Raw genomic sequence first — 63,601 nt, forward strand, 5'->3', positions numbered from 1 at the left:
CCTCTTGTGCAGTGTATCCCTCCTAGCACGCAGCCGCCCCCTGCCCCCCTCTGTGCAGTGTATTCCTCCAGCACGCGCGCCCCCTGCCCCCTCTGTGCAGTGAGCACGCGCGCCCCCTGCCCCCTCTGTGCAGTGTATCCCTCCAGCACGCGCGCCCCCTGCCCCCTCTGTGCAGTGTATCCCTCCAGCACGCGCGCCCCCTGCCCCCTCTGTGCAGTGTATCCCTCCAGCACGCGCGCCCCCTGCCCCCTCTGTGCAGTGTATCCCTCCAGCACGCGCGCCCCTGCCCCCTCTGTGCAGTGTATCCCTCCAGCACGCGCGCCCCTGCCCCCTCTGTGCAGTGTATCCCTCCAGCACTGCGCGGCCCCCTGCCCCCTCTGTGCAGTGTATCCCTCCAGCACGCGCGCCCCTGCCCCCTCTGTGCAGTGTATCCCTCCAGCACGCGCGCCCCCTGCCCCCTCTGTGCAGTGTATCCTCCAGCACGCGGCCCCCTGCCCCCTCTGTGCAGTGTATCCCTCCAGCACGCGCCCCCTGCCCCCTCTGTGCAGTGTATCCCTCCAGCACGCGCGCCCCCTGCCCCCTCTGTGCAGTGTATCCCTCCAGCACGCGCCCCCCTGCCCCCTCTGTGCAGTGTATCCCTCCAGCACGCGCGCCCCTCGCCCCCTCTGTGCAGTGTATCCCTCCAGCACGCGCGCCCCCTGCCCCCTCTGTGCAGTGTATCCCTCCAGCACGCGCGCCCCCTGCCCCCTCTGTGCAGTGTATCCCTCCAGCACGCGCGCCCCCTGCCCCCTCTGTGCAGTGTATCCCTCCAGCACGCGCGCCCCCTGCCCCCTCTGTGCAGTGTATCCCTCCAGCACGCGCGCCCCTGCCCCCTCTGTGCAGTGTATCCCTCCAGCACGCGCGCCCCCTGCCCCCTCTGTGCAGTGTATCCCTCCAGCACGCGCGCCCCCTGCCCCCTCTGTGCAGTGTATCCCTCCAGCACGCGCGCCCCTGCCCCCTCTGTGCAGTGTATCCCTCCAGCACGCGCGCCCCCTGCCCCCTCTGTGCAGTGTATCCCTCCAGCACGCGCGCCCCCTGCCCCCTCTGTGCAGTGTATCCCTCCAGCACGCGCGCCCCCTGCCCCCTCTGTGCAGTGTATCCCTCCAGCACGCGCGCCCCCTGCCCCCTCTGTGCAGTGTATCCCTCCAGCACGCGCGCCCCCTGCCCCCTCTGTGCAGTGTATCCCTCCAGCACGCGCGCCCCCTGCCCCCTCTGTGCAGTGTATCCCTCCAGCACGCGCGCCCCCTGCCCCCTCTGTGCAGTGTATCCCTCCAGCACGCGCGCCCCCTGCCCCCTCTGTGCAGTGTATCCCTCCAGCACGCGCGCCCCCTGCCCCCTCTGTGCAGTGTATCCCTCCAGCACGCGCGCCCCCTGCCCCCTCTGTGCAGTGTATCCCTCCAGCACGCGCGCCCCCTGCCCCCTCTGTGCAGTGTATCCCTCCAGCACGCGCGCCCCCTGCCCCCTCTGTGCAGTGTATCCCTCCAGCACGCGCGCCCCCTGCCCCCTCTGTGCAGTGTATCCCTCCAGCACGCGCGCCCCCTGCCCCCTCTGTGCAGTGTATCCCTCCAGCACGCGCGCCCCCTGCCCCCTCTGTGCAGTGTATCCCTCCAGCACGCGCGCCCCCTGCCCCCTCTGTGCAGTGTATCCCTCCAGCACGCGCGCCCCCTGCCCCCTCTGTGCAGTGTATCCCTCCAGCACGCGCGCCCCCTGCCCCCTCTGTGCAGTGTATCCCTCCAGCACGCGCGCCCCCTGCCCCCTCTGTGCAGTGTATCCCTCCAGCACGCGCGCCCCCTGCCCCCTCTGTGCAGTGTATCCCTCCAGCACGCGCGCCCCCTGCCCCCTCTGTGCAGTGTATCCCTCCAGCACGCGCGCCCCTGCCCCCTCTGTGCAGTGTATCCCTCCAGCACGCGCGCCCCCTGCCCCCTCTGTGCAGTGTATCCCTCCAGCACGCGCGCCCCCTGCCCCCTCTGTGCAGTGTATCCCTCCAGCACGCGCGCCCCCTGCCCCCTCTGTGCAGTGTATCCCTCCAGCACGCGCGCCCCCTGCCCCCTCTGTGCAGTGTATCCCTCCAGCACGCGCGCCCCTGCCCCTCTGTGCAGTGTATCCCTCCAGCACGCGCGCCCCCTGCCCCCTCTGTGCAGTGTATCCCTCCAGCACGCGCGCCCCTGCCCCCTCTGTGCAGTGTATCCCTCCAGCACGCGCGCCCCCTGCCCCCTCTGTGCAGTGTATCCCTCCAGCACGCGCGCCCCCTGCCCCCTCTGTGCAGTGTATCCCTCCAGCACGCGCGCCCCCTGCCCCCTCTGTGCAGTGTATCCCTCCAGCACGCGCGCCCCCTGCCCCCCCTGCCCCCTCTGTGCAGTGTATCCCTCCAGCACGCGCGCCCCTGCCCCCTCTGTGCAGTGTATCCCTCCAGCACGCGCGCCCCCTGCCCCCTCTGTGCAGTGTATCCCTCCAGCACGCGCGCCCCCTGCCCCCTCTGTGCAGTGTATCCCTCCAGCACGCGCGCCCCCTGCCCCCTCTGTGCAGTGTATCCCTCCAGCACGCGCGCCCCCTGCCCCCTCTGTGCAGTGTATCCCTCCAGCACGCGCGCCCCCTGCCCCCTCTGTGCAGTGTATCCCTCCAGCACGCGCGCCCCCTGCCCCCTCTGTGCAGTGTATCCCTCCAGCACGCGCGCCCCCTGCCCCCTCTGTGCAGTGTATCCCTCCAGCACGCGCGCCCCCTGCCCCCTCTGTGCAGTGTATCCCTCCAGCACGCGCGCCCCCTGCCCCCTCTGTGCAGTGTATCCCTCCAGCACGCGCGCCCCTGCCCCCTCTGTGCAGTGTATCCCTCCAGCACGCGCGCCCCCTGCCCCCTCTGTGCAGTGTATCCCTCCAGCACGCGCGCCCCCTGCCCCCTCTGTGCAGTGTATCCCTCCAGCACGCGCGCCCCCTGCCCCCTCTGTGCAGTGTATCCCTCCAGCACGCGCGCCCCCTGCCCCCTCTGTGCAGTGTATCCCTCCAGCACGCGCGCCCCCTGCCCCCTCTGTGCAGTGTATCCCTCCAGCACGCGCGCCCCTGCCCCCTCTGTGCAGTGTATCCCTCCAGCACGCGCGCCCCCTGCCCCCTCTGTGCAGTGTATCCCTCCAGCACGCGCGCCCCCTGCCCCCTCTGTGCAGTGTATCCCTCCAGCACGCGCGCCCCCTGCCCCCTCTGTGCAGTGTATCCCTCCAGCACGCGCGCCCCCTGCCCCCTCTGTGCAGTGTATCCCTCCAGCACGCGCGCCCCCTGCCCCCTCTGTGCAGTGTATCCCTCCAGCACGCGCGCCCCCTGCCCCCTCTGTGCAGTGTATCCCTCCAGCACGCGCGCCCCTGCCCCCTCTGTGCAGTGTATCCCTCCAGCACGCGCGCCCCCTGCCCCCTCTGGTGCAGTGTATCCCTCCAGCACGCGCGCCCCCTGCCCCCTCTGTGCAGTGTATCCCTCCAGCACGCGCGCCCCTGCCCCCTCTGTGCAGTGTATCCCTCCAGCACGCGCGCCCCCTGCCCCCTCTGTGCAGTGTATCCCTCCAGCACGCGCGCCCCCTGCCCCCTCTGTGCAGTGTATCCCTCCAGCACGCGCGCCCCCTGCCCCCTCTGTGCAGTGTATCCCTCCAGCACGCGCGCCCCCTGCCCCCTCTGTGCAGTGTATCCCTCCAGCACGCGCGCCCCCTGCCCCCTCTGTGCAGTGTATCCCTCCAGCACGCGCGCCCCCTGCCCCCTCTGTGCAGTGTATCCCTCCAGCACGCGCGCCCCCTGCCCCCTCTGTGCAGTGTATCCCTCCAGCACGCGCGGCCCCCTGCCCCCTCTGTGCAGTGTATCCCTCCAGCACGCGCGCCCCCTGCCCCCTCTGTGCAGTGTATCCCTCCAGCACGCGCGCCCCCTGCCCCCTCTGTGCAGTGTATCCCTCCAGCACGCGCGCCCCCTGCCCCCTCTGTGCAGTGTATCCCTCCAGCACGCGCGCCCCCTGCCCCCTCTGTGCAGTGTATCCCTCCAGCACGCGCGCCCCCTGCCCCCTCTGTGCAGTGTATCCCTCCAGCACGCGCGCCCCCTGCCCCCTCTGTGCAGTGTATCCCTCCAGCACGCGCGCCCCTGCCCCCTCTGTGCAGTGTATCCCTCCAGCACGCGCGCCCCCTGCCCCCTCTGTGCAGTGTATCCCTCCAGCACGCGCGCCCCCTGCCCCCTCTGTGCAGTGTATCCCTCCAGCACGCGCGCCCCCTGCCCCCTCTGTGCAGTGTATCCCTCCAGCACGCGCGCCCCCTGCCCCCTCTGTGCAGTGTATCCCTCCAGCACGCGCGCCCCCTGCCCCCTCTGTGCAGTGTATCCCTCCAGCACGCGCGCCCCCTGCCCCCTCTGTGCAGTGTATCCCTCCAGCACGCGCGCCCCCTGCCCCCTCTGTGCAGTGTATCCCTCCAGCACGCGCGCCCCCTGCCCCCTCTGTGCAGTGTATCCCTCCAGCACGCGCGCCCCCTGCCCCCTCTGTGCAGTGTATCCCTCCAGCACGCGCGCCCCCTGCCCCCTCTGTGCAGTGTATCCCTCCAGCACGCGCGCCCCCTGCCCCCTCTGTGCAGTGTATCCCTCAGCACGCGCGCCCCCTGCCCCCTCTGTGCAGTGTATCCCTCCAGCACGCGCGCCCCCTGCCCCCTCTGTGCAGTGTATCCCTCCAGCACGCGCGCCCCCTGCCCCCTCTGTGCAGTGTATCCCTCCAGCACGCGCGCCCCTGCCCCCTCTGTGCAGTGTATCCTCCAGCACGCGCGCCCCCTGCCCCCTCTGTGCAGTGTATCCCTCCAGCACGCGCGCCCCCTGCCCCCTCTGTGCAGTGTATCCCTCCAGCACGCGCGCCCCCTGCCCCCTCTGTGCAGTGTATCCCTCCAGCACGCGCGCCCCCTGCCCCCTCTGTGCAGTGTATCCCTCCAGCACGCGCGCCCCCTGCCCCCTCTGTGCAGTGTATCCCTCCAGCACGCGCGCCCCCTGCCCCCTCTGTGCAGTGTATCCCTCCAGCACGCGCGCCCCCTGCCCCCTCTGTGCAGTGTATCCCTCCAGCACGCGCGCCCCCTGCCCCCTCTGTGCAGTGTATCCCTCCAGCACGCGCGCCCCCTGCCCCCTCTGTGCAGTGTATCCCTCCAGCACGCGCGCCCCCTGCCCCCTCTGTGCAGTGTATCCCTCCAGCACGCGCGCCCCCTGCCCCCTCTGTGCAGTGTATCCCTCCAGCACGCGCGCCCCTGCCCCCTCTGTGCAGTGTATCCCTCCAGCACGCGCGCCCCCTGCCCCCTCTGTGCAGTGTATCCCTCCAGCACGCGCGCCCCCTGCCCCCTCTGTGCAGTGTATCCCTCCAGCACGCGCGCCCCCTGCCCCCTCTGTGCAGTGTATCCCTCCAGCACGCGCGCCCCCTGCCCCCTCTGTGCAGTGTATCCCTCCAGCACGCGCGCCCCCTGCCCCCTCTGTGCAGTGTATCCCTCCAGCACGCGCGCCCCCTGCCCCCTCTGTGCAGTGTATCCCTCCAGCACGCGCGCCCCCTGCCCCCTCGGTGCAGTGTATCCCTCCAGCACGCGCGCCCCCTGCCCCCTCTGTGCAGTGTATCCCTCCAGCACGCGCGCCCCCTGCCCCCTCGGTGCAGTGTATCCCTCCAGCACGCGCGCCCCCTGCCCCCTCGGTGCAGTGTATCCCTCCAGCACGCGCGCCCCCTGCCCCCTCGGTGCAGTGTATCCCTCCAGCACGCGCGCCCCCTGCCCCCTCGGTGCAGTGTATCCCTCCAGCACGCGCGCCCCCTGCCCCCTCGGTGCAGCGTATCCCTCCAGCACGCGCGCCCCCTGCCCCCTCGGTGCAGCGTATCCCTCCAGCACGCGCGCCCCCTGCCCCCTCGGTGCAGCGTATCCCTCCAGCACGCGCGCCCCCTGCCCCCTCGGTGCAGCGTATCCCTCCAGCACGCGCGCCCCTGCCCCCTCGGTGCAGCGCTATCCCTCCAGCACGCGCGCCCCCTGCCCCCTCGGTGCAGCGTATCCCTCCAGCACGCGCGCCCCCTGCCCCCTCGGTGCAGCGTATCCCTCCAGCACGCGCGCCCCCTGCCCCCTCGGTGCAGCGTATCCCTCCAGCACGCGCGCCCCCTGCCCCCTCGGTGCAGCGTATCCCTCCAGCACGCGCGCCCCCTGCCCCCTCGGTGCAGCGTATCCCTCCAGCACGCGCGCCCCCTGCCCCCTCGGTGCAGCGTATCCCTCCAGCACGCGCGCCCCCTGCCCCCTCGGTGCAGCGTATCCCTCCAGCACGCGCGCCCCCTGCCCCCTCGGTGCAGCGTATCCCTCCAGCACGCGCGCCCCCTGCCCCCTCGGTGCAGCGTATCCCTCCAGCACGCGCGCCCCCTGCCCCCTCGGTGCAGCGTATCCCTCCAGCACGCGCGCCCCCTGCCCCCTCGGTGCAGCGTATCCCTCCAGCACGCGCGCCCCCTGCCCCCTCGGTGCAGCGTATCCCTCCAGCACGCGCGCCCCCTGCCCCCTCGGTGCAGCGTATCCCTCCAGCACGCGCGCCCCCTGCCCCCTCGGTGCAGCGTATCCCTCCAGCACGCGCGCCCCCTGCCCCCTCGGTGCAGCGTATCCCTCCAGCACGCGCGCCCCCTGCCCCCTCGGTGCAGCGTATCCCTCCAGCACGCGCGCCCCCTGCCCCCTCGGTGCAGCGTATCCCTCCAGCACGCGCGCCCCCTGCCCCCTCGGTGCAGCGTATCCCTCCAGCACGCGCGCCCCCTGCCCCCTCGGTGCAGCGTATCCCTCCAGCACGCGCGCCCCCTGCCCCCTCGGTGCAGCGTATCCCTCCAGCACGCGCGCCCCCTGCCCCCTCGGTGCAGCGTATCCCTCCAGCACGCGCGCCCCCTGCCCCCTCGGTGCAGCGTATCCCTCCAGCACGCGCGCCCCCTGCCCCCTCGGTGCAGCGTATCCCTCCAGCACGCGCGCCCCCTGCCCCCTCGGTGCAGCGTATCCCTCCAGCACGCGCGCCCCCTGCCCCCTCGGTGCAGCGTATCCCTCCAGCACGCGCGCCCCCTGCCCCCTCGGTGCAGCGTATCCCTCCAGCACGCGCGCCCCCTGCCCCCTCGGTGCAGCGTATCCCTCCAGCACGCGCGCCCCTGCCCCCTCGGTGCAGCGTATCCCTCCAGCACGCGCGCCCCCTGCCCCCTCGGTGCAGCGTATCCCTCCAGCACGCGCGCCCCCTGCCCCCTCGGTGCAGCGTATCCCTCCAGCACGCGCGCCCCCTGCCCCCTCGGTGCAGCGTATCCCTCCAGCACGCGCGCCCCCTGCCCCCTCGGTGCAGCGTATCCCTCCAGCACGCGCGCCCCCTGCCCCCTCGGTGCAGCGTATCCCTCCAGCACGCGCGCCCCCTGCCCCCTCGGTGCAGCGTATCCCTCCAGCACGCGCGCCCCCTGCCCCCTCGGTGCAGCGTATCCCTCCAGCACGCGCGCCCCCTGCCCCCTCGGTGCAGCGTATCCCTCCAGCACGCGCGCCCCCTGCCCCCTCGGTGCAGCGTATCCCTCCAGCACGCGCGCCCCCTGCCCCCTCGGTGCAGCGTATCCCTCCAGCACGCGCGCCCCCTGCCCCCTCGGTGCAGCGTATCCCTCCAGCACGCGCGCCCCCTGCCCCCTCGGTGCAGCGTATCCCTCCAGCACGCGCGCCCCCTGCCCCCTCGGTGCAGCGTATCCCTCCAGCACGCGCGCCCCCTGCCCCCTCGGTGCAGCGTATCCCTCCAGCACGCGCGCCCCCTGCCCCCTCGGTGCAGCGTATCCCTCCAGCACGCGCGCCCCCTGCCCCCTCGGTGCAGCGTATCCCTCCAGCACGCGCGCCCCCTGCCCCCTCGGTGCAGCGTATCCCTCCAGCACGCGCGCCCCCTGCCCCCTCGGTGCAGCGTATCCCTCCAGCACGCGCGCCCCCTGCCCCCTCGGTGCAGCGTATCCCTCCAGCACGCGCGCCCCCTGCCCCCTCGGTGCAGCGTATCCCTCCAGCACGCGCGCCCCCTGCCCCCTCGGTGCAGCGTATCCCTCCAGCACGCGCGCCCCCTGCCCCCTCGGTGCAGCGTATCCCTCCAGCACGCGCGCCCCCTGCCCCCTCGGTGCAGCGTATCCCTCCAGCACGCGCGCCCCCTGCCCCCTCGGTGGAGCGTATCCCTCCAGCACGCGCGCCCCCTGCCCCCTCGGTGGAGCGTATCCCTCCAGCACGCGCGCCCCCTGCCCCCTCGGTGGAGCGTATCCCTCCAGCACGCGCGCCCCCTGCCCCCTCGGTGGAGCGTATCCCTCCAGCACGCGCGCCCCCTGCCCCCTCGGTGCAGCGTATCCCTCCAGCACGCGCGCCCCCTGCCCCCTCGGTGCAGCGTATCCCTCCAGCACGCGCGCCCCCTGCCCCCTCGGTGCAGCGTATCCCTCCAGCACGCGCCCCCTGCCCCCTCGGTGCAGCGTATCCCTCCAGCACGCGCGCCCCCTGCCCCCTCTGTGCAGCGTATCCCTCCAGCACGCGCGCCCCCTGCCCCCTCTGTGCAGCGTATCCCTCCAGCACGCGCGCCCCCTGCCCCCTCTGTGCAGCGTATCCCTCCAGCACGCGCGCCCCCTGCCCCCTCTGTGCAGCGTATCCCTCCAGCACGCGCGCCCCCTGCCCCCTCTGTGCAGCGTATCCCTCCAGCACGCGCGCCCCCTGCCCCCTCGGTGCAGCGTATCCCTCCAGCACGCGCGCCCCCTGCCCCCTCGGTGGAGCGTATCCCTCCAGCACTGGGATGTCCCGTGTTATTCTTGGCTGCGCTGACGTACTTGCGATGCGGTTATAACTTTTTACCTCGTTTCCTTCTGCTCCTTATTAAAAATAAATGGGACAATTCATAGAAAAGTTATTGTTCATTTCCTTCCAATCCTGCAGCGCCCCCCCCCCCCCAGATGGCAGGCACCCAGCCCCCTCGTCACGTCTCCCTCATGTCACCTTCTTGCCTGTGGCTCTGTCATGGGGTTATATCGGTGGTAGGGGGCAGCGCAGGGCTCTGTATGACGGGTGGCGGGCACCCCTGGGGCAGCGCAGGGCTCTGTATGACGGGTGATGGGCACCCCCGGGGCAGCGCAGGGCTGTGTGTTGGGCACCCCCGGGGCAGCGCTGGGCTGTGGGATGTTGGGTTTGGGCGCTGTGGTTAGTATCTGTGTGATGGGCACCCCCGGGGCAGCGCAGGGCTGTGGGATGTTGGGTTTGGGCGCTGTGGTTAGTATCTGTGTGATGGGCACCCCCGGGGCAGCGCAGGGCTGTGGGATGTTGGGTTTGGGCGCTGTGGTTAGTATCTGTGTGATGGGCACTCGGGGCAGCGCAGGGCTGTGGGATGTTGGGTTTGGGCGCTGTGGTTAGTATCTCTGTGATGGGCACTCGGGGCAGCGCAGGGCTGTGTGATGGGCACTCGGGGCAGTGCAGGGCTGTGGGATGGGCACTCGGGGCAGTGCAGGGCTGTGGGATGTTGGGTTTGGGCGCTGTGGTTAGTATCTGTGTGATGGGCACCCCTGGGGCAGCACAGGGCTGTGTGATGGGCACCCCGGGGCAGCGCTGGGCTGTGGGATGTTGGGTTTGGGCGCTGTGGTTAGTATCTGTGTGATGGGCACTCGGGGCAGCGCAGGGCTGTGGGATGTTGGGTTTGGGCGCTGTGGTTAGTATCTCTGTGATGGGCACTCGGGGCAGTGCAGGGCTGTGGGATGGGCACTCGGGGCAGTGCAGGGCTGTGGGATGTTGGGTTTGGGCGCTGTGGTTAGTATCTCTGTGATGGGCACTCGGGGCAGTGCAGGGCTGTGTGATGGGCACTCGGGGCAGTGCAGGGCTGTGGGATGTTGGGTTTGGGCGCTGTGGTTAGTATCTGTGTGATGGGCACTCGGGGCAGTGCAGGGCTGTGGGATGGGCACTCGGGGCAGTGCAGGGCTGTGGGATGTTGGGTTTGGGCGCTGTGGTTAGTATCTCTGTGATGGGCACTCGGGGCAGTGCAGGGCTGTGGGATGGGCACTCGGGGCAGTGCAGGGCTGTGGGATGTTGGGTTTGGGCGCTGTGGTTAGTATCTCTGTGATGGGCACTCGGGGCAGTGCAGGGCTGTGTGATGGGCACTCGGGCAGTGCAGGGCTGTGGGATGGGCACTCGGGGCAGTGCAGGGCTGTGGGATGTTGGGTTTGGGCGCTGTGGTTAGTATCTGTGTGATGGGCACCCCCGGGGCAGCGCAGGGCTGTGTGATGGGCACTCGGGGCAGTGCAGGGCTGTGGGATGTTGGGTTTGGGCGCTGTGGTTAGTATCTGTGTGATGGGCACTCGGGGCAGCACAGGGGTGTGGGGTGAGGTTTGGGCGCTGTGGTTAGTATCTGTGTGATGGGCACCCCCGGGGCAGCGCTGGGATGTTGGGCGCTGTGGTTAGTATCCGTGTAGGACGAGCCCCGGCTGCTATGAATGAGCCCTCTGTGCTGGCGGCTCTGACCCCGGGGAGGTTACGGAAACACTTTGCTGTGTGTGGTCTCCAGTGCACAATGATGACATTGGCAGCGGCGGCCGTGTGCCCGGGTGGTGTGGGCCTGGCACGTGCGGCCGTACAGGGGTCACCCCACTCCTTACTCTGCTGCGCTGGTTGGAGAATATTACGCTGAAGCCCCTGCCCCGGTGACTGGATGTGGGGGTCCAGTACACAGCAGATGGACGCTCCAATCTGAGGAGCATCTGTGCGACCCCAGCAGATATCGGCGGGGTTTGGGGTCCTGAAATGCTTGCAGATATGGGGGGGGTCCTGCAGATATATAGGGGGGCGCTGTAGCGCTTAAAAATCTCTCGGGGGTAGGGGTGGTCCTATAGCGCTTGCAGATATATAGGGGGTGTCCTGTAGCGTATACTAATGTGAGGGGGGGCACCTTCTGATTTTTGTGCTCGGTCATTGATCGTCGTCTTGTCTCCGGCTGTATAACTATGGCGCAGTTACCCGTCCTGTGACCTCCGAATTTTCTCCTCTCCGGTTCCTAATTAGCGACTCCTGGTCTGAGCTCTGTAATTGCAGCAGAGGGATCTTCAAAGCCATCGCCCCCCCATCCCTTACGGGAGGGGTCTAGTGTCACCAATGTAAGGACTTCAGCACATGCACCGCACCAGATGACTGTGCCTGTGCCGCCGCTCCTGCCCCTGGGGGTTGGGGGTGCCTGTGCTGCCGCTCCTGCCCCTGGGGGTTGACGGGTGCCCGTGCCTCCGCTCCTGCTCCCCAGGGGTTGGCGGGTGCCTGTGCCTCCGCTCCTGCTCCCCAGGGGTTGGCGGGTGCCTGTGCCTCCGCTCCTGCCCCCCTGGGGCTGGGGGGTGCCTGTGCCGCCGCTCCTGCTCCCCGGGGGGCTGGGGGGTGCCTGTGCCTCCGCTCCTGCTCCCCGGGGGGCTGGGGGGTGCCTGTGCCTCCGCTCCTGCTCCCCGGGGGTTGGGGGTGCCTGTGCCTCCGCTCCTGCCCCCCTGGGGCTGGGGGGTGCCTGTGCCTCCGCTCCTGCCCCCCTGGGGCTGGGGGGTGCCTGTGCCACCGCTCCTGCTCCCCGGGGGCTGGGGGGTGCCTGTGCCTCCGCTCCTGCTCCCCGGGGGTTGGGGGTGCCTGTGCCGCCGCTCCTGCCCCTGGGGGTTGGGGGTGCCTGTGCCTCCGCTCCTGCTCCCCGGGGGGCTGGCGGGTGCCTGTGCCGCCGCTCCTGCTCCCCGGGGGGCTGGCGGGTGCCTGTGCCGCCGCTCCTGCTCCCCGGGGGGCTGGCGGGTGCCTGTGCCGCCGCTCCTGCTCCCCGGGGGGCTGGCGGGTGCCTGTGCCGCCGCTCCTGCTCCCCGGGGGGCTGGCGGGTGCCTGTGCCGCCGCTCCTGCTCCCCGGGGGGCTGGGGGGGTGCCTGTGCCTCCGCTCCTGCTCCCCAGGGGTTGGTGGGTGCCTGTGCCTCCGCTCCTGCTCCCCAGGGGTTGGCGAGTGCCTGTGCCTCCGCTCCTGCTCCCCGGGGGGCTGGGGGGTGCCTGTGCCTCCGCTCCTGCTCCCCAGGGGTTGGCGGGTGCCTGTGCCTCCGCTCCTGCCCCCCTGGGGCTGGGGGGTGCCTGTGCCGCCGCTCCTGCTACCCGGGGGGCTGGGGGGTGCCTGTGCCTCCGCTCCTGCTCCCCGGGGGTTGGCGGGTGCCTGTGCCTCCGCTCCTGCCCCCCTGGGGCTGGGGGGTGCCTGTGCCTCCGCTCCTGCTCCCCGGGGGGCTGGGGGGGTGCCTGTGCCGCCGCTCCTGCTCCCCGGGGAGCTGCCTGTGCCGCCGCTCCTGCTCCCCGGGGGCTGGGGGGTGCCTGTGCCTCCGCTCCTGCCCCTGGGGGTTGACGGGTGCCTGTGCCGCCGCTCCTGCTCCCCGGGGGGTTGGCGGGTGCCTGTGCCGCCGCTCCTGCTCCCCGGGGGTTGGCGGGTGCCTGTGCCGCCGCTCCTGCTCCCCGGGGGTTGGCGGGTGCCTGTGCCGCCGCTCCTGCTCCCCGGGGGTTGGCGGGTGCCTGTGCCGCCGCTCCTGCTCCACGGGGCTGGGGGGTGCCTGTGCCGCCGCTCCTGCTCCCCGGGGGTTGGGGGTGCCTGTGCCTCCGCTCCTGCTCCCCGGGGGTTGGCGGGTGCCTGTGCCGCCGCTCCTGCTCCCCGGGGGTTGGCGGGTGCCTGTGCCGCCGCTCCTGCTCCCCGGGGGTTGGCGGGTGCCTGTGCCGCCGCTCCTGCTCCCCGGGGGTTGGCGGGTGCCTGTGCCGCCGCTCCTGCTCCACGGGGCTGGGGGGTGCCTGTGCCGCCGCTCCTGCTCCCCGGGGGTTGGCGGGTGCCTGTGCCGCCGCTCCTGCTCCACGGGGCTGGGGGGTGCCTGTGCCGCCGCTCCTGCTCCCCGGGGGTTGGGGGTGCCTGTGCCGCCGCTCCTGCTCCCCGGGGGTTGGCGGGTGCCTGTGCCGCCGCTCCTGCTCCCCGGGGGTTGGCGGGTGCCTGTGCCGCCGCTCCTGCTCCCCTGATCTGTAGCTGCCGCACTGCCCGCGTTCCTCTCTGCTTGTTGCGCCCTCCTTTCCGTGTGTCCCCCGGCAGCGGCCGCTCTTTTATGTCTCGTGAGCGTCTCCCCCGTATTTCCTTCCCTCATCCCCGTTTTTTTGCAGACTCCTTGTCTCCTCCTGGAATGTGACCTGCTGGGAAGCCATTAACCCATTGCCTGGTGTCTGGGGTTATCAGTCACACAGGGGTTAATAACCTCATGTTCTCCCGACCTTATCGCCCCCTCTCTGCTCCCAAATACCTGACATTCTAATTGTGTTTCTCTAACTCCAGGGGTGAAACCTGCAGAGACTTAAAGACTGGGGGAGACGCATCATGTGACTGCACCGAACAAAGTGCTCCCATGTATATATCACATCCACACTATATACTACTCCACCCCATGCCAACAGTGACTGCACCAGCAGCAGAATAGTGAGTGCAGCTCTGGGGTATAATACAGGATGTAACTCAGGACCAGTACAGGATAAGTAATGTCATGTATGTACACAGTGACTGCACCAGCAGCAGAATAGTGAGTGCAGCTCTGGAGTATAATACAGGATGTAACTCAGGATCAGTACAGGATAAGTAATGTCATGTATGTACAGTGACTGCACCAGCAGCAGAATAGTGAGTGCAGATCTGGAGTATAATACAGGATGTAACTCAGGATCAGTACAGGATAAGTAATGTCATGTATGTACAGTGACTGCACCAGCAGCAGAATAGTGAGTGCAGCTCTGGAGTATAATACAGGATGTAACTCAGGATCAGTACAGGATAAGTAATGTCATGTATGTACACAGTGACTGCACCAGCAGCAGAATAGTGAGTGCAGCTCTGGGGTATAATACAGGATGTAACTCAGGATCAGTACAGGATAAGTAATGTCATGTATGTACACAGTGACTGCACCAGCAGCAGAATAGTGAGTGCAGCTCTGGAGTATAATACAGGATGTAACTCAGGATCAGTACAGGATAAGTAATGTCATGTATGTACACAGTGACTGCACCAGCAGCAGAATAGTGAGTGCAGCTCTGGGTATAATACAGGATGTAACTCAGGATCAGTACAGGATAAGTAATGTCATGTATGTACACAGTGACTGCACCAGCAGCAGAATAGTGAGTGCAGCTCTGGAGGATATACAGTATTGGTTATGTATATGGTGTCTGTGTCCCCCCTGGGTTATATCTCCTGTAAATCATCAGCTCCTGTTGCCCCCCGGGTTGTTCGGGCTCCTGTTGCCCCCCGGGTTGTTCGGGCTCCTGTTGCCCCCCGGGTTGTTGGGACACATAAGTTTCGCTGCAGGACAGACATTCCCTCATCTGCTCCGTCTTTACCAATCCTTGTTTTTCATCAAGCGGCAAAATGATCCCAGATCCGCGAGTCCTGGAGTCTCTGGAGTCTCTGGATTGTGAAATCCTTGATGGAAACCAGCAGCGGATACTGGGATTCCTCTTGGATCATGTGCCCTGCAGGGTCTGGGGAAAGCTGTGTGACGGCTAGGCCTGTGCTGCACCTGTAATGTAACGTGAGAGGGTCATTAATTACACGTTGATCCCTGGATTGAGGGGTGTCCGCGCCCCCACGTCTGTGACCTCATCGTGGCGCAGCTGTCGTGGGCTCGCGGCCCCTTCACACGTCTAATGAAGATGTTTGGGATGTCTGGCGGCCCCCAGAGACGGCTGAGGTTACAACTCCCATCCTCTGCCATGGGGGGCAGCTGCTTCTGGAGTACCACATGTCCCAGCATGCCCTGCAGCCCGGGGAGCCACAAAGCGGCAGCCTAAAGGCTCGAAACGTACTGCACCCCCCAACTGTCCCCATCTGTACAAAGTGATCAAGGGGGCACCAGGTAACACCCCCGCCCTGTACCAGTCATGTATAGAGGGGGGCACCAGGTAACACCCCCGCCCTGTCCCAGTCATGTATAGAGGGGGCACCAGGTAACACCCCCGCCCTGTACCAGTCATGTATAGAGGGGGCACCAGGTAACACCCCCGCCCTGTCTGTACCAGTCATGTATAGAGGGGGGCACCAGGTAACACCCCCGCCCTGTACCAGTCATGTATAGAGGGGGCACCAGGTAACACCCCCGCCCTGTACCAGTCATGTATAGAGGGGGCACCAGGTAACACCCCCGCCCTGTACCAGTCATGTATAGAGGGGGGCACCAGGTAACACCCCCGCCCTGTACCAGTCCTGTATAGAGGGGGGCACCAGGTAACACCCCCGCCCTGTACCAGTCATGTATAGAGGGGGCACCAGGTAACACCCCCGCCCTGTACCAGTCATGTATAGAGGGGGCACCAGGTAACACCCCCGCCCTGTACCAGTCATGTATAGAGGGGGCACCAGGTAACACCCCCGCCCTGTACCAGTCATGTATAGAGGGGGGCACCAGGTAACACCCCCGCCCTGTACCAGTCATGTATAGAGGGGGCACCAGGTAACACCCCCGCCCTGTACCAGTCCTGTATAGAGGGGGGCACCAGGTAACACCCCCGCCCTGTACCAGTCCTGTATAGAGGGGGCACCAGGTAACACCCCCGCCCTGTACCAGTCATGTATAGAGGGGGGCACCAGGTAACACCCCCGCCCAGTACCAGTCCTGTATAGAGGGGGGCACCAGGTAACACCCCCGCCCAGTACCAGTCCTGTATAGAGGGGGGCACCAGGTAACACCCCCGCCCTGTACCAGTCCTGTATAGAGGGGGGCACCAGGTAACACCCCCGCCCTGTACCAGTCCTGTATAGAGGGGGACACCAGGTAACACCCCCGCCCTGTACCAGTCCTGTATAGAGGGGGGCACCAGGTAACACCCCCGCCCTGTACCAGTCCTGTATAGAGGGGGGCACCAGGTAACACCCCCGCCCTGTACCAGTCCTGTATAGAGGGGGGCACCAGGTAACACCCCCGCCCTGTACCAGTCCTGTATAGAGGGGGGCACCAGGTAACACCCCCGCCCTGTACCAGTCCTGTATAGAGGAGGGCACCAGGTAACACCCCCGCCCTGTACCAGTCCTGTATAGAGGAGGGCACCAGGTAACACCCCCGCCCTGTACCAGTCCTGTATAGAAGGGGGCACCAGGTAACACCCCCGCCCTGTACCAGTCATGTATAGAGGGGGCACCAGGTAACACCCCCGCCCTGTACCAGTCCTGTACAGAGGGGGCACCCGGTAACACCCCCGCCCAGTCCCAGTCCTGTACAGAGGGGGCACCCGGTAACACCCCCGCCCAGTCCCAGTCCTGTACAGAGGGGGCACCCGGTAACACCCCCGCCCAGTCCCAGTCCTGTACAGAGGGGGCACCAGGTAACACCCCCGCCCTGTACCAGTCCTGTATAGAGGAGGGCACCAGGTAACACCCCCGCCCTGTCCCAGTCATGTATAGAGGGGGGCACCAGGTAACACCCCCGCCCTGTCCCAGTCATGTATAGAGGGGGCACCAGGTAACACCCCCGCCCTGTCCCAGTCCTGTATAGAGGGGGGCACCAGGTAACACCCCCGCCCTGTCCCAGTCATGTATAGAGGGGGGCACCAGGTAACACCCCCGCCCTGTCCCAGTCATGTATAGTGGGGGGGCACCAGGTAACACCCCCGCCCTGTCCCAGTCATGTATAGTGGGGGGGCACCAGGTAACACCCCCGCCCTGTACCAGTCCTGTATAGAGGGGGGCACCAGTTAACACCCCCGCCCTGTACCAGTCCTGTATAGAGGGGGGCACCAGGTAACACCCCCGCCCTGTACCAGTCATGTATAGAGGGGGGCACCAGGTAACACCCCCGCCCTGTACCAGTCCTGTATAGAGGAGGGCACCAGGTAACACCCCCGCCCTGTCCCAGTCATGTATAGAGGGGGGCACCAGGTAACACCCCCGCCCTGTCCCAGTCATGTACAGAGGGGGCACCAGGTAACACCCCCGCCCTGTACCAGTCATGTATAGAGGGGGGCACCAGGTAACACCCCCGCCCTGTACCAGTCCTGTATAGAGGGGGGCACCAGGTAACACCCCCGCCCTGTACCAGTCCTGTATAGAGGGGGCACCAGTTAACACCCCCGCCCTGTACCAGTCCTGTATAGAGGGGGGCACCAGGTAACACCCCCGCCCTGTACCAGTCCTGTATAGAGGGGGGCACCAGGTAACACCCCCGCCCTGTACCAGTCCTGTATAGAGGGGGCACCAGTTAACACCCCCGCCCTGTACCAGTCATGTATAGTGGGGGCACCAGGTAACACCCCCGCCCTGTCCCAGTCATGTACAGAGGGGGCACCCGGTAAGCCCCCGTCTGTTTTGTATTAGGGGTGAGGAGGGGGCCGGCTGCTCTTCATGGCTCGTTACTGAAAGCCTCTTGAGTCCAGTTGGTGATTTGGTTAGACGTGCCCCGGCCCGGGGGTCATTCTCCAGGGCTTTAAACTATTAATTAACCCATAAGCCTCTGGTGCAGCTGGGGTTAATCTCTCGCTCTCCGCTGCGCTGTCTCATACAATTACATGTAATCCGGATTACGGATGAGACTTGTGTGAATGCGTCTCATGGCAGCGGTGAGGAAGCTTCTCCTCCCTGGCCCAGGTCCCCTCTACTAGGAGCGCAGGATTCACCGATTCCTGGCTCTCCAGCGGCTGCTGCAGCCTAGTCCTCCTCCTCCTGCTGCGGCTGCAGCGGCCTGAGACCTGTAGTCCTCCTCCTCCGGCGGCTGCTGCAGCGGCCTGAGACCTGTAGTCCTCCTCCTCCGGCGGCTGCTGCTGCGGCCTGAGACCTGTAGTCCTCCTCCTCCAGCGGCTGCTGCAGCGGCCTGAGACCTGTAGTCCTCCTCCTCCGGCGGCTGCTGCAGCGGCCTGAGACCTGTAGTCCTCCTCCTCCGGCGGCGGCTGCTGCGGCCTGAGACCTGTAGTCCTCCTCCTCCGGCGGCTGCTGCTGCGGCCTGAGACCTGTAGTCCTCCTCCTCCGGCTGCTGCGGGCTGAGACCTGAGACCTGTAGTCCTCCTCCTGCTGCGGCTGCTGCGGGCTGAGACCTGTAGTCCTCCTTCGGCGGCTGCTGCTGTGGCCTGAGACCTGTAGTCCTCCTCCGGCTGCTGCTGCGGCCTGAGACCTGTAGTCCTCCTCCTCCTCCGGCTGCTGCTGCGGCCTGAGACCTGTAGTCCTCCTCCTCCGGCTGCTGCTGTGGCCTGAGACCTGTAGTCCTCCTCCTCCTCCGGCTGCTGCTGCGGCCTGAGACCTGTAGTCCTCCTCCTCCTCCGGCTGCTGCTGCGGCCTGAGACCTGTAGTCCTCCTCCTCCTCCGGCTGCTGCTGCGGCCTGAGACCTGTAGTCCTCCTCCTCCGGCGGCTGCTGCGGCCTGAGACCTGTAGTCCTCCTCCTCCGGCTGCTGCTGCTGCGGCCTGAGACCTGTAGTCCTCCTCCTCCGGCGGCTGCTGCTGCGGCCTGAGACCTGTAGTCCTCCTCCTCCGGCGGCTGCTGCTGCGGCCTGAGACCTGTAGTCCTCCTCCTCCGGCGGCTGTTGCTGCGGCCTGGGACCTGTAGTCCTCCTCCTCCGGCTGCTGCAGCCTGAGATCTGTAGTCCTCCTCCTGCTGCTGCTGCAGCCTGAGATCTGTAGTCCTCCTCCTCCGGCGGCTGCTGCTGCGGCCTGAGACCTGTAGTCCTCCTCCTCCGGCTGCTGCGGGCTGAGACCTGTAGTCCTCCTCCTGCTGCGGCTGCTGCGGGCTGAGACCTGTAGTCCTCCTTCGGCGGCTGCTGCTGTGGCCTGAGACCTGTAGTCCTCCTCCTCCTCCGGCTGCTGCTGTGGCCTGAGACCTGTAGTCCTCCTCCTCCGGCTGCTGCTGCGGCCTGAGACCTGTAGTCCTCCTCCTCCGGCTGCTGCTGTGGCCTGAGACCTGTAGTCCTCCTCCTCCGGCTGCTGCTGCTGCGGCCTGAGACCTGTAGTCCTCCTCCTCCGGCTGCTGCTGTGGCCTGAGACCTGTAGTCCTCCTCCTCCTGCTGCGGCTGCTGCGGGCTGAGACCTGTAGTCCTCCTTCGGCGGCTGCTGCTGTGGCCTGAGACCTGTAGTCCTCCTCCTCCTCCGGCTGCTGCTGCGGCCTGAGACCTGTAGTCCTCCTCCTCCTCCGGCTGCTGCTGCGGCCTGAGACCTGTAGTCCTCCTCCTCCTCCGGCTGCTGTGGCCTGAGACCTGTAGTCCTCCTCCTCCGGCTGCTGCGGCCTGAGACCTGTAGTCCTCCTCCTCCGGCGGCTGCTGCTGCGGCCTGAGACCTGTAGTCCTCCTCCTCCGGCGGCTGCTGCTGCGGCCTGAGACCTGTAGTCCTCCTCCTCCGGCGGCTGCTGCTGCGGCCTGAGACCTGTAGTCCTCCTCCTCCGGCTGCTGCGGGCTGAGACCTGAGACCTGTAGTCCTCCTCCTGCTGCGGCTGCTGCGGGCTGAGACCTGTAGTCCTCCTTCGGCGGCTGCTGCTGTGGCCTGAGACCTGTAGTCCTCCTCCTCCTCCGGCTGCTGCTGCGGCCTGAGACCTGTAGTCCTCCTCCTCCTCCGGCTGCTGCTGCGGCCTGAGACCTGTAGTCCTCCTCCTCCTCCGGCTGCTGCTGCGGCCTGAGACCTGTAGTCCTCCTCCTCCGGCTGCTGCTGCGGCCTGAGACCTGTAGTCCTCCTCCTCCTCCGGCTGCTGCTGCGGCCTGAGACCTGTAGTCCTCCTCCTCCGGCTGCTGCTGCTGCGGCCTGAGACCTGTAGTCCTCCTCCTCCGGCGGCTGCTGCTGCGGCCTGAGACCTGTAGTCCTCCTCCTCCGGCGGCTGCTGCTGCGGCCTGAGACCTGTAGTCCTCCTCCTCCGGCTGCTGCTGTGGCCTGAGACCTGTAGTCCTCCTCCTCCGGCGGCTGCTGCTGCGGCCTGAGACCTGTAGTCCTCCTCCTCCGGCGGCTGCTGCTGCGGCCTGAGACCTGTAGTCCTCCTCCTCCGGCTGCTGCAGCCTGAGATCTGTAGTCCTCCTCCTGCTGCTGCTGCAGCCTGAGATCTGTAGTCCTCCTCCTCCGGCTGCTGCGGCCTGAGACCTGTAGTCCTCCTCCTCCGGCTGCTGCGGCCTGAGATCTGTAGTCCTCCTCCTGCTGCTGCTGCAGCCTGAGATCTGTAGTCCTCCTCCTGCTGCTGCTGCGGCCTGAGACCTGTAGTCCTCCTCCTCCGGCGGCTGCTGCTGCGGCCTGAGACCTGTAGTCCTCCTCCTCCGGCTGCTGCAGCCTGAGATCTGTAGTCCTCCTCCTGCTGCGGCTGCGGCCTGAGATCTGTAGTCCTCCTCCTGCTGCGGCTGCGGCCTGAGATCTGTAGTCCTCCTCCTGCTGCGGCCTGAGACCTGTAGTCCTCCTCCTCCGGCTGCTGCAGCCTGAGATCTGTAGTCCTGCTGCTGCTGCTGCGGCCTGAGATCTGTAGTCCTCCTCCTGCTGCGGCTGCGGCCTGAGATCTGTAGTCCTCCTCCTGCTGCGGCCTGAGACCTGTAGTCCTCCTCCTCCGGCTGCTGCAGCCTGAGATCTGTAGTCCTGCTGCTGCGGCCTGAGACGTGTAGTCCTCCTCCTGCTGCGGCTTTACTATTGGATTTGTCTCTTTGCAGAGCTGAAGGCTTCCAACACGGCGCATTTCCTGCACTTCCTGCTGAACACGACGGATTATCGGATTCTGCTGAAAGATGAAGATCACGATCGCATGTACGTGGGCAGCAAAGACTATATCCTGTCCCTGGACCTGCAGGACATCAACCGGGAGCCGCTCATAGTAAGTGTCTGGAGTGCGACTCACTAGGGTTAGATTGTGAGCTCCTGTGCACAGGGCCTGCCGCCTGGAGGGGGAGCAGCTAGTGATGCACCTGCCTGGAAGAGCAACGTGTCCGCAGAGCATCGCAGCCAAGCCCGGAGCGCTGCAGGCCACACATTCCTAATGTAAAGACCCCGGGGTCCTCTCCACAGTAACGGGGGATGTGCTCTCTCCCTGCAGATTCACTGGCCGGCAAAACAGCAGAGAATAGACGAGTGTGTGCTGTCCGGCAAGGACATGAATGTGAGTATAACCAGCTGATTGTCAGCTCACAGGACAAGCCGCCACCTCCTGCACCGCGCAGTAACTCTGTCTCTCTTCCCTCCTGTTCACACTCTGATCTGTAATATTCCATCTTTTCCTGCTTCGCTCTTCCCTTCTCTATTCCAACCTCTGTCTTTCCCAGGGAGAATGTGGTAATTTCATCCGTCTCATCCAGCCCTGGAACCGGACGCACTTGTACGCCTGTGGGACCGGCGCGTACAACCCCGTGTGCACCTACATCAACCGCGGCCGCAAAGCCCAGGTACTGGGGGTGCGATGCTCTGCAGGCCGCTGTGCTAGATGATCGGGAGGTGTTATCCTGAGGGTAACGGAGAATATAACAGAGCTGAGCACATGATGGGGGTGGTAGTGCCGCAGAATGTGATGATGGGCGCGGAGCCGGTTCTGTCGGCTGATTACGCTGCGGCGCCGGTTCTCTTGACCCATCGCTTGTCGGGGCTCAGTACTGGATTATTAGGTTTCCAGTAGTTACAGCTTTTTCCTCCACACGGGATCATTAGTCACAGTCCATTGAAGAGGCAAATGACACTTGGGATGAGTAATGGATCAGCGCCATGGCGGCATCTCTGCTCCTGGCGCTGGTGCGTCCTATAGTAAGATCCGTCTGAGAATAGTAATGCGGCCTCGGCACCGAACACGCTGCATCAGGGGTCCCTATGCTATATCCCCCCGGTGTAATGTGGGGTCAGGGGTCCCTATGCTATATCCCCCCGGTGTAATGTGGGGTCAGGGGTCCCTGTGCTATATCCCCCCGGTGTAATGTGGGGTCAGGGGTCCCTGTGCTATATCCCCCCGGTGTAATGTGGGGTCAGGGGTCCCTGTGCTATATCCCCCCGGTGTAGTGTGGGGTCAGGGGTCCCTGTGCTATATCCCCCCGGTGTAATGTGGGGTCAGGGGTCCCTGTGCTATATCCCCCCGGTGTAATGTGGGGTCAGGGGTCCCTGTGCTATATCCCCCCGGTGTAGTGTGGGGTCAGGGGTCCCTGTGCTATATCCCCCCGGTGTAATGTGGGGTCAGGGGTCCCTGTGCTATATCCCCCCGGTGTAATGTGGGGTCAGGGGTCCCTGTGCTATATCCCCCCGGTGTAGTGTGGGGTCAGGGGTCCCTGTGCTATATCCCCCCGGTGTAGTGTGGGGTCAGGGGTCCCTGTGCTATATCCCCCCGGTGTAATTTGGGGTCAGGGGTCCCTGTGCTATATCCCCCCGGTGTAATGTGGGGTCAGGGGTCCCTGTGCTATATCCCCCCGGTGTAGTGTGGGGTCAGGGGTCCCTGTGCTATATCCCCCCGGTGTAATGTGGGGTCAGGGGTCCCTGTGCTATATCCCCCCGGTGTAATGTGGGGTCAGGGGTCCCTGTGCTATATCCCCCCGGTGTAGTGTGGGGTCAGGGGTCCCTGTGCTATATCCCCCCGGTGTAATGTGGGGTCAGGGGTCCCTGTGCTATATCCCCCCAGTGTAATGTGGGGTCAGGGGTCCCTGTGCTATATCCCCCCGGTGTAATGTGGGGTCAGGGGTCCCTGTGCTATATCCCCCCGGTGTAATGGGGGGTCAGGGGTCCCTGTGCTATATCCCCCCGGTGTAGTGTGGGGTCAGGGGTCCCTGTGCTATATCCCCCCGGTGTAATGTGGGGTCAGGGGTCCCTGTGCTATATCCCCCCGGTGTAGTGTGGGGTCAGGGGTCCCTGTGCTATTTCCCCCCGGTGTAGTGTGGGGTCAGGGGTCCCTGTGCTATATCCCCCCGGTGTAATGTGGGGTCAGGGGTCCCTGTGCTATATCCCCCCGGTGTAATGTGGGGTCAGGGGTCCCTGTGCTATATCCCCCCGGTGTAATGGGGGGTCAGGGGTCCCTGTGCTATATCCCCCCGGTGTAGTGTGGGGTCAGGAGTCCCTGTGCTATATCCCCCGGTGTAATGTGGGGTCAGGGGTCCCTGTGCTATATCCCCCCGGTGTAATGTGGGGTCAGGGGTCCCTGTGCTATATCCCCCCGGTGTAATGTGGGGTCAGGGGTCCCTGTGCTATATCCCCCCCGGTGTAGTGTGGGGTCAGGGGTCCCTGTGCTATATCCCCCCGGTGTAATGTGGGGTCAGGGGTCCCTGTGCTATATCCCCCCGGTGTAATGTGGGGTCAGGGGTCCCTGTGCTATAACCCCGGAGAACCCCACATTACATCACACACTATACTGGGGGCATAGTACAGGGACCCCTGACCGCACATTACATCACACACTACACCGGGGGCATAGTACAGGGACCCCTGACCCCACATTACATCACACACTACACCGGGGGCATAGTACGGGGACCCCTGACCCCACATTACATCACACACTACACCGGGGACATAGTACAGGGACCCCTGACCCCACATTACATCACACACTATACTGGGGGCATAGTACAGGGACCCCTGACCCCACATTACATCACACACTGTATCGGGGGCATAGTACAGGGACCCCTGACCCCACATTACATCACACACTACACCGGGGGCATAGTACAGGGACCCCTGACCCCACATTACATCACACACTACACCGGGGGCATAGTACAGGGACCCCTGACCCCACATTACATCACACACTGTACCGGGGGCATAGTACAGGGACCCCTGACCCCACATTACATCACACACTGTACCGGGGGCATAGTACAGGGACCCCACATTACATCACACACTACACCGGGGGCATAGTACAGGGACCCCTGACCCCACATTACATCACACATTACACCGGGGACATAGTACAGGGACCCCTGACCCCACATTACATCACACACTACACCGGGGGCATAGTACGGGGACCCCTGACCCCACATTACATCACACACTACACCGGGGGCATAGTACGGGGACCCCTGACCCCACATTACATCACACACTACACCGGGGGCATAGTACAGGGACCCCTGACCCCACATTACATCACACACTACACCGGGGGCATAGTACAGGGACCCCTGACCCCACATTACATCACACACTACACCGGGGGCATAGTACGGGGACCCCTGACCCCACATTACATCACACACTACACCGGGGGCATAGTACAGGGACCCCTGACCCCACATTACATCACACACTACACCGGGGGCATAGTACAGGGACCCCTGACCCCACATTACATCACACACTATACCGGGGGCATAGTACAGGGACCCCTGACCCCACATTACATCACACACTACACCGGGGGCATTGTACAGGGACCCCACATTACATCACACACTATACCGGGGGCATAGTACAGGGACCCCTGACCCCACATTACATCACACACTACACCGGGGGCATAGTACAGGGACCCCTGACCCCACATTACATCACACACTACACCGGGGGCATAGTACAGGGACCCCTGACCCCACATTACATCACACACTATACTGGGGGCATAGTACAGGGACCCCTGACCCCACATTACATCACACACTATACCGGGGGCATAGTACGGGGACCCCTGACCCCACATTACATCACACACTATACCGGGGGCATAGTACGGGGACCCCTGACCCCACATTACATCACACACTACACCGGGGGCATAGTACAGGGACCCCTGACCCCACATTACATCACACACTACACCGGGGGCATAGTACAGGGACCCCTGACCCCACATTACATCACACACTACACCGGGGGCATAGTACAGGGACCCCTGACCCCACATTACATCACACACTACACCGGGGGCATAGTACAGGGACCCCTGACCCCACATTACATCACACACTACACCGGGGGCATAGTACAGGGACCCCTGACCCCACATTACATCACACACTACACCGGGGGCATAGTACAGGGACCCCTGACCCCACATTACATCACACACTACACCGGGGGCATAGTACAGGGACCCCTGACCCCACATTACATCACACACTACACCGGGGGCATAGTACAGGGACCCCTGACCCCACATTACATCACACACTACACCGGGGGCATAGTACAGGGACCCCTGACCCCACATTACATCACACACTACACCGGGGGCATAGTACAGGGACCCCTGACCCCACATTACATCACACCACGGGGGACATTGGTGATGAGGACAGGTGTGAGGGGTGTTACTGGGGTGGTTGTGGCGTTACAGTGTGTCAGTGCTGCTGCTGTTCCTGTGCAGGTGAGTTACTCAGTGTTTCTCTATGTGGTACATGCTCCATCACATGTGATTCTCCTGTAACCCTCTAACATGTCATACATGTAACACGTATGTGCCGCAGTGTAGCTGTGCATGCATGTTTCCGTGTCTTCCATTACACCCCGAAACTAACGTCTAGGGCTCTGGTCATGTGTGTCCCGCATCCGTGTCGTGTCTCAGCCGTTCCTGGCGGTTTTCCTCTTCCTTCCTTTCACCTGAAGCCTCCAGCTCTAACTCTTATTGCCCTGCTCCTCTCTCCAGGCCTCAGATCACACAGCGCCCCCTGGAGGAAGAGGGAGCAGAGCAGCAGACTATCCACCCAGCCCAGCACCAGCCGAGCACAAGGTGGGGCCACTCCCAGGGGCCACGAGCCCCCTCCCGATACTGACCACGTGTAGCCCACCTTACTCTGTGTAACATAGAAGACTTTACCCCTTACAGGTTTGTGTCATACAGACACGCGGCCCCCGGATCCATGACACCCCAGGACCCCACTGGTGTCTCTGCTGTGGCCCGGTGTCACTGGGGGGTAGTGAAGAGAGCGGCCCGGTGTCACTGGGGGGTAGTGAAGAGAGCGGCCCGGTGTCACTGGGGGTTAGTGAAGAGAGCGGCCCGGTGTCACTGGGGGTTAGTGAAGAGAGCGGCCCGGTGTCACTGGGGGGTAGTGAAGAGAGCGGCCCGGTGTCACTGGGGGGTAGTGAAGAGAGCGGCCCGGTGTCACTGGGGGGTAGTGAAGAGAGCGGCCCGGTGTCACTGGGGGGTAGTGAAGAGAGCGGCCCGGTGTCACTGGGGGGTAGTGAAGAGAGCGGCCCGGTGTCACTGGGGGTTAGTGAAGAGAGCGGCCCGGTGTCACTGGGGGGTAGTGAAGAGAGCGGCCCGGATGTCACTGGGGGGTAGTGAGGAGAGCGGCCCGGTGTCACTGGGGGGTAGTGGAGAGAGCGGCCCGGTGTCACTGGGGGTTAGTGAAGAGAGCGGCCCGGTGTCACTGGGGGTTAGTGAAGAGAGCGGCCCGGTGTCACTGGGGGTTAGTGAAGAGAGCGGCCCGGTGTCACTGGGATTAGTGAAGAGAGCGGCCCGGTGTCACTGGGGGGTAGTGAAGAGAGCGGCCCGGTGTCACTGGGATTAGTGAAGAGAGCGGCCCGGTGTCACTGGGGGGTAGTGAAGAGAGCGGCCCGGTGTCACTGGGGGTTAGTGAAGAGAGCGGCCCGGTGTCACTGGGGGGTAGTGAAGAGAGCGGCCCGGTGTCACTGGGGGGTAGTGAAGAGAGCGGCCCGGTGTCACTGGGGGGTAGTGAAGAGAGCGGCCCGGTGTCACTGGGGGGTAGTGAAGAGAGCGGCCCGGTGTCACTGGGGGGTAGTGAAGAGAGCGGCCCGGTGTCACTGGGGGGTAGTGAAGAGAGCGGCCCGGTGTCACTGGGGGGTAGTGAAGAGAGCGGCCCGGTGTCACTGGGGGGTAGTGAAGAGAGCGGCCCGGTGTCACTGGGGGGTAGTGAAGAGAGCGGCCCGGTGTCACTGGGGGGTAGTGAAGAGAGCGGCCCGGTGTCACTGGGGGGTAGTGAAGAGAGCGGCCCGGTGTCACTGGGGGGTAGTGAAGAGAGCGGCCCGGTGTCACTGGGGGGTAGTGAAGAGAGCGGCCCGGTGTCACTGGGGGGTAGTGAAGAGAGCGGCCCGGTGTCACTGGGGGGTAGTGAAGAGAGCGGCCCGGTGTCACTGGGGGGTAGTGAAGAGAGCGGCCCGGTGTCACTGGGGGGTAGTGAAGAGAGCGGCCCGGTGTCACTGGGGGGTAGTGAAGAGAGCGGCCCGGTGTCACTGGGGGGTAGTGAAGAGAGCGGCCCGGTGTCACTGGGGGGTAGTGAAGAGAGCGGCCCGGTGTCTCTGGGGGGTAGTGAGGAGAGCGGCCCGGTGTCTCTGGGGGGTAGTGAGGAGAGCGGCCCGGTGTCTCTGGGGGGTAGTGAGGAGAGCGGCCCGGTGTCTCTGGGGGGTAGTGAGGAGAGCGGCCCGGTGTCACTGGGGGGTAGTGAGGAGAGCGGCCCGGTGTCACTGGGGGGTAGTGAGGAGAGCGGCCCGGTGTCACTGGGGGGTAGTGAGGAGAGCGGCCCGGTGTCACTGGGGGGTAGGGGAGAGAGCGGCCCGGTGTCACTGGGGGGTAGTGAGGAGAGCGGCCCGGTGTCACTGGGGGGTAGTGAGGAGAGCGGCCCGGTGTCACTGGGGGGTAGTGAGGAGAGCGGCCCGGTGTCACTGGGGGGTAGTGAGGAGAGCGGCCCGGTATGATACCTGTATCCTGCTCCCCGGTGGTCCTGCCATAGTACCCCGTCACAGTTCAAGGGGTCTCTGCTCCGCCCATCATAGTGATGGCGCATCCAGTATAGTGAAGTATTCACTTAAAGACTTTGTTCATCACCATTTACAAGATCTCTGCTACCTGTCAGGATCTGGAAACACTCTTTTTTTTTTTTACAATGAAGTGACATCTGCTACTCGTCATGACAATGGGGACTACAAGTCCCATAATGCCCGGCAGCGCTGCACCTCGTGGACACACAGTGGGTCTCTGCACATCTTGTCCTGGGGGGTGTATCATCGGGTGCTTGTCCCATCCGGTCTGCTCCATCGTGCGTCCTCCACCTGCTCCGGAGCTTCGCTCTCCCCGATGCTTGTAGTGAAGGAGTCTTCATAGAGCGACCTATAGAAGCGCCTGGAGGTCATGACCTCTCCTAACCTCTGCCTCTTCTCCCATCACAGGATTACATCTTCTACCTGGACCCGGATCGCGTGGAGTCAGGGAAAGGGAAATGCGCCTATGACCCCAAGCTGGACAGCGTGTCTGCCCTCATCAGTAAGTACAGAGCTGCGCTCACAATTCTGCCGTGCTCCTCCTCTATGACCCTATACTATAGTCAGATCCAGAGCTGCCGTGCTCCTCCTCTATGACCCTATACTATAGTCACATCCAGAGCTGCAGTGCTCCTCCTCCATGTCCCTATACTATAGTCACCTCCAGAGCTGCCGTGCTCCTCCTCTATGACCCTATACTATAGTCAGATCCAGAGCTGCCGTGCTCCTCCTCTATGACCTAATACTATAGTCACATCCAGAGCTGCCGTGCTCCTCCTCCATGACCCTATACTATAGTCACATCCAGAGCTGCCGTGCTCCTCCTCTATGACCCTATACTATAGTCACATCCAGAGCTGCCGTGCTCCTCCTCTCTGACCCTATACTATAGTCACATCCAGAGCTGCCGTGCTCCTCCTCCTTGACCCTATACTATAGTAACCTCCAGAGCTGCAGTGCTTCTCCTCCATGACCCTATACTATAGTCACATCCAGAGCTGCCGTGCTTCTCCTCCATGACCCTATACTATAGTCACATCCAGAGCTGCCGTGCTCCTCCTCCATGACCCTATACTATAGTCTCCTCCAGAGCTGCCGTGCTCCTCCTCCATGACCCTATACTATAGTCTCCTCCAGAGCTGCCGTGCTCCTCCTCCATGACACTATACTATAGTCTCCTCCAGAGCTGCCGTGCTCCTCCTCCATGACCCTATACTATAGTCTCCTCCAGAGCTGCCGTGCTCCTCCTCTCTGACCCTATACTATAGTCACATCCAGAGCTGCCGTGCTCCTCCTCTCTGACCCTATACTATAGTCACATCCAGAGCTGCCGTGCTCCTCCTCTCTGACCCTATACTATAGTCACATCCAGAGCTGCCGTGCTCCTCCTCTATGACCCTATACTATAGTCACATCCAGAGCTGCCGTGCTCCTCCTCCATGACCCTATACTATAGTCACATCCAGAGCTGCCGTGCTCCTCCTCCATGACCCTATACTATAGTCACATCCAGAGCTGCCGTGCTCCTCCTCCATGACCCTATACTATAGTCACATCCAGAGCTGCCGTGCTCCTCCTCCATGACCCTATACTATAGTCACATCCAGAGCTGCCGTGCTCCTCCTCCATGACACTATACTATAGTCACATCCAGAGCTGCCGTGCTCCTCCTCCATGACCCTATACTATAGTCACATCCAGAGCTGCCGTGCTCCTCCTCTGACCGATCTGTATTCCTGTATCGGGAGGAAGGCGTCAGCATGGACGGCCCGAGCTCCGGACACCAGACGCCTCCATTTGTGAAGGTTTACAAGCAGACAGTATTGTGTGAGCAGCTGGATCCAGAGATGAGGTCCATGTTGGGGGGAAACCAGACGAGGCTGCCAGATCTCATTCCCGCTAATCCGTTTGGCCCCCCGAGAGGGACCTGCCATGTGACCCTCTCCATGCGCCCTTCACCTGCGGGGCTTTCCTTACAATCTAAGGTTGAGACTTTCTAATTAATCAGGAGCAGCTGCCGGGCTGGAAGCCAACGAGATGAGCGTCACTCCACGTCCAGCGCCGAACACCGCCCCGGCCTCATCCATAGTCACATGACCCCATAACACAGCCCCGGCCTCATCCATAGTCACATCTACCCCCGGCACTGACCCCATAACACTGCCCCGGCCTCATCCATAGTCACATCTACCCCCAGCACTGACCCAATAACACTGCCCCGGCCTCATCCATAGTCACATCTACCACTGACCCCATAACACTGCCCCGGCCTCATCCATAGTCACATCTACCACTGACCCCATAACACTGCCCCGGCCTCATCCATAGTCACATCTACCACTGACCCCATAACACAGCCCCGGCCTCATCCATAGTCACATCTACCCCCGGCACTGACCCCATAACACAGCCCCGGCCTCATCCATAGTCACATCTACCCCCGGCACTGACCCCATAACACTGCCCCGGCCTCATCCATAGTCACATCTACCACTGACCCCATAACACTGCCCCGGCCTCATCCGTAGTCACATCTACCACTGACCCCATAACACTGCCCCGGCCTCATCCATAGTCACATCTACCACTGACCCCATAACACTGCCCCGGCCTCATCCATAGTCACATCTACCACTGACCCCATAACACTGCCCCGGCCTCATCCATAGTCACATCTACCACTGACCCCATAACACTGCCCCGGCCTCATCCATAGTCACATCTACCACTGACCCCATAACACTGCCCCGGCCTCATCCATAGTCACATCTACCACTGACCCCATAACACTGCCCCGGCCTCATCCATAGCCACATCTACCCCCGGCACTGACCACATAACACTGCCCCGGCCTCATCCATAGTCACATCTACCACTGACCCCATAACACTGCCCCGGCCTCATCCATAGTCACATCTACCACTGACCCCATAACACTGCCCCGGCCTCATCCGTAGTCACATCTACCACTGACCCCATAACACTGCCCCGGCCTCATCCATAGTCACATCTACCCCTGACCCCATAACACTGCCCCGGCCTCATCCATAGTCACATCTACCACTGACCCCATAACACTGCCCCGGCCTCATCCGTAGTCACATCTACCACTGACCCCATAACACTGCCCCGGCCTCATCCATAGTCACATCTACCCCTGACCCCATAACACAGCCCCGGCCTCATCCATAGCCACATCTACCCCCGGCACTGACCCCATAACACAGCCCCGGCCTCATCCATAGTCACATCTACCCCCGGCACTGACCCATAACACTGCCCCGGCCTCATCCATAGTCACATCTACCCCCGGCACTGACCCCATAACACAGCCCCGGCCTCATCCATAGTCACATCTACCCCCGGCACTGACCCCATAACACAGCCCCGGCCTCATCCATAGTCACATCTACCCCCGGCACTGACCCCATAACACTGCCCCGGCCTCATCCATAGTCACATCTACCACTGACCCCATAACACTGCCCCGGCCTCATCCATAGTCACATCTACCCCCGGCACTGACCCCATAACACTGCCCCGGCCTCATCCATAGTCACATCTACCCCCGGCACTGACCCCATAACACTGCCCCGGCCTCATCCATAGTCACATCTACCACTGACCCCATAACACTGCCCCGGCCTCATCCATAGTCACATCTACCACTGACCCCATAACACTGCCCCGGCCTCATCCATAGTCACATCTACCACTGACCCCATAACACTGCCCCGGCCTCATCCATAGTCACATCTACCCCCGGCACTGACCACATAACACTGCCCCGGCCTCATCCATAGTCACATCTACCACTGACCCCATAACACTGCCCCGGCCTCATCCATAGTCACATCTACCACTGACCCCATAACACTGCCCCGGCCTCATCCGTAGTCACATCTACCACTGACCCCATAACACTGCCCCGGCCTCATCCATAGTCACATCTACCCCCGGCACTGACCCCATAACACAGCCCCGGCCTCATCCATAGCCACATCTACCCCCAGCACTGACCCCATAACACTGCCCCGGCCTCATCCATAGTCACATCTACCACTGACCCCATAACACTGCCCCGGCCTCATCCATAGTCACATCTACCACTGACCCCATAACACAGCCCCGGCCTCATCCATAGTCACATCTACCCCCCAGCACTGACCCCATAACACTGCCCCGGCCTCATCCATAGCCACATCTACCCCCGGCACTGACCCCATAACACAGCCCCGGCCTCATCCATAGTCACATCTACCCCCCAGCACTGACCCCATAACACTGCCCCGGCCTCATCCATAGTCACATCTACCCCCGGCACTGACCCCATAACACAGCCCCGGCCTCATCCATAGTCACATCTACCCCCGGCACTGACCCCATAACACAGCCCCGGCCTCATCCATAGCCACATCTACCCCCGGCACTGACCCCATAACACTGCCCCGGCCTCATCCATAGTCACATCTACCCCCGGCACTGACCCCATAACACTGCCCCGGCCTCATCCATAGCCACATCTACCCCCAGCACTGACCCCATAACACTGCCCCGGCCTCATCCATAGTCACATCTACCACTGACCCCATAACACTGCCCCGGCCTCATCCATAGTCACATCTACCACTGACCCCATAACACTGCCCCGGCCTCATCCATAGTCACATCTACCACTGACCCCATAACACAGCCCCGGCCTCATCCATAGTCACATCTACCCCCAGCACTGACCCCATAACACTGCCCCGGCCTCATCCATAGTCACATCTACCCCCGGCACTGACCCCATAACACTGCCCCGGCCTCATCCATAGTCACATCTACCCCCGGCACTGACCCCATAACACAGCCCCGGCCTCATCCATAGTCACATCTACCCCCGGCACTGACCCCATAACACTGCCCCGGCCTCATCCATAGTCACATCTACCCCCGGCACTGACCCCATAACACTGCCCCGGCCTCATCCATAGTCACATCTACCCCCGGCACTGACCCCATAACACTGCCCCGGCCTCATCCATAGTCACATCTACCCCCGGCACTGACCCCATAACACAGCCCCGGCCTCATCCATAGTCACATCTACCCCCGGCACTGACCCCATAACACTGCCCCGGCCTCATCCATAGTCACATCTACCCCCGGCACTGACCCCATAACACTGCCCCGGCCTCATCCATAGTCACATCTACCCCCGGCACTGACCCCATAACACTGCCCCGGCCTCATCCATAGTCACATCTACCCCCGGCACTGACCCCATAACACTGCCCCGGCCTCATCCATAGTCACATCTACCCCCGGCACTGACCCCATAACACTGCCCCGGCCTCATCCATAGTCACATCTACCCCCGGCGCTGACCCCATAACACTGCCCCGGCCTCATCCATAGTCACATCTACCACTGACCCCATAACACTGCCCCGGCCTCATCCATACTCACATCTACCCCCGGCACTGACCCCATAACACTGCCCCGGCCTCATCCATAGTCACATCTACCCCCGGCACTGACCCCATAACACAGCCCCGGCCTCATCCATAGTCACATCTTCCCCCGGCACTGACCCCATAACACAGCCCCGGCCTCATCCATAGTCACATCTACCCCCGGCACTGACCCCATAACACTGCCCCGGCCTCATCCATAGTCACATCTACCCCCGGCACTGACCCCATAACACTGCCCCGGCCTCATCCATAGTCACATCTACCCCCGGCACTGACCCCATAACACTGCCCCGGCCTCATCCATAGTCACATCTACCACTGACCCCATAACACTGCCCCGGCCTCATCCATAGTCACATCTACCCCCAGCACTGACCCCATAACACAGCCCCGGCCTCATCCATAGTCACATCTACCCCCGGCACTGACCCCATAACACAGCCCCGGCCTCATCCATAGTCACATCTACCCCCGGCACTGACCCCATAACACTGCCCCGGCCTCATCCATAGTCACATCTACCACTGACCCCATAACACAGCCCCGGCCTCATCCATAGTCACATCTCCCTTCAGGTCTGAGCACGCTATGAGGCTGTTCCGGTCTATGACTTACCACAACTAACCTTCTTTTTGGCCTTCTGCAGATGAGGAGCTGTACTCGGGGGTTTACATAGATTTCATGGGCACAGACGCTGCCATATTCCGAGCCATGGGCAAGCAGGCGGCCATGAGGACGGACCAGTACAATTCGCGCTGGCTGAACGGTAAGACGCCGGAGAGGATGAGGGGAGGATGAGCTTTCCTGCTCCCTACACCCGGATAACGTCTCCTCTCTCCGCAGACCCAGCGTTTGTCCATGTGCAGCTCATCCCTGACAGCCTGGAGCGAAATGATGATAAACTTTATTTCTTCTTCCGGGAAAAGTCCACGGATTCTCCGCACAGCCCGACCGTGTTCTCCCGCATTGGAAGGGTGTGTCTGGTAAGAAGCCCCTCCTAGACGTCCCCCAGGGGCTGCACGCGGAGGTCCTGCCGATAGTCTCATCCTCTTCTTCTTCTAGAACGATGATGGAGGTCACTGCTGTCTGGTGAATAAGTGGAGCACCTTCCTGAAAGCGCGACTCATCTGCTCCGTGCCGGGGGCGGACGGGATAGAGACGCACTTTGATGAGCTACGTAAGTATCTGGGCGGAGGGCGAGCGCAGTCACCCGGGGCTTGTGATGTATCTACATCTATTGTTATTACAGAGGACGTCTTCATCCAGCAGACGCAGGACAATAAGAACCCGGTCATCTACGCCGTCTTCTCCGCCTCGGGGTAAGCCTCGTGTCTCCTCACGGCCAGCGTCATTCCATGTGCGTCGCCTTGACCTCCCTCCTTCTCGCCAGTTCTGTCTTTAAGGGATCGGCCGTGTGTGTCTACTCCATGGCTGACATCCGCATGGTCTTCAATGGTCCTTTCGCTCACAAGGAAGGACCCAACTACCAGTGGATGCCATACACAGGGAAGATCCCGTATCCACGGCCCGGCACGGTACGGACGGGTGGTGTGCAGCTCCTGTGTTAGGGGTGGTCATGCCTGAGCATGTGATGTAGATGTATGACCTCTCCCTGTTGTGTGCAGTGTCCGGGCGGGACCTTCACTCCATCCATGAAGTCCACTAAAGATTACCCGGATGAAGTCATCAACTTCATGAGGACGCACCCGGTCATGTACAATCCCGTCTACCCCATCCATCGGCAGCCATTGCTTGTCCGCACCAATGTCAACTACAAGTTCACCGCCATCGCTGTGGACCAGGTGGACGCGTCTGATGGCCGATACGAGGTCCTCTTCTTGGGCACAGGTAGCCGTCCATCCTCTACTGATTGTATCTGCCATAGGACATTGGCTGTGACGTCCCATAATCCTCCCTGTCCTGTGTATCACAGATCAGGGCACGGTGCAGAAGGTCATTGTGCTTCCCAAAGACGACCTGGAGACGGAGGAGCTGATGCTGGAGGAGGTGGAGGTGTTTAAGGTCAGGCGCCCCCTACAGGTCACATTCTGTCCTACCTCATGTCATGGGAGAGTATCTGTAGCCATTGTACATGGGTGCACCGGGTAACCAGTGTCTCTTCCCTTAGGTCCCTGCACCCATCAAATCCATGAAAATCTCATCCAAACGAGTAAGTGCAGGGTAATACTTGTCTTCAGGGTGTGGGGTCGTCCATCAGATTGCACATCGGCCGCCCTGATTGTGGATCCATTGTAACGACACTGCAGCTACACATAACTCGTTACTCTCTCATTGCAGCAACAGCTTTACGTCTCGTCACTGTCGGGGGTGACACATCTTGCCCTCCATCGTTGTGATGTGTACGGAGAAGCCTGTGCGGACTGCTGCCTGGCCAGAGACCCCTACTGCGCCTGGGATGGAAAAACGTGTTCGCGCTATTCAGCGTCCTCCAAGCGGTACGCAGAGGGGTGAGGCCGGGCTTCATTAATAGAGAATCCCTCTAATATACAGCAAAGCCCCATCACAGGCTCCTCCTCCTAACTCTGCTCTCACCCATAGACGCAGCCGCCGACAAGACGTCCGACACGGGAATCCCATCAGGCAGTGCCGCGGATACAACTCCAATGGTAATATCCGAACCGCCATGTCCTGACTAATGTAACCCCACATGCAGATGGTTACTACTCATATCCCTGCAGCTCTGGGGTATAATACAGGACTGCACCAGCAGCAGAATAGTGAGTGCAGCTCTGGAGTATAATACAGGATGTAACTCAGGATCAGTACAGGATAAGTAATGTCATGTATGTACACAGTGACTGCACCAGCAGCAGAATAGTGAGTGCAGCTCTGGGATATAATACAGGATGTAACTCAGGATCAGTACAGGATAAGTAATGTCATGTATGTACACAGTGACTGCACCAGCAGCAGAATAGTGAGTGCAGCTCTGGGGTATAATACAGGATGTAACTCAGGATCAGTACAGGATAAGTAATGTCATGTATGTACACAGTGACTGCACCAGCAGCAGAATAGTGCGTGCAGCTCTGGAGTATAATACAGGATGTAACTCAGGATCAGTACAGGATAAGTAATGTCATGTATGTACACAGTGACTGCACCAGCAGCAGAATAGTGAGTGCAGCTCTGGAGTATAATACAGGATGTAACTCAGGATCAGTACAGGATAAGTAATGTCATGTATGTACACAGTGACTGCACCAGCAGCAGAATAGTGAGTGCAGCTCTGGGGTATAATACAGGATGTAACTCAGGATCAGTACAGGATAAGTAATGTCATGTATGTACACAGTGACTGCACCAGCAGCAGAATAGTGAGTGCAGCTCTGGGGTATAATACAGGATGTAACTCAGGATCAGTACAGGATAAGTAATGTCATGTATGTACACAGTGACTGCACCAGCAGCAGAATAGTGAGTGCAGCTCTGGGGTATAATACAGGATGTAACTCAGGATCAGTACAGGATAAGTAATGTCATGTATGTACACAGTGACTGCACCAGCAGCAGAATAGTGAGTGCAGCTCTGGGGTATAATACAGGATGTAACTCAGGATCAGTACAGGATAAGTAATGTCATGTATGTACACAGTGACTGCACCAGCAGCAGAATAGTGAGTGCAGCTCTGGAGTATAATACAGGATGTAACTCAGGATCAGTACAGGATAAGTAATGTCATGTATGTACACAGTGACTGCACCAGCAGCAGAATAGTGAGTGCAGCTCTGGAGTATAATACAGGATGTAACTCAGGATCAGTACAGGATAAGTAATGTCATGTATGTACAGTGACTGCCCCAGCAGCAGAATAGTGAGTGCAGCTCTGGGGTATAATACAGGATGTAACTCAGGATCAGTACAGGATAAGTAATGTCATGTATGTACACAGTGACTGCACCAGCAGCAGAATAGTGAGTGCAGCTCTGGAGTATAATACAGGATGTAACTCAGGATCAGTACAGGATAAGTAATGTCATGTATGTACACAGTGACTGCACCAGCAGCAGAATAGTGAGTGCAGCTCTGGAGTATAATACAGGATGTAACTCAGGATCAGTACAGGATAAGTAATGTCATGTATGTACACAGTGACTGCACCAGCAGCAGAATAGTGAGTGCAGCTCTGGGGTATAATACAGGATGTAACTCAGGATCAGTACAGGATAAGTAATGTCATGTATGTACACAGTGACTGCACCAGCAGCAGAATAGTGAGTGCAGCTCTGGGGTATAATACAGGATGTAACTCAGGATCAGTACAGGATAAGTAATGTCATGTATGTACACAGTGACTGCACCAGCAGCAGAATAGTGAGTGCAGCTCTGGGGTATAATACAGGATGTAACTCAGGATCAGTACAGGATAAGTAATGTCATGTATGTACACAGTGACTGCACCAGCAGCAGAATAGTGAGTGCAGCTCTGGAGTATAATACAGGATGTAACTCAGGATCAGTACAGGATAAGTAATGTCATGTATGTACACAGTGACTGCACCAGCAGCAGAATAGTGAGTGCAGCTCTGGAGTATAATACAGGATGTAACTCAGGATCAGTACAGGATAAGTAATGTCATGTATGTACAGTGACTGCCCCAGCAGCAGAATAGTGAGTGCAGCTCTGGGGTATAATACAGGATGTAACTCAGGATCAGTACAGGATAAGTAATGTCATGTATGTACACAGTGACTGCACCAGCAGCAGAATAGTGAGTGCAGCTCTGGAGTATAATACAGGATGTAACTCAGGATCAGTACAGGATAAGTAATGTCATGTATGTACACAGTGACTGCACCAGCAGCAGAATAGTGAGTGCAGCTCTGGGGTATAATACAGGATGTAACTCAGGATCAGTACAGGATAAGTAATGTCATGTATGTACAGTGACTGCACCAGCAGCAGAATAGTGAGTGCAGCTCTGGGGTATAATACAGGATGTAACTCAGGATCAGTAAAGGATAAGTAATGTCATGTATGTACACAGTGACTGCACCAGCAGCAGAATAGTGAGTGCAGCTCTGGAGTATAATACAGGATGTAACTCAGGATCAGTACAGGATAAGTAATGTCATGTATGTACACAGTGACTGCACCAGCAGCAGAATAGTGAGTGCAGCTCTGGGGTATAATACAGGATGTAACTCAGGATCAGTACAGGATAAGTAATGTCATGTATGTACAGTGACTGCCCCAGCAGCAGAATAGTGAGTGCAGCTCTGGGGTATAATACAGGATGTAACTCAGGATCAGTACAGGATAAGTAATGTCATGTATGTACAGTGACTGCCCCAGCAGCAGAATAGTGAGTGCAGCTCTGGGGTATAATACAGGATGTAACTCAGGATCAGTACAGGATAAGTAATGTCATGTATGTACACAGTGACTGCACCAGCAGCAGAATAGTGAGTGCAGCTCTGGAGTATAATACAGGATGTAACTCAGGATCAGTACAGGATAAGTAATGTCATGTATGTACACAGTGACTGCACCAGCAGCAGAATAGTGAGTGCAGCTCTGGAGTATAATACAGGATGTAACTCAGGATCAGTACAGGATAAGTAATGTCATGTATGTACACAGTGACTGCACCAGCAGCAGAATAGTGAGTGCAGCTCTGGAGTATAATACAGGATGTAACTCAGGATCAGTACAGGATAAGTAATGTCATGTATGTACACAGTGACTGCACCAGCAGCAGAATAGTGAGTGCAGCTCTGGGGTATAATACAGGATGTAACCCAGGATCAGTACAGGATAAGTAATGTCATGTATGTACACAGTGACTGCACCAGCAGCAGAATAGTGAGTGCAGCTCTGGGGTATAATACAGGATGTAACTCAGGATCAGTACAGGATAAGTAATGTCATGTATGTACACAGTGACTGCACCAGCAGCAGAATAGTGAGTGCAGCTCTGGGGTATAATACAGGATGTAACTCAGGATCAGTACAGGATAAGTAATGTCATGTATGTACACAGTGACTGCACCAGCAGCAGAATAGTGAGTGCAGCTCTGGAGTATAATACAGGATGTAACTCAGGATCAGTACAGGATAAGTAATGTCATGTATGTACACAGTGACTGCACCAGCAGCAGAATAGTGAGTGCAGCTCTGGAGTATAATACAGGATGTAACTCAGGATCAGTACAGGATAAGTAATGTCATGTATGTACAGTGACTGCCCCAGCAGCAGAATAGTGAGTGCAGCTCTGGGGTATAATACAGGATGTAACTCAGGATCAGTACAGGATAAGTAATGTCATGTATGTACACAGTGACTGCACCAGCAGCAGAATAGTGAGTGCAGCTCTGGAGTATAATACAGGATGTAACTCAGGATCAGTACAGGATAAGTAATGTCATGTATGTACACAGTGACTGCACCAGCAGCAGAATAGTGAGTGCAGCTCTGGGGTATAATACAGGATGTAACTCAGGATCAGTACAGGATAAGTAATGTCATGTATGTACAGTGACTGCACCAGCAGCAGAATAGTGAGTGCAGCTCTGGGGTATAATACAGGATGTAACTCAGGATCAGTAAAGGATAAGTAATGTCATGTATGTACACAGTGACTGCACCAGCAGCAGAATAGTGAGTGCAGCTCTGGAGTATAATACAGGATGTAACTCAGGATCAGTACAGGATAAGTAATGTCATGTATGTACACAGTGACTGCACCAGCAGCAGAATAGTGAGTGCAGCTCTGGGGTATAATACAGGATGTAACTCAGGATCAGTACAGGATAAGTAATGTCATGTATGTACAGTGACTGCCCCAGCAGCAGAATAGTGAGTGCAGCTCTGGGGTATAATACAGGATGTAACTCAGGATCAGTACAGGATAAGTAATGTCATGTATGTACAGTGACTGCCCCAGCAGCAGAATAGTGAGTGCAGCTCTGGGGTATAATACAGGATGTAACTCAGGATCAGTACAGGATAAGTAATGTCATGTATGTACACAGTGACTGCACCAGCAGCAGAATAGTGAGTGCAGCTCTGGAGTATAATACAGGATGTAACTCAGGATCAGTACAGGATAAGTAATGTCATGTATGTACACAGTGACTGCACCAGCAGCAGAATAGTGAGTGCAGCTCTGGAGTATAATACAGGATGTAACTCAGGATCAGTACAGGATAAGTAATGTCATGTATGTACACAGTGACTGCACCAGCAGCAGAATAGTGAGTGCAGCTCTGGAGTATAATACAGGATGTAACTCAGGATCAGTACAGGATAAGTAATGTCATGTATGTACACAGTGACTGCACCAGCAGCAGAATAGTGAGTGCAGCTCTGGGGTATAATACAGGATGTAACCCAGGATCAGTACAGGATAAGTAATGTCATGTATGTACACAGTGACTGCACCAGCAGCAGAATAGTGAGTGCAGCTCTGGGGTATAATACAGGATGTAACTCAGGATCAGTACAGGATAAGTAATGTCATGTATGTACACAGTGACTGCACCAGCAGCAGAATAGTGAGTGCAGCTCTGGGGTATAATACAGGATGTAACTCAGGATCAGTACAGGATAAGTAATGTCATGTATGTACAGTGACTCCTCCAGCAGAATAGTGAGTGCAGCTCTGGGTTAAGGACACAATTACTATTTTATCGGATAATTTAGTGTGTTTTCCTCTCAGCCAATAAGATTGGGATGGAGGCGGCGCAGTACGGGGTGGAGGGCAGTTCGGCTTTCCTGGAGTGTCAGGCTCGCTCCCCTCAGGCCTCCATCAAGTGGATCCTGCAGAAAGACAACTCTGAGCGCAAAAAAGAGGTAAGTGGTCGCATGCGGATAAACAATCCCATAAGGATATGAAGATCTCTGCTGTCTGTGAGCTGAGGGTTTGTAACAGTTGCCTCCGGTCCTGAGTGATTGTGCTCTGTCTCCACAGCTGCGCTCGGAGGGCCGGCTCCTGAAGACAGAACAAGGTCTCCTGATCCGGTCGCTGCAGCTTTCGGACAGCGGCGTCTACCACTGCACGGCCACCGAGAACAACTTCAAGCACACGGTGATGCGCGTCCGCCTGCAGGTCCTGAGCGCCGAGGCCGTCACTGCTGCACTGCTGCACCCCGAGGCCCCCGCAGCGCAGTCCTCCCACCCAGCCGGACCCCCAGGAGCCTACGACGAGCTGGTGCAGCTGCTCTCCCAGCCCGAGATGGGACTCATCAACCAATACTGCCAGGGGTACTGGCGGCCCAACGCCCACAGCGACGCCAAGGACCTGCAGGACCAGAAGCGGGCCCGGAACCGGCGGAACCACCCGCCCACAGCGCAGACATGAGACTGCCCCGAACTCTAAATATATAAATATATAAATCTCTATATCGGACGTCGGGGGAGTCGCCTTTTGGGGTCCCCTAGGATTTATTTATTGGGGGACGCAGAGACTTGGGATGTTTCCTGACCCGGTGAGCAGAGCGTCGCTCCCCTGGCTGCAGACCATTGCTCTGCCTTCTTCCTGCTGTTCTTGTGTTTGTGGCGCAGACGTTATGGGGGCTCCCCTCATCTTATTCCGGAGCAGCCGGGGGGCCCCCCCCCCCCCATCTTATTCCGGAGCAGCCGGGGTCCCCCCCATATTATTCCGGATGAGCCGGGGGCCTCGCATTCCTTCAAGTCTTCCTTTTTTTATTTTTACGGATCGGTACGATTATCAGCAAGTAAATGTAAAGTGTGGAAGGTCAGAGGTCAGAGGCCTCCATGTAGCGGACCCTGATGGTGGAGGTCCGGACCCTCGGGCGGCAGGCACCGGCGGCAGATATTGTCTGTAAATAGATGTAAATGTAACTATGAAACGTGCGGTGAATTATCTCCTGTGGATGAACACAATACAATAAACACTGGCCTATTTTCTACAGAGTGACTGGGGGTCCGCACCGGGGGGATACCATGTCCTTGTGATGTACACGACCTCTGCTTGCTGTCAGTAACTAATATTCTGTATTGTTGTGCATTGATACATTGTAACAATCGGCTTCCGCTCACTGACAAGAAGCAGAGATCTAGAATGGTGGAAGGGGCCCATTCACTAATCTCCGTGGTCCTGTTTTCCGTTTATTTATCATGTAGAGTGCGGGGGGCGCCAGATTCAGGATTCTTGGGGTCTGTTTTTATGGCTCTGGCGCCCCCTGCAGTTTGCACCACTCTCAGTAAATGCGCCCCAATGCTCTGTATGTGGAGAGCGCCCCCTGGTGGAGGCAGTGGGGGTTGCACACAGGTGATCAGATGGTTAATAATGTAGCATGGGAGGGGGGGGGGTGCGGGGTGCGGGGGTTGGGCAGCGATGGCCTCGGGTCTGTCACATCTGCCCCATGTCTTACACTGGGCCCTCAGGTGATCAGATGGGTGGGGGTCATGTCCTGGGGGGCACCTTGTTACCATCTGTGTGTGAGGGGCCGGCCCTGAAATCCTGCGCTACGTGCGCCGCACATTGACCGAGCTACCGAGCGAAGACAACTCATACCTGCTCCTCCCCTCGGGCGAAGGGGGCTGCAGAGCTGACCCTCTAGGGAATGGGGTGGGACACGGCCACGGAGCTGACCCTCTAGGGAATGGGAGGGGGCACTGCCACGGAGCTGACCCTCTAGGGAATTGGGTGGGACACGGCCACCGAGCTGACCCTCTAGGGAATGGGATGGGACACGGCCACGGAGCTGACCCCCTAGGGAATGGGATGGGACATGGCCACGGAGCTGACCCCCTAGGGAATGGGAGGGGACATGGCCGCAGCGCTGAGCCTCTAGGGAATGGGAGGGGACACTGCCACGGAGCTGACCCTCTAGGGAATGGGATGGGCATGGCCGCGGAGCTGACCCTCTAGGGAATGGGAGGCGAGGGGGGCCGTGGAGCTGAACCTCTAGGGAATGGGAGGCGAGGGGGGCCGCGGAGCTGACCCTCTAGGGAATGGGAGGCGAGGGGGGCCGCGGAGCTGACCCTCTAGGGAATGGGAGGGGGCACGGCCACCGAGCTGACCCTCTAGGGAATTGGGTGGGACACGGCCACCGAGCTGACCCTCTAGGGAATGGGAGGGGGCACTGCCACGGAGCTGACCCTCTAGGGAATGGGATGGGACATGGCCACGGAGCTGACCCCCTAGGGAATGGGATGGGACATGGCCACGGAGCTGACCCCCTAGGGAATGGGAGGGGACATGGCCGCAGCGCTGAGCCTCTAGGGAATGGGAGGGGACACTGCCACGGAGCTGACCCTCTAGGGAATGGGATGGGCATGGCCACGGAGCTGACCCTCTAGGGAATGGGAGGCGAGGGGGGCCGTGGAGCTGAACCTCTAGGGAATGGGAGGCGAGGGGGGCCGCGGAGCTGAACCTCTAGGGAATGGGAGGCGAGGGGGGCCGTGGAGCTGACCCTCTAGGGAATGGGAGGGGGCACTGCCACGGAGCTGACCCTCTAGGGAATGGGAGGCGAGGGGGGCCGTGGAGCTGAACCTCTAGGGAATGGGAGGCGAGGGGGGCCGCGGAGCTGACCCTCTAGGGAATGGGAGGCGAGGGGGGCCGCGGAGCTGACCCTCTAGGGAATGGGAGGCGAGGGGGGCCGCGGAGCTGACCCTCTAGGGAATGGGAGGCGAGGGGGGCCGCGGAGCTGACCCTCTAGGGAATGGGAGGCGAGGGGGGCCGCGGAGCTGACCCTCTAGGGAATGGGAGGCGAGGGGGGCCGCGGAGCTGACCCTCTAGGGAATGGGATGGGACACGGCCACGGAGCTGACCCTCTAGGGCAGTGGTGGCGAACCTTTAAGCGGCCGAGTGCCCAAACTGTAACCCAAAACCCCCCCTTAAGTGCCAACCAAAAATTAAAGCAGTAACTTATTGCTCCCTGTTCAACAACTTTCAATCATATTGGCCTCCTGAGGACAGCAACACGGTAGAAAGATGGGAAATTTTCAGCATTTTAGCTTCTTTCCAGGGTCCCTCTGTACACAGAGAGTCATGGGGCCAGCAGGAGGTCCTCCAAAGGTAATTCAGCCCCGTCTATACATTCTCCCTCTTCCTACAGTCCCTAGTAACAAAGCAAGTATCAAAATATGACTGAAAGCAGCATCTTTTAAGTTGCTTGGAACTGCAGGAAGATTCTTTAAATCCTGTCTGGTGCTGGGGCGATGGCCTGAGTGCCCACAGAAAGGGCTCTGAGTGCCGCCTCTGGCACCAGTGCCATAGGTTCGCCACCACTGCTCTAGGGAATGGGAGGGGACACGGCCACGGAGCTGACCCTCTAGGGAATGGGAGGGGGCACGGCCACGGAGCTGACCCTCTAGGGAATGGGAGGGGGCACGGCCACGTAGCTGACCCTCTAGGGAATGGGTGAGGGGGGCCACGTAGCTGACCCTCTAGGGAATGGGAGCGGGAGGCGAGGGGGGCCACGGAGCTGACCCCCTGGGGAGCTGCAGGATTGTCACATCTCAGTAATGTATCAGTCTCTGACCCGGCACTGCACGTTCCTAAATACACGAGCAACATCCACAGACCTGGTGATGTATCACCCCCATCATCCCTGACCCCCGGGAGCTCCCCGTGCATCACCCCCATCATCCCTGACCCACGGGAGCTCACCGTGCATCACCCCCATCATCCCTGACCCCGGGGAGCTCCCCGTGCATCACCCCCATCATCCCTGACCCCCGGGAGCTCACCGTGCATCACCCCCATCATCCCTGACCCCCGGGAGCTCACCGTGCATCACCCCCATCATCCCTGACCCCCGGGAGCTCACCGTCTGATGTCCCTAGCACAGTCGTCCCCCAGACAGTGATGATGTAGATGCTGTGGTGTCGGCGGTGCGTGCAGGGTACAGCTGTGAGTACAATGCCCCCCCCTCCCCCCTCCACCCCCCCGATTCTCCCCCTCCCCCCATCTGTAACTTGTAAACTTCCTGCATCGTCCTTTGATGTTTCGCCTCCGGCACAAAACTCATAAGAACTTCAGAAGAAATTCACCATCAGAGAGGAGATCTGTCCATCATCCCGCCCCCCAATACACTGACCCCATCGCTATCCCCCTCCTTCATCCCGCCCCCCAATACACTGACCCCATCGCTATCCCCCTCCTTCATCCCGCCCCCCAATACACTGACCCCATCGCTATCCCCCTCCTTCATCCTGCCCCCCAATACACTGACCCCATCACTATCCCCCTCCATCCTGCCCCCCAATACACTGACCCCATCGCTATCCCCGTCCTTCATCCTGCCCCCCAATACACACCCCATCGCTATCCCCCTCCTTCATCCTGCCCCCCAATACACTGACCCCATCGCTATCCCCCTCCTTCATCCCGCCCCCCAATACACTGACCCCATCGCTATCCCCCTCCTTCATCCCGCCCCCCAATACACTGACCCCATCGCTATCCCCGTCCTTCATCCTGCCCCCCAATACACTGACCCCATCGCTATCCCCCTCCTTCATCCTGCCCCCAATACACTGACCCCATCGCTATCCCCCTCCTTCATCCCGCCCCCCAATACACTGACCCCATCGCTTTCCCCCTCCTTCATCCCGCCCCCCAATACACTGACCCCATCGCTATCCCCCTCCTTCATCCCGCCCCCCAATACACTGACCCCATCGCTGTCCCCCTCCTTCATCCCGCCCCCCAATACACTGACCCCATCGCTATCCCCCTCCTTCATCCCGCCCCCCAATACACTGACCCCATCGCTATCCCCCTCCTTCATCCCGCCCCTCAATACACTGACCCCATCGCTATCCCCGTCCTTCATCCCGCCCCCCAATACACTGACCCCATCGCTATCCCCCTCCTTCATCCCGCCCCCCAATACACTGACCCCATCGCTATCCCCCTCCTTCATCCTGCCCCCCAATACACTGACCCCATCGCTATCCCCCTCCTTCATCCCGCCCCCCAATACACTGACCCCATCGCTATCCCCCTCCTTCATCCCGCCCCCCAATACACTGACCCCATCGCTATCCCCCTCCTTCATCCCGCCCCTCAATACACTGACCCCATCGCTATCCCCGTCCTTCATCCCGCCCCCCAATACACTGACCCCATCGCTATCCCCCTCCTTCATCCCGCCCCCCAATACACTGACCCCATCGCTATCCCCCTCCTTCATCCCGCCCCCCAATACACTGACCCCATCGCTATCCCCCTCCTTCATCCCGCCCCCAATACACCGACCCCATCGCTATCCCCGTCCTTCATCCCGCCCCCCAATACACCGACCCCATCGCTATCCCCCTCCTTCATCCCGCCCCCCAATACACCGACCCCATCGCTATCCCCCTCCTTCATCCTGCCCCTCAATACACTGACCCCATCGCTATCCCCCTCCTTCATCCTGCCCCCCAATACACTGACCCCCATCACTATCCCCGTCCTTCATCCCGCTCCCCAATACACTGACCCCATCGCTATCCCCCTCCTTCATCCCGCCCCCCAATACACTGACCCCATCGCTATCCCCGTCCTTCATCCCGCCCCCCAATACACTGACCCCATCGCTATCCCCCTCCTTCATCCCGCCCCCAATACACTGACCCCATCGCTATCCCCGTCCTTCATCCCGCCCCCCAATACACTGACCCCATCGCTATCCCCGTCATTCATCCCGCCCCCCAATACACTGACCCCATCGCTATCCCCCTCCTTCATCCCGCCTCCCAATACACTGACCCCATCGCTATCCCCCTCCTTCATCCTGCCCCCCAATACACTGACCCCATCGCTATCCCCCTCCTTCATCCCGCCCCCCAATACACTGACTCCATCGCTATCCCCGTCCTTCATCCCGCCCCCCAATACACTGACCCCATCGCTATCCCCGTCATTCATCCCGCCCCCCAATACACTGACCCCATCGCTATCCCCCTCCTTCATCCCGCCTCCCAATACACTGACCCCATCGCTATCCCCCTCCTTCATCCTGCCCCCCAATACACTGACCCCATCGCTATCCCCCTCCTTCATCCCGCCCCCCAATACACTGACTCCATCGCTATCCCCCTCCTTCATCCCGCCCCTCAATACACTGACCCCATCGCTATCCCCGTCCTTCATCCCGCCCCCCAATACACTGACCCCATCGCTATCCCCCTCCTTCATCCCGCCCCCCAATACACTGACCCCATCGCTATCCCCCTCCTTCATCCCGCCCCCCAATACACTGACCCCATCGCTATCCCCCTCCTTCATCCCGCCCCCCAATACACTGACCCCATCGCTATCCCCCTCCTTCATCCCGCCCCCCAATACACTGACCCCATCGCTATCCCCCTCCTTCATCCCGCCCCTCAATACACTGACCCCATCGCTATCCCCCTCCTTCATCCCGCCCCCCAATACACTGACCCCATCGCTATCCCCCTCCTTCATCCCGCCCCCAATACACCGACCCCATCGCTATCCCCGTCCTTCATCCCGCCCCCCAATACACCGACCCCATCGCTATCCCCCTCCTTCATCCCGCCCCTCAATACACTGACCCCATCGCTATCCCCCTCCTTCATCCTGCCCCCCAATACACTGACCCCCATCACTATCCCCGTCCTTCATCCCGCTCCCCAATACACTGACCCCATCGCTATCCCCCTCCTTCATCCCGCCCCTCAATACACTGACCCCATCGCTATCCCCGTCCTTCATCCCGCCCCCAATACACTGACCCCATCGCTATCCCCCTCCTTCATCCCGCCTCCCAATACACTGACCCCATCGCTATCCCCCTCCTTCATCCTGCCCCCCAATACACTGACCCCATCGCTATCCCCCTCCTTCATCCCGCCCCCCAATACACTGACCCCATCGCTATCCCCCTCCTTCATCCCGCCCCTCAATACACTGACCCCATCGCTATCCCCGTCCTTCATCCCGCCCCCCAATACACTGACCCCATCGCTATCCCCCTCCTTCATCCCGCCCCCCAATACACTGACCCCATCGCTATCCCCCTCCTTCATCCCGCCCCCCAATACACTGACCCCATCGCTATCCCCCTCCTTCATCCCGCCCCCCAATACACTGACCCCATCGCTATCCCCCTCCTTCATCCCGCCCCCAATACACCGACCCCATCGCTATCCCCGTCCTTCATCCCGCCCCCCAATACACCGACCCCATCGCTATCCCCCTCCTTCATCCCGCCCCTCAATACACTGACCCCATCGCTATCCCCCTCCTTCATCCTGCCCCCCAATACACTGACCCCCATCACTATCCCCGTCCTTCATCCCGCTCCCCAATACACTGACCCCATCGCTATCCCCCTCCTTCATCCCGCCCCCCAATACACTGACCCCATCGCTATCCCCGTCCTTCATCCCGCCCCCCAATACACTGACCCCATCGCTATCCCCCTCCTTCATCCCGCCCCCAATACACTGACCCCATCGCTATCCCCGTCCTTCATCCCGCCCCCCAATACACTGACCCCATCGCTATCCCCGTCATTCATCCCGCCCCCCAATACACTGACCCCATCGCTATCCCCCTCCTTCATCCCGCCCCCCAATACAATGACCCCATCGCTAGCCCCCTCCTTCATCCCGCCCCCCAATACACTGACCCCATCGCTATCCCCCTCCTTCATCCCGCCCCCCAATACACTGACCCCCATCGCTATCCCCGTCCTTCATCCCGCTCCCCAATACACTGACCCCATCGCTATCCCCCTCCTTCATCCCGCCCCCCAATACACTGACCCCATCGCTATCCCCGTCCTTCATTCCGCCCCCAATACACTGACCCCATCGCTATCCCCCTCCTTCATCCCGCCCCCCAATACAATGACCCCATCGCTATCCCCCTCCTTCATCCCGCCCCCCAATACACTGACCCCATCGCTATCCCCCTCCTTCATCCCGCCCCCCAATACACTGACCCCCATCGCTATCCCCGTCCTTCATCCCGCTCCCCAATACACTGACCCCATCGCTATCCCCCTCCTTCATCCCGCCCCCCAATACACTGACCCCATCGCTATCCCCGTCCTTCATTCCGCCCCCAATACACTGACCCCATCGCTATCCCCCTCCTTCATCCTGCCCCCCAATACACTGACCCCATCGCTATCCCCGTCCTTCATTCCGCCCCCAATACAATGACCCCATCGCTATCCCCCTCCTTCATCCCGCCCCCCAATACAATGACCCCATCGCTATCCCCCTCCTTCATCCTGCCCCCCAATACACTGACCCCATCGCTATCCCCCTCCTTCATCCCGCCCCCCAATACACTAACCCCCATCGCTATCCCCGTCCTTCATCACGCTCCCCAATACACTGACCCCCATCGCTATCCCCCTCCTTCATCCCGCCCCCCAATACACTGACCCCATCGCTATCCCCGTCCTTCATCCCGCCCCCCAATACACTGACCCCATCGCTATCCCCGTCATTCATCCCGCCCCCCAATACACTGACCCCATCGCTATCCCCCTCCTTCATCCTGCCCCCCAATACACTGACCCCATCGCTATCCCCGTCCTTCATTCCGCCCCCAATACAATGACCCCATCGCTATCCCCCTCCTTCATTCTGCCCCCCAATACACTGACCCCATCGCTATCCCACTCCTTCATCCCGCCCCTCAATACACTGACCCCATCGCTATCCCCCTCCTTCATCCCGCCCCCCAATACACTGACCCCATCGCTATCCCCGTCCTTCATCCCGCCCCCAATACACTGACCCCATCGCTATCCCCCTCCTTCATCCCGCCTCCCAATACACTGACCCCATCGCTATCCCCCTCCTTCATCCTGCCCCCCAATACACTGACCCCATCGCTATCCCCCTCCTTCATCCTGCCCCCCAATACACCGACCCCATCGCTATCCCCCTCCTTCATCCCGCCCCCCAATACACTGACCCCATCGCTATCCCCCTCCTTCATCCCGCCCCCCAATACACTGACCCCATCGCTATCCTCGTGCTTCATCCTGACCCCCAATACACCGACCCTATCGCTATGCCCGTCCTTCATCCCGACCCCCAATACACCGACCCTATCGCTGTCCTTCATCCTGCCCCTCCCCCCAATACACCAACCCCATCGCTATCCCCGTCCTTCATCCCGCCCCCCAATACACCGACCCCATCGCTATCCCCGTCCTTCATCCCGCCCCCCAGTACACCGACCCCATCGCTATCCCCGTCCTTCATCCCGCCCCCCAGTACACTGACCCCATCGCTATCCCCGTCCTTCATCCCGCCCCCAATACACCGACCCCATCGCTATCCCCGTCCTTCATCCCGCCCCCCAATACACCGACCCCATCGCTATCCCCGTCCTTCATCCCGCCCCCCAATACACCGACCCCATCGCTATCCCCGTCCTTCATCCCGCCCCCAATACACCGACCCCATCGCTATCCCTGTCCTTCATCCCGCCCCTCCCCCCAATACACCGACCCCATCGCTATCCCTGTCCTTCATCCCGCCCCTCCCCCCAATACACTGACCCCATCGCTATCCCCGTCCTTCATCCCGCCCCTCCCCCCAATACACCGACCCCATCGCTATCCCCGTCCTTCATCCCGCCCCCTAATACACCGACCCCATCGCTATCCCCGTCCTTCATCCTGCCCCCCAATACACTGACCCCATCGCTATCCCCCTCCTTCATCCTGCCCCCCAATACACTGACCCCATCGCTATCCCCCTCCTTCATCCCGCCCCCCAATACACTGACCCCATCGCTATCCCCCTCCTTCATCCCGCCCCCCAATACACTGACCCCATCGCTATCCCCCTCCTTCATCCCGCCCCCAATACACCGACCCCATCGCTATCCCTGTCCTTCATCCCGCCCCCCAATACACCGACCCCATCGCTATCCCTGTCCTTCATCCTGCCCCCCAATACACAGACCCCATCTCTATCCCCCTCCTTCATCCCGACCCCCAATACACTGACCCCCATCGCTATCCCCGTCCTTCATCCCGCCCCCAATACACCGACCCCATCGCTATCCCTGTCCTTCATCCCGCCCCCCAATACACCGACCCCATCGCTATCCCTGTCCTTCATCCCGCCCCCCAATACACCGACCCCATCTCTATCCCCCTCCTTCATCCCGACCCCCAATACACTGACCCCCATCGCTATCCCCGTCCTTCATCCCGCCCCCAATACACCGACCCCATCGCTATCCCTGTCCTTCATCCCGACCCCCAATACACCGACCCCATCTCTATCCCCCTCCTTCATCCCGACCCCCAATACATCAGGATCACCAGTTTCCGTGGCCTCTGGGGAGGTCAGGGGTCGTGCTTGGGGGCAGGTTGTAGGGGAATGTTCCAGCATTGGGGTTAATGTGACAATACAAGGGTCTCAGTTAATGAAGTTGGGAAGCCCCTCAAACTGCCAGTGCGACCCCCGCTCATCAGAATGAAGTCTCTGCTTGCTGGATGAAACCCCTGTCCTCACAGCCTCAGATCTGCTACAGTGTGTCAGTGCAGGTAACATGAAACAATCCCCCTGGAGTTCACCTTCTTCTGCCTGGTGCATATAAGTGCATTGTCCGTGTATAATGCGCTGTGCGGGGAGTCACTAAGATCCTGCACCCGATATCCTGCATGTGTCGCTTCCCCGCTCAGGTCCCTGGAGTTCACCTTCTTCTTCCAGTGCATGTAAGTGCATTGTCCGTGTATAATGCGCTGTGCGGGGAGTCACTAAGATCCTGCACCCGATATCCTGCATGTGTCGCTTCCCCGCTCAGGTCCCCGGAGTTCACCTTCTTCTTCCTGGTGTATGTAAGTGCATTGTCTGTGTATAATGCGCTGTGCGGGGAGTCACTAAGATCCTGCGCCCGATATCCTGCATGTGTCGCTTCCCCGCTCAGGTCCCTGGAGTTCACCTTCTTCTTCCTGGTGCATGTAAGTGCATTGTCCGTGTATAATGCGCTGTGCGGGGAGTCACTAAGATCCTGCACCCGATATCCTGCATGTGTCGGTTCCCCGCTCAGGTCCCTGGAGTTCACCTTCTTCTTCCCGGTGCATGTAAGTGCATTGTCCGTGTATAATGCGCTGTGCGGGGAGTCACTAAGATCCTGCACCCGATATCCTGCATGTGTCGCTTCCCCGCTCAGGTCCCTGGAGTTCACCTTCTTCTTCCTGGTGCATGTAAGTGCATTGCCCGTGTATAATGCACTGTGCGGGGAGTCACTAAGATCCTGCGCCCGATATCCTGCATGTGTCGCTTCCCCGCTCAGGTCCCCGGAGTTCACCTTCTTCTTCCTGGTGCATGTAGGTGCATTGTCCGTGTATAATGCGCTGTGCGGGGAGTCACTAAGATCCTGCACCCGATATCCTGCATGTGTCGGTTCCCCGCTCAGGTCCCTGGAGTTCACCTTCTTCTTCCCGGTGCATGTAAGTGCATTGTCCGTGTATAATGCGCTGTGCGGGGAGTCACTAAGATCCTGCGCCCGATATCCTGCATGTGTCGCTTCCCCGCTCAGGTCCCTGGAGTTCACCTTCTTCTTCCTGGTGCATGTAAGTGCATTGTCCGTGTATAATGCGCTGTGCGGGGAGTCACTAAGATCGTGCGCCCGATATCCTGCATGTGTCACTTCCCCGCTCAGGTCCCCGGAGTTCACCTTCTTCCTCCTGGTGCATGTAAGTGCATTGTCCGTGTATAATGCGCTGTGCGGGGAGTCACTAAGATCCTGCGCCCGATATCCTGCATGTGTCGCTTCCCCGCTCAGGTCCCCGGAGTTCACCTTCTTCTTCCTGGTGCATGTAAGTGCATTGTCCATGTATAATGCGCTGTGCGGGGAGTCACTAAGATCCTGCACCCGATATCCTGCATGTGTCGCTTCCCCGCTCAGGTCCCCGGAGTTCACCTTCTTCCTGGTGCATGTAAGTGCATTGTCCGTGTATAATGTGCTGTGCGGGGAGTCACTAAGATCCTGCACCCGATATCCTGCATGTGTCACTTCCCCGCTCAGGTCCCTGGAGTTCACCTCCTTCTTCCTGGTGCATGTAAGTGCATTGTCCGTGTATAATGCGCTGTGCGGGGAGTCACTAAGATCCTGCACCCGATATCCTGCATGTGTTGCTTCCCCGCTCAGGTCCCCGGAGTTCACCTTCTTCTTCCAGGTGCATGTAAGTGCATTGTCCATGTATAATGCGCTGTATGGGGAGTCACTAAGATCCTGCGCCCGATATCCTGCATGTGTCACTTCCCCGCTCAGGTCCCCGGAGTTCACCTTCTTCTTCCTGGTGCATGTAAGTGCATTGTCCGTGTATAATGCGCTGTGCGAGGAGTCACTAAGATCATGCACCCGATATCCTGCATGTGTCACTTCCCCGCTCAGGCCCCCGGAGTTCACCTTCTTCTTCCTGGTGCATGTAAGTGCATTGTCCGTGTATAATGCGCTGTGCGAGGAGTCACTAAGATCCTGCGCCCGATATCCTGCATGTGTCGCTTCCCCGCTCAGGTCCCCGGAGTTCACCTTCTTCTTCCTGGTGCATGTAAGTGCATTGTCCGTGTATAATGTGCTGTGCAGGGAGTCACTAAGATCCTGCGCCCGATATCCTGCATGTGTCGCTTCCCCGCTCAGGTCCCCGGAGTTCACCTTCTTCTTCCTGGTGCATGTAAGTGCATTGTCCGTGTATAATGCGCTCTGTGGGGAGTCACCAATATCGTGCGCCCGATATCCTGCATGTGTCGCTTCCCCGCTCAGGTCCCCGGAGTTCACCTTCTTCTTCCTGGTGCATGTAAGTGCATTGTCCGTGTATAATGCGCTGTGCGGGGAGTCACTAAGATCCTGCGCCCAATATCCTGCATGTGTCACTTCCCCGCTCAGGTCCCTGGAGTTCACCTTCTTCTTCCTGGTGCATGTAAGTGCATTGTCCGTGTATAATGCGCTGTGCGGGGAGTCACTAAGATCCTGCACCCGATATCCTGGATGTGTCGCTTCCCCGCTCAGGTCCCCGGAGTTCACCTTCTTCTTCCTGGTGCATGTAAGTGCATTGTCCGTGTATAATGTGCTGTGCAGGGAGTCACTAAGATCCTGCACCCGATATCCTGCATGTGTCACTTCCCCGCTCAGGTCCCTGGAGTTCACCTTCTTCTTCCTGGTGCATGTAAATGCATTGTCCGTGTATAATGCGCTGTGCGGGGAGTCACTAAGATCCTGCCCCCAATATCCTGCATGTGTCACTTCCCCGCTCAGGTCCCCGGAGTTCACCTTCTTCTTCCTGGTGCATGTAAGTGCATTGTCCGTGTATAATGCGCTGTGCGGGGAGTCACTAAGATCCTGCCCCCAATATCCTGCATGTGTCACTTCCCCGCTCAGGTCCCCGGAGTTCACCTTCTTCTTCCTGGTGCATGTAAGTGCATTGTCCGTGTATAATGCGCTGTGCGGGGAGTCACTAAGATCCTGCGCCCGATATCCTGCATGTGTCGCTTCCCCGCTCAGGTCCCCGGAGTTCACCTTCTTCTTCCTGGTGCATGTAAGTGCATTGTCCGTGCATAATGCACTGTGCGGGGAGTCACTAAGATCCTGCGCCCGATATCCTGCATGTGTCGCTTCCCCGCTCAGGTCCCCGGAGTTCACCTTCTTCTTCCTGGTGCATGTAAGTGCATTGTCCGTGCATAATGCACTGTGCGGGGAGTCACTAAGATCCTGCGCCCGATATCCTGCATGTGTCGCTTCCCCGCTCAGGTCCCCGGAGTTCACCTTCTTCTTCCTGGTGCATGTAAGTGCATTGTCCGTGTATAATGCGCTGTGCGGGGAGTCACTAAGATCCTGCGCCCGATATCCTGCATGTGTCGCTTCCCCGCTCAGGTCCCCGGAGTTCACCTTCTTCCTCCTGGTGCATGTAAGTGCATTGTCCGTGTATAATGCGCTGTGCGGGGAGTCACTAAGATCGTGCGCCCGATATCCTGCATGTGTCGCTTCCCCGCTCAGGTCCCTGGAGTTCACCTTCTTCTTCCTGGTGCATGTAAGTGCATTGTCCGTGTATAATGCGCTGTGCAGGGAGTCACTAAGGTCGTGTGCCCGATATCCTGCATGTGTCACTTCCCCGCTCAGGTCCCCGGAGTTCACCTTCTTCTTCCTGGTGCATGTAAGTGCATTGTCAGTGTATAATGCGCTGTGCGGGGAGTCACTAAGATCGTGCGCCCGATATCCTGTATGTGTCACTTCCCCGCTCAGGTCCCCGGAGTTCACCTTCTTCTTCCTGGTGCATGTAAGTGCATTGTCCGTGTATAATGCGCTGTGCGGGGAGTCACTAAGATCCTGCACCCGATATCCTGCATGTGTCGCTTCCCTGCTCAGGTCCCTGGAGTTCACCTTCTTCTTCCTGGTGCATGTAAGTGCATTGTCCGTGTATAATGCGCTGTGCGGTGAGTTACTAAGATCCTGCTCCCGATATCCTTCATGTGTCTCTTCCCCGCTCAGGTCCCTGGAGTTCACCTTCTTCTTCCTGGTGCATGTAAGTGCATTGTCCGTGTATAATGCGCTGTGCGGTGAGTTACTAAGATCCTGCGCCCGATATCCTGCATGTGTCTCTTCCCCGCTCAGGTCCCCGGAGTTCACCTTCTTCTTCCGGGTGCATGTAAGTGCATTGTCCGTGTATAATGCGCTGTGCGGGGAGTCACTAAGATCCTGCTCCCGATATCCTGCATGTGTCGCTTCCCTGCTCAGGTCCCCAGAGTTCACCTTCTTCTTCCTGGTGCATGTAAGTGCATTGTCCGTGTATAATGCGCTTTGCGGGGAGTCTCTAAGATCCTGCTCCCGATATCCTGCATGTGTCGCTTCCCCGCTCAGGTCCCCGGAGTTCACCTTCTTCCTCCTGGTGCATGTAAGTGCATTGTCCGTGTATAATGTGCTGTGCAGGGAGTCACTAAGATCCTGCGCCCGATATCCTGCATGTGTCGCTTCCCTGCTCAGGTCCCTGGAGTTCACCTTCTTCTTCCTGGTGCATGTAAGTGCATTGTCCGTGTATAATGCGCTGTGCGGGGAGTCACTAAGATCCTGCGCCCGATATCCTGCATGTGTCGCTTCCCCGCTCCGGTCCCCGGAGTTCACCTTATCCTTCCTGGTGCATGTAAGTGCATTGTCCGTGTATAATGCGCTGTGCGGTGAGTTACTAAGATCCTGCGCCCGATATCCTGCTTGTGTCTCTTCCCCGCTCAGGTCCCTGGAGTTCACCTTCTTCTTCCTGGTGCATGTAAGTGCATTGTCCGTGTATAATGCGCTGTGCGGGGAGTCACTAAGATCCTGCTCCCGATATCCTGCATGTGTCGCTTCCCTGCTCAGGTCCCTGGAGTTCACCTTCTTCTTCCTGGTGCATGTAAGTGCATTGTCCGTGTATAATGCGCTGTGCGGGGAGTCACTATGATCCTGCTCCCGATATCCTGCATGTGTCACTTCACTGCTCAGGTCCCAGGAGTTCACCTCCTTCTTCCTGGTGCATGTAAGTGCATTGTCCGTGTATAATGTGCTGTGCGGGGAGTCACTAAGATCCTGCGCCCGATATCCTGCATGTGTCGCTTCCCCGCTCAGGTCCCCGGAGTTCACCTTCTTCTTCCTGGTGCATGTAAGTGCATTGTCCGTGTATAATGCGCTGTGCGGGGAGTCACTAAGATCCTGCACCCGATATCCTGCATGTGTCGCTTCCCCGCTCAGGTCCCTGGAGTTCACCTTCTTCTTCCTGGTGCATGTAAGTGCATTGTCCGTGTATAATGCGCTGTGCGGGGAGTCACTAAGATCCTGCCCCCGATATCCTGCATGTGTCGCTTCCCCGCTCAGGTCCCTGGAGTTCACCTTCTTCTTCCCGGTACATGTAAGTGCATTGTCCGTGTATAATGCGCTGTGCGGGGAGTCACTAAGATCCTGCCCCCGATATCCTGCATGTGTCACTTCCCCGCTCAGGTCCCCGGAGTTCACCTTCTTCTTCCTGGTGCATGTAAGTGCATTGTCTGTGTATAATGCGCTGTGCGGGGAGTCACTAAGATCCTGCGCCCGATATCCTGCAAGTGTCGCTTCCCCGCTCAGGTCCCCGGAGTTCACCTTCTTCTTCCTGGTGCATGTAAGTGCATTGTCCGAGTATAATGCGCTGTGCGGGGAGTCACTAAGATCCTGTGCCCGATATCCTGCAAGTGTCGCTTCCCCGCTCAGGTCCCCGGAGTTCACCTTCTTCTTCCGGGTGCATGTAAGTGCATTGTCCGTATATAATGCGCTGTGCGGGGAGTCACTAAGATCCTGCACCTGATATCCTGCATGTGTCGCTTCCCCGCTCAGGTCCCTGGAGTTCACCTTCTTCCTGGTGCATGTAAGTGCATTGTCCGTGCATAATGCGCTGTGCGGGGAGTCAATAAGATCGTGCGCTCGATATCCTGCATGTGTCACTTCCCCGCTCAGGTCCCCGGAGTTCACCTTCTTCTTCCTGGTGCATGTAAGTGCATTGTCTGTGTATAATGCGCTGTGCGGGGAGTCACTAAGATCCTGCGCCCGATATCCTGCAAGTGTCGCTTCCCCGCTCAGGTCCCTGGAGTTCACCTTCTTCTTCCTGGTGCATGTAAGTGCATTGTCTGTGTATAATGCGCTGTGCGGGGAGTCACTAAGATCCTGCGCCCGATATCCTGCACGTGTCACTTCCCCGCTCAGGTCCCTGGAGTTCACCTTCTTCTTCCTGGTGCATGTAAGTGCATTGTCCGTGTATAATGCGCTGTGCGGGGAGTCACTAAGATCCTGCGCCCGATATCCTGCATGTGTCACTTCCCCGCTCAGGTCCCCGGAGTTCACCTTCTTCTTCCTGGTGCATGTAAGTGCATTGTCTGTGTATAATGCGCTGTGCGGGGAGTCACTAAGATCCTGCGCCCGATATCCTGCAAGTGTCGCTTCCCCGCTCAGGTCCCCGGAGTTCACCTTCTTCTTCCTGGTGCATGTAAGTGCATTGTCCGAGTATAATGCGCTGTGCGGGGAGTCACTAAGATCCTGTGCCCGATATCCTGCAAGTGTCGCTTCCCCGCTCAGGTCCCCGGAGTTCACCTTCTTCTTCCGGGTGCATGTAAGTGCATTGTCCGTATATAATGCGCTGTGCGGGGAGTCACTAAGATCCTGCACCTGATATCCTGCATGTGTCGCTTCCCCGCTCAGGTCCCTGGAGTTCACCTTCTTCCTGGTGCATGTAAGTGCATTGTCCGTGCATAATGCGCTGTGCGGGGAGTCAATAAGATCGTGCGCTCGATATCCTGCATGTGTCACTTCCCCGCTCAGGTCCCCGGAGTTCACCTTCTTCTTCCTGGTGCATGTAAGTGCATTGTCTGTGTATAATGCGCTGTGCGGGGAGTCACTAAGATCCTGCGCCCGATATCCTGCAAGTGTCGCTTCCCCGCTCAGGTCCCCGGAGTTCACCTTCTTCTTCCTGGTGCATGTAAGTGCATTGTCTGTGTATAATGTGCTGTGCGGGGAGTCACTAAGATCCTGCGCCCGATATCCTGCATGTGTCGCTTCCCCGCTCAGGTCCCCGGAGTTCACCTTCTTCCTGGTGCATGTAAGTGCATTGTCCGTGTATAATGCGCTGTGCGGGGAGTCACTAAGATCCTGCGCCCGATATCCTGCATGTGTCGCTTCCCTGCTCAGGTCCCTGGAGTTCACCTTCTTCTTCCCGGTGCATGTAAGTGCATTGTCCGTGTATAATGTGCTGTGCGGGGAGTCACTAAGATCCTGCACCCGATATCCTGCATGTGTCACTTCCCCGCTCAGGTCCCTGGAGTTCACCTTCTTCTTCCTGGTGCATGTAAGTGCATTGTCTGTGTATAATGCGCTGTGCGGGGAGTCACTAAGATCCTGCCCCCGATATCCTGCATGTGTCGCTTCCCCGCTCAGGTCCCCGGAGTTCACCTTCTTCTTCCTGGTGCATGTAAGTGCATTGTCCGTGTATAATGCGCTGTCCTGATATCTTGCCCCCCCAGGCAGTGGCTCCAGCAGCAGTGACTAAGTTCCCCACTTGTCAGGAGATGAATCACCCCCGGTGGCTCCTACCATGGAGAGGGGCACCATCCACCTTCCCCATGGATCAGCAGGGTGTTGCCCACTGTGACAGCCCCTCAGCAGTGAGCAGTGGGGTCTTGCGGGGTCCTGTCCTTGGTTCTGGCGGTCACATTGCGCTGTTACGATCGATGCTCCGGCTCTGATCTCGCCGCAGATCCGTCCTGGGACTATTAGAGGGGCGGCAGAAATAGTCGCTCCGGATCGATGCCTCCGCCAAGGACACGATGAGAATCCATATCCCGACCTCTGAGAAGCCGCAGCAGCGTACGGGGCCCCGTCACATTAACCCTTTCACATCGCCCAGATCAGAGGAGCCCCCGAGCAACAGATCCCTGCTGTCAGACCCCCATGTGCTGCAGGACCCCCAGGGGACCCTTCCTGCTCACAGGAGGCGGCTCCAGACTCGGACATATGAGCAGATCATGGATGAGACAGTGGGGGTCATTTACTAAGGGTCCGAACGCCGCACTTTCCCGGGTTTCGTGTTTTTTTCCGTTTTGCCCCGGGTTTTTGGTTCTTGGTTCCGGTTCTTTACTTTTATTATTGTGGAGTCAATGAAAGGGAATTTCAAGATTTGACGACTTTGAGTGAAATGAATGGAGACAGACGAGTGGTCGGGGTCGGGGGTCACCCCTCAGATGTGCGGTCAGACCCCCCACCGCCGCCTCTCTGTTTGTTTGGCCTCCGTCTGCTCCTTCTCTGTTTACAGTTTTGCTGATTTCTGCTCCGGATTTTTCCATCTTATAAATATTGGGAATATTCGGTGACCTCTGCCCCATCTGCTGCAGCTTCTTTAACCCTTCCCTCCCCAAGTGTTTTGCTGTGTTTGGGATTCATTATTTTGGAGCCGTTTCACCAGGATCGGCTGATCCGTGGGGGTCCGGGGGTTCAGGGCTCCGGGGGTTCAGGGCTCCGGGGGTTCTGGGAGTTCAGGGCTCCGGGGGTTCAGGGCTCCGGGGGTTCTGGGAGTTCAGGGCTCCAGGGGTTCAGGGCTCCGGGGGTTCTGGGAGTTCAGGGCTCCAGGGGTTCTGGGAGTTCAGGGCTCCAGGGGTTCTGGGAGTTCAGGGCTCCGGGGGTTCAGGGCTCCGGGGGTTCTGGGAGTTCAGGGCTCCGGGGGTTCAGGGCTCCGGGGGTTCTGGGAGTTCAGGGCTCCAGGGGTTCAGGGCTCCGGGGGTTCTGGGAGTTCAGGGCTCCAGGGGTTCAGGGCTCCGGGGGTTCTGGGAGTTCAGGGCTCCGGGGGTTCAGGGAGTTCAGGGCTCCGGGGGTTCAGGGCTCCGGGGGTTCTGGGAGTTCAGGGCTCCGGGGGTTCTGGGAGTTCAGGGCTCCGGGGGTTCTGGGAGTTCAGGGCTCCGGGGGTTCAGGGCTCCGGGGGTTCTGGGAGTTCAGGGCTCCGGGGGTTCAGGGAGTTCAGGGCTCCGGGGGTTCTGGGAGTTCAGGGCTCCGGGGGTTCAGGGAGTTCAGGGCTCCGGGGGATCAGGGCTCCGGGTGTTCTGGGAGTTCAGGGCTCCGGGGGTTCTGGGCTCCGGGGGTTCTGGGAGTTCAGGGCTCCAGGGGTTCTGGGAGTTCAGGGCTCCGGGGGTTCTGGGAGTTCAGGGCTCCGGGGGTTCAGGGCTCCGGGGGTTCTGGGAGTTCAGGGCTCCGGGGGTTCTGGGAGTTCAGGGCTCCGGGGGTTCAGGGAGTTCAGGGCTCCGGGGGTTCAGGGCTCCGGGGGTTCAGGGCTCCGGGGGTTCTGGGAGTTCAGGGCTCCGGGGGTTCTGGGAGTTCAGGGCTCCGGGGGTTCAGGGCTCCGGGGGTTCTGGGAGTTCAGGGCTCCGGGGGTTCTGGGAGTTCAGGGCTCCGGGGGTTCTGGGAGTTCAGGGCTCCGGGGGTTCAGGGCTCCGGGGGTTCTGGGCTCCGGGGGTTCTGGGGGTTCAGGGCTCCAGGGGTTCTGGGAGTTCAGGGCTCCGGGGGTTCAGGGAGTTCAGGGCTCCGGGGGTTCTGGGAGTTCAGGGCTCCGGGGGTTCAGGGCTCCGGGGGTTCTGGGAGTTCAGGGCTCCGGGGGTTCAGGGCTCCGGGGGTTCTGGGAGTTCAGGGCTCCGGGGGTTCAGGGCTCTGGGGGTTCTGGGAGTTCAGGGCTCCGGGGATTCTGGGAGTTCAGGGCTCCGGGGGTTCTGGGAGTTCAGGGCTCCGGGGGTTCTGGGAGTTCAGGGCTCCGGGGGTTCTGGGAGTTCAGGGCTCCGGGGGTTCTGGGAGTTCAGGGCTCCGGGGGTCCAGGGCTCCGGGGGTTCTGGGAGTTCAGGGCTCCGGGGGTCCAGGGCTCCGGGGGTTCTGGGAGTTCAGGGCTCCGGGAGTTCAGGGCTCCGGGGGTTCAGGGCTCCGGGTGTTCTGGGAGTTCAGGGCTCCGGGGGTCCAGGTTTGTGTAATGCGGTGACGTTCGGCCACTTCTGTAAATAAATGTTTCCTTTTCCTTCTCGTCTTGTAATAAAGTCGGGAATTTACAGATGTTGTAAATGTGACGGGGGGGGGGGATCCGGCCGGGGACAAGAGGGGGGGGGGGGCAGCGCTTCTGGGAATCGCCCCGTAGCTGTAGGTCACAATGGAGGGGGAGCTGACAATCTAAGTGGATATGGGGGTGCGGGAGGTTCTGGACCCCCCGGTGCCTGCGGACCCCTCCTCCAGGCTTCTCCTGACCCGCTCCGTGTTTATCCGTCGCCTCTTTGTTATTTCTGCGGAGCAGATGTTTATTGTCCAGATTCTTCTCTGCACGAACCTCACAACGGATCAGAACCAAGCACCAGGGGTGATCCCGCTTAGTGATGTCATAAGAACATGATGACATCACACAGAGAATCCGCCCATCGTGGACACCAGAAGATCCCGGAGCTGGGACCCTGTCACCTCGGACCACCACCCCCCAGGTCACATGATGGGTTCCCAGACCTTTGCTCATTCAGGGTCGGGGGGTCCAGTCTGCAGCAGATAAGATCAGGTTCAGGTTCCTCCTCCTGATCGGTGCTTAACCTTCGTGGCAGCTTTATTAGGGAGAGGAGGAGAAGGAGGAGAGGTCAGGTTAACCCCTCGGACCTGAGCGGGGAAGCGACACATCCAGGATATCGGCGCAGGATCTTAGTGACTCCCCGCACAGCGCATTATACACGGACAATGCACTTACATGCACCAGGAAGAAGAAGGTGAACTCCGGGGACCTGAGCGGGGAAGCGACACATGCAGGATATCGGGCACAGGATCTTAGTGACTCCCCGCACAGCGCATTATACACGGACAATGCACTTACATGCACCAGGAGGAAGAAGGTGAACTCCAGGGACCTGAGCGGGGAAGCGACACATGCAGGATATCGGGCGCAGGTTCTTAGTGACTCCCCGCACAGCGCATTATACACGGACAATGCACTTACATGCACCGGGAGGGAGAAGGTGAACTCCGGGGACCTGAGCGGGGAAGCGACACATGCAGGATATCAGGCGCACAATCTTAGTGACTCCCCGCACAGCGCATTATACACGGACAATGCACTTACATGCACCAGGAAGAAGAAGGTGAACTCCGGGGACCTGAGCGGGGAAGCGACACATGCAGGATATCGGGCGCAGGATCTTAGTGAGTCCCCGCACAGCGCATTATACACGGACAATGCACTTACATGCACCAGGAAGAAGAAGGTGAACTCCGGGGACCTGAGCGGGGAAGCGACACATGCAGGATATCGGGCGCAGGATCTTAGTGACTCCCTGCACAGCGCATTATACACGGACAATGCACTTACATGCACCAGGAAGAAGAAGGTGAACTCCGGGGACCTGAGCGGGGAAGCGACACATGCAGGATATCGGGTGCAGGATCTTAGTGACTCCCTGCACAGCGCATTATACACGGACAATGCACTTACATACACCAGGAAGAAGAAGGTGAACTCCGGGGACCTGAGCGGGGAAGCGACACATGCAGGATATCGGGCGCAGGATCTTAGTGACTCCCTGCACAGCGCATTATACACGGACAATGCACTTACATACACCAGGAAGAAGAAGGTGAACTCCGGGGACCTGAGCGGGGAAGCGACACATGCAGGATATCGGGCGCAGGATCTTAGTGACTCCCTGCACAGCGCATTATACACGGACAATGCACTTACATACACCAGGAAGAAGAAGGTGAACTCCGGGGACCTGAGCGGGGAAGTGACACATGCAGGATATCGGGTGCAGGATCTTAGTGACTCCCCGCACAGCGCATTATACACGGACAATGCACCTACATGCACCAGGAGGAAGAAGGTGAACTCCGGGGACCTGAGCGGGGAAGCCACACATGCAGGATATCGGGCGCAGGATCTTAGTGACTCCCTGCACAGCGCATTATACACGGACAATGCACTTACATACACCAGGAAGAAGAAGGTGAACTCCGGGGACCTGAGCGGGGAAGCGACACATGCAGGATATCGGGCGCAGGATCTTAGTGACTCCCTGCACAGCGCATTATACACGGACAATGCACTTACATGCACCAGG

The 63,601-nt window shown here is 60.1% G+C and overlaps 1 protein-coding gene across 5 annotated transcripts; it reads left to right on the plus strand.

The window, feature by feature from the left end:
- The first annotated feature begins 17,564 nt into the window (after positions 1–17,564).
- On the plus strand, positions 17,565–41,963 carry LOC140105261 (semaphorin-3F-like). Of its 5 annotated transcripts, none has more exons than XM_072129208.1 (18): positions 17,565–17,592; positions 20,633–20,793; positions 21,013–21,075; positions 21,239–21,358; positions 25,534–25,617; positions 28,014–28,107; positions 33,711–33,830; positions 33,908–34,047; positions 34,127–34,241; positions 34,314–34,383; positions 34,455–34,599; positions 34,690–34,912; positions 34,998–35,086; positions 35,193–35,234; positions 35,363–35,532; positions 35,624–35,691; positions 40,749–40,882; positions 41,001–41,963. In XM_072129208.1, exons 2-18 carry the CDS (start codon positions 20,725–20,727, stop codon positions 41,388–41,390), a joined length of 2,136 nt encoding a protein of 711 aa, XP_071985309.1. In that variant the 5' UTR covers positions 17,565–17,592; positions 20,633–20,724; the 3' UTR covers positions 41,391–41,963. The 5 variants fall into 5 exon arrangements, with proteins under 5 accessions (XP_071985309.1, XP_071985310.1, XP_071985308.1 ...); XM_072129209.1 differs by having other exon boundaries at positions 35,363–35,520; XM_072129207.1 differs by having other exon boundaries at positions 34,127–34,383; positions 35,363–35,520.
- Positions 41,964–63,601: the final 21,638 nt, after the last annotated feature.

This window comes from Engystomops pustulosus, chromosome 10, assembly GCF_040894005.1.
Source record: "Engystomops pustulosus chromosome 10, aEngPut4.maternal, whole genome shotgun sequence".
NCBI lineage: Eukaryota > Metazoa > Chordata > Amphibia > Anura > Leptodactylidae > Engystomops > Engystomops pustulosus.

Excerpts from the sequence above, each read along its gene's own strand:
- LOC140105261 (XM_072129207.1), top strand. The coding sequence starts at position 20,725 with ATGTACGTGGGCAGCAAAGACTATATCCTGTCCCTGGACCTGCAGGAC. Across the intron at positions 34,384-34,454 it reads GCCGTCTTCTCCGCCTCGGG|TTCTGTCTTTAAGGGATCGG; the intron begins GTAAGCCTCGTG and ends CCTTCTCGCCAG. Across the intron at positions 35,087-35,192 it reads AGGAGGTGGAGGTGTTTAAG|GTCCCTGCACCCATCAAATC; the intron begins GTCAGGCGCCCC and ends CTCTTCCCTTAG.